The following is a 71,159-nucleotide window of genomic DNA, read 5'->3' as shown; positions in this document are numbered from 1 at the left end:
TGTTTAGGGGGAATTAGCTCCAATAAAATGTTCTTTTGCCCCCCCCCCCTCAAAAAAACAAACAAATAAATAAATCAATAAATCAACATTACTTTAAATAGTGTTGCCTTTTCAATCAGTCCCCATTGTCATAGATCTTTAGCGCCGCTCCCAGTGCAGTGTTTGTGCAGTGTCTTATTCCACTCAGATATTCGCAGGGCAGTGAGGGTGTTTTTTGTACAAAATATCATCATATTGTTAATGTAAATGTTGAAATTGTGTGATGGTCACTAGTTTGTCTTTTTAAACTTCTAGCTATTCAGTAGAATTGTGTGTAAATGTTGGAGAATATAGTTAATTAAAACAGATTGCATATTATTTAGTGAATGGTGAATGTGACATGTCCTGCTGTCTTTCTGCAGGATCATGTAGACCATGATTATGTATAATGTGGTTGTGTGTGTTTGTGTGTGTGTATGTGGGTCTGACCTGTTATTTGAGGACAGTAGTTTACAAGGAGTTGAGAACTGTCCCCGAGATGCTTTTGGGCTATTCATTTCAGAGTGTGTGTGTACATATATGTGTTTGTATATATATTACATTATTATTATTTTTCATGTACGACAATGATGATTTACCAGGTAATGTGTACGATAAAGTGAACAAAAGTTATTTTTGAAGCAATGGAAAATGGCACCTATTCAAAAGTAAATAGCAGTTTTTTTAGTATTCATCATTCTGAAAAAGAGTGAGATGGATTTAAGGGATGTCAAAGTCATCTGAAGAGTTCATGTATCACAGGTTAGTCTGTAGTTACCATATGAGTTGTTAATTCTTTAAACATTCACTGAAATTGAAGATAAGTAAGGGTAATACACAGCCCTCTCGATCATTTCAGAGTTACAGAGCTAAGAAATAAACATTATACAGTATATACAAAAGAAAAGCAGGTGACTGCACTGGTGTCTTTATACAGTACTTTAAAACTTTACTTTTAAAAGAAGCATGGCCAAACGAAAAAACATTTATCATTCAGTTGTCACTGGTGTATGCTTGGAAAGTGTATCAGAGTATGACACAACATGCTGTTTTAACGAAAACGAGAAAGGAAAATATTTTAATGTTCATTAAGAATCAAAAGGCAGAAACCCACAGTGTCAATGTATGATTCACAATTTTTATGGAAAATGATTCAAGGGCGACTTTGCAGAACAGGATACAGTTTCCAAATGACTGTGCTCTGTGTACTTTGTTTTTTAATGTTACCAATAGCTTTGCACGATAAAATTTATGGTTTCTGGTTGTCATTAAAACTAAATAGCCTTAATAATCTCAACTGTTTTATAAATGTAAGATGGAGGTCAGGTGATGAGGATGTCAGTTCGTCTGTGTTTTGTTACAAACGTTAATGCTAAAGTCCATTCTTCAGTATCGTTTCTATTTAACTGTTATTTGGCAAAAACCTTTGTCAAGTGAATCAGAAGGAGAGAGCAGAGTCAGCCAGTCCCTGGAGTACTTGGGATTGAGGGCCTTGCTCAAGGGCCCAATGTATAAAATTACTCTGTCAGCCGTGGGATTTGAACCAGTGACCTTCTGGTCACAGGCCTGAGTTTCACACCACCCAATAAAAGCTGTCATAACTGACAAATTCAGGCATCAATCTGCACTCAAACCACTGGCCCAGAGGCTTAGCCCACAGAACTGCACACCTCCTTAACAATTCTTAACTATATCTAGATTTGTTCATCATTTTTTTCTGTTCCATTAATTTTTTCCCGTTCATGTTATGGGGACTTCTTAATTCCCATCTAGAATTTATAAGTTTACTGTTTTGAATAATATATTTTCTGACTTTAAGTTGGTTGCAAAACCTCAGATGTGTCTACGAAGCTCCCAGACATGAATAATATAGTCAATACGACACAAGGCTAACAAAACCCCGTTAAAGGATATTGAGAGAAGGTTTCACTTTCACTTTCTGCTTGCAGGACCCTCAAGACGAGATGCGTCATGACCTTGTGTACTGTGTTGCCCACCTCAGCTAAAAATGAAAGCATAGACAAAGAGTATCTATTGAGTCAGCGCAGGCATACTGATGCAGCAAATTATCGAACGCTACAGGCATTTTTAATAACACACAACAGTTCTCTTTGGTTGACAGTGAAGTATAATCCCACCTGGAACTTTTAATCTATAGAGAACAGTGTAAAAAAGACACCTTTAAATGGATTCACAGTGTGGTACATTTTCATAAATGTGTCTCACTTTCATATGATCTTCAGATGTAGATATGGCAATGGTTAAAATGTTATCTTGCATATAATTAGAGGAAATGCAAACTGGAACCTTTGTTCCTTCAAAACAACCGTCTACATAGTGTCATGTATTCCTGTAGTTTCACAGATTACTAATAACGATGGTGATTAAAAAAAATCACCTGCTGTATACTGAGACAGGCCTTCTGTGACGTCGCAAATATGAGATCTACCCCCACGATTCCACAGACTTAGAAGAAAAGAGAATGGGTTAGCAAGGCAAAGCAAGCTGACAGAGACACAGATGCAGAGACTATACCACGTTAATTTTTATATATTAGCTTCTCAAGGGTCATGTGTTACTCCATAAAGCGACTCCTCTCCGTCTATATGTCATTGCTGTTACTCAGTCATGGTAAGTACATGTCACTTTTATCGATACTACGGAGATGTTGGACTTTTTTCTTGTTTTGATGTTAGATGATATTGTTTCATTTTTATTACAGCAACTGTAATATAAATGGCTTTCTTCTATGCGGACATTATGCTATTTAAAAATGCTAATTGATGGAAAAGCGAGAGAATAATTCCAAAATCAAATTTACAAAAGGGGATCAAACAAATAAATAAATGCCACAAATAACAATAACACTTAAATAATCAGCGTAAGGCCCTCCTATTGTAAAAAGTTTGATTTTTATAAAAATGCAAAAATTGAGTATTATATTTTGTCCAAACAGATAATTCATAGTAAGATTTCATAGTTGCTCTATTATTCATACATAGTGATTGTGAAATAATGTTTGACAGTCATGCACTTGTGTTGAAGTAATGCTGTTGACAACATAGTAATGCCACTTTATTTAATGATAGTAATCTTAACCCTCCTATTGAGTTAAAGAAAAAGAGAGAAGAACGGGTTAAAACAGTAATACTAAAAATGCATGTGAACTTTTAGTTGAAGCAGTAGGCGTTGCAAAATATGATTGAAAGAAGGGGGTGCCCCAGGTAGAATGAAACTAAATAAAGTACCATAAAAAACATACCCACACCTTTCTCCATCTTTCTCTTTCTCTCTCCGTCTGAATTTTCCCTTGTGGAAAATGTGGTCTATGCACGTTTTTTTTGTTATTTTTTCACAATTTTCTCTGACTCATACTACTATTATCTGCTGTTATAGGCTGCTGGACATATGTGAAGCAGGTTTTCCATTTGACTGAAAAGCCTCTCTGAAATGAAATTATGGGACTGTAGTGATTATTAATTCCGTGTCGTAACAGCACCCCCCGAGGTAAATTAAACAGTGAACGGGGCAACTGTGAATCCCAATCTTGCGTCTTTCATCCTTGGGAGAAATATGCAACATTTGAATTTCTAAGCGATGTAAACGTAAAATCAAATGACAAAAAAACTTTTAATCAGTAGAGGTTGAAAAACTGAGTGGATGAGATATTTAAGTCTCGGAAACGTGGTTCCGAGCCATAGGTCTGCTATATCTCAAGTAGGGAGCTTGTTTATCTGTGGAGAATGAAACAGAAAACAAAGGCAGATCACTTTCGACCTTGACGGCCCAATTGCGGCCCTCCCCCAGACCTGGCACATCTTACTCGAGTTTTAGTTTTCTGGACAGATATACTATATTTCTTATCTTGTGCATCAAGAAGCTCACTGATATTATAAATAATTTGCTTCCACCGTACATCAGTAGTAATATATTACTTGGTAACCAAAACAGTCAAATGCTGATGACCTGTAATTTTAACACACTAATTGATATCCACCAGTATACTATTGCATATTGAAGTTTTTTCTAGCTAAATTGGGCTTCAAACAAATAATCCATTCACATTTAACAGATTGCTTCAGATGTGTCATTTTATTTAAAGCTTTTATTAATATCAAATATAGATTCATAGTTGTCTTTTTCACAATTCATAAATATATTTCTATGCATCTAAGTCATTTAAATTATTATTGTTCATTATATAAACTGTAAAATTAGTAATAATACAGTTCATTTCATATGGGGGGAAATTTAGTGATTTTTGTAATTTTGTACCATTGTATTATGACATTAATGACAATGATAATAATAATAATAATAATAATAATAATAATAATGATAGATTTTATTTGTATTGCACTTTATATTTTAGCAATCACAAAGTACTACAAAGTAAAAAAAAATAGTGTAATAAAAATACTATAAAATAAAAAAATAGTAGACTATACTATAAGATACTTAACTAAATGTCTTTCTAAAAAGATAGGTTTTTAGATTTTGTTTTAAAACATCAGTCGACTGTGGGGCTCTCAGGTAGTCAGGGAGGGCATTCTACAACCTCAGTGCCACAGATGGACTTCTAAATGACAGCTGCCGGTCACACAATAGATGGCATTTTTTGTGATTCACTGCATTGATAGTTTGACAAGAGAACATTATATAAACGTCAATGAAGTTTGGATGAAGCCATGTCAAATTCCACATTTCATCCCTGAAATTCTTGTTTCACCAAGCAATAATACATTTTCTTTTTTCAGCTGTTACAAATATATTCCATTACTACTCCTGCTGTCATTTCTATTTATTTTATTATTATTTACTTATTCATTGTTATAATTGCTTATGTATACATATGCATTCCAAAATACAAAACATTATTCTGGCTACTGGATTTTATGTTGTCTATGACTTAATATTTAATATTTTGGTTCCTACTGCAAATGTTCCATCCAAGACTAGGCCATTAACAATAGCATTGCAATAGCTATGATCTTCATTAATGATGAACTTTTCATTAATAGTGCACTTTTCTTTCAATAAATTTCTGGCAAAATAGCTGCCTGACAAAAAAAAACACTTTTTGTTAAAGAAAAAAAAGCACAAAAGCTTTAACACATATGCTGTGTACTAAACTTATTTTTTATGGTGAATCTGTGTCAAATCATAATGGGGCCTCTGTTTTAATATCCTGTCTTAACTATTTCTCTGAGCAGAAGTCTTCCAGGCAGAGGAAATTACAGGAACAGTCGGTCAGGAGGTCAGACTTAATTTTACCAGGCAGATCATGCCCACCGTGGTGAAGACAGTTAGCCTGTACAAAGACGGCAAGAAGATCGGAGAGTGCTCTCATGCACACACTAACTGCATTTTCACACGTGGTTTATTGACAAACAATTCCCAAGGAGCAATTGTGAGCATCTCGAATCTGACTATGGCAGATTCTGGGAATTACTCTGTCACTTTCTTCTACAACTCGCCATTTTTTCATGAGAGCAATTCAGTGTCTCTCGTTGTCCATTTCCAAGAGCTTACGACAGGTATGTCAAATTTCCCCATTAACAGACCATATAACACTCACATTTTACTAACTTTACAAGTATCTGAAGTGCACACTGGGGAAAAGGGTTTATCTGAGTTCAATTCACAAGCTAGGAAGATTCATAAATAGTAATCTGCTAAGTGTGTTAAATGTAAATGTTAAATGTTGTTCCAAATGATCATTTAGATTGATGTAGTTAAATGTACTGTTAATACTTTATAAAATTCTGTACAATATTAAATTATATAAAAACAGTATTGTTTTAAAGATGATTATGAATAGCTAAATATGCAGCAGCTTGAGCCAGTACAGGAAAATGGTTTGACGTTAAAATTCCCTAACAATTTGTTCACCTGTGATCTTCAGATTCTTCTCCACCATACAGAAGTAACGGAAATGAGTTCCAGGAGGCCACTTCAGAATCCTTCTTGTATGTGTATATCATCATTGCTCTATGCCTCATCTCCGTCATGATGCCATCCGTGCTGCTGAGCTTTTTCTATCAGACCCCCAAGAGGAGCTCAGGTAAGAGACGACACGCTAGCTCAGAGTGGTGCCAATATTGAACTACTTAGACTGTCTGTAGGTCCCTGAAGACCAGGTTGGGAAATGCTGAGCTACACCATCAGTAAAAAGGCTGTAAAGACCAACCATTTTTTTTTCAGGGTTTCAGTAATCCATACGCACCACTTCAAAGTGTTAAGCTAGACAGCTTCCTCCTTAATTCATGCGCAGGATTGGTCTTGATGTGGCCCTGAACTTTGGGGTCTCCGATGGCCCCACGAGAAGGGCATCGTCAGACCATTTATGGGGATAATATTTTGCTGTGTGGATGGGGTCCCTCTCAGTAAATTTTGCCAGCCCACCAGTAAATTACCATAAGCCAGATAGCCAGTCCAGCCAAGCTTGCATGAGAAGAGATCATTGCCAATGGGCTACTATAATATATTATTATAATTTTTTTTTTTTTTTTTTCGAATGAATTGAATGGACCTCAAGCAGAGGTATATGGGAACTGGATTGTATGCATAATGAAACCAGTTGAACTGAAAGATTACCTTTCTTAATTATGCAGTTTGTGGGTGGTTGAAACTATGTGTGGAAAAATATATCATGATTTGTTTGTGAACATCAAAAACAGTCTCATGAATCGTGTTTCCGGGGAACTTTTGCATCCTGCAACAGTTATGTTTACCTTTCCTAAGACAAGCATTCTGTACCATTATTCCAGTTGACAAAACAATGAAATCAATAATATTTAAACAGCTGACAGTCACCAATTACTGGAAAACTAGAGAAGCCTTTTCTGAAGGCAGAGGAAATAGATTAGGTGGTTTTGATCTACACCGACATTCTTCCTCGGGACATACTAATGCGAAACAGATCAAAACAGATCTTTCTTACTCAAAAGTCGAAAAAATACATGGGTGAATTGCTGCAAATCCTGGATCAATGTTAGTAGAGGTTTCAAAATGGTGAAGCTGCCACACATTGACATCCAACATGAAGATTGTGTAAACAACATTTTCTTTGACTGCCTAAGACACAGTACATCGTTATGCAAAACATAACAAATGCACAGTATCACTTTTAACTGGCTCTTCATAGTCATCCAGTTGTATTGTTGGGAAGTGGCGAAAAAACTCCTGCGTCATGACTAAATGTTTTTCATGTCATTAACTGAAGAAGAAAACCTGTGAAGAGAAAAAACATATGAACAACTATTCTTATACCTACAGACCACCACCAAAGACCTTCTTCCAGCAATGAGTTTCAGGTGAGAATCCAAATTTTGGCCATTCATAGCATTAAAACTTTTTAAAGCTTCACCTCATGAAATGAATTTTTCAAAGTCAAAGATCATTAATGTCTTGTGTCTAGGAATAGGCCCAAATTGATAGCTATCGCCAGTTAACGACATGATAAAATAAGAACCTAATATGAAAAAAATGGAATTAAAAGGGATACAATAAACAGTAATGCAGGGTTGGGCAATATATCAATAAAATATCATATCGTGATTATGAACATTCATACCATCACCAATTTGAATATCATACCGTGTTACCGTAACACTTGTTTTCCTGCATAATTAGCAGTTATAATGCACTATTTTAATCAAATTCTGTCATGGTATGAGTCTGTTGTTAGGGTGATACCCACACCTATGGGAAATTATTACTTATCATAATAAATTTTTTTTTTATTAAGGTTAAATAGAAATACATTTTAAAAAATGCATATCTAATGTATGTGTGCAGCGTATGGCCTGTTACTGAGAAACCTTGGTGTTTTGTAGGTCCCAAGTGAGGCGGCCGTGTCTGTGTGCCCAATGGAGTATGTGACTCTGGATTTTCCCAGCAGCCTGAATGTGGATGAAAAGGCTAAGTGGAAGCGAAAGGCAGTGATGCTCCAGGACACGGTGGAGTACGCCACCATCATCGTCCCTCAGGGATAGAAGTGCATGCTGCTCACAGAGGAGATACTCTGCCAGGAGGACGTTGGTCTCCTTAAAGTGCTGTCATCTTGAACCGCTTCACATGCTACTGTATATGATGTGTTCTTATCGTCTCGGTGCTGTAGGATCTAAATTAACTAACCCAGGGACATATATCACTATTGATTAGGTACTGACAGACTACTTGAAGTATGTAATCGAGTTGTCTTACGGTACAAAAGCTTTGTAATGCAAAGCAATACTTGGGAGACAAATGACATGTGGTAAGACAGGGGTGGCCAGTGTTATCTGCAAAGGGTCACTGTGTGTGCAGGATTTTGGGGAAACCTTTAGGTCAGCCGTTCAAGCCCAGGTGTGAGGACTCTTCAGCCAGTCGGTCCTCTAATTAGTAATCTAATTAGGGAGTTGCAGCGAAAACCCACACACACAGCAGCCCACCCCTGTGCTAAACGCATACTTAGGTGATTACAGATATCATACGTATTTTATCTTGAAATAAGGTGCTACTGTCTTGTATATAAACTTCATGTAACACTATTTGCAAAAATGACAAACAGTAAATGATTTGTATAAAAAAAATTACTGATTTATTTTTAATCCGCAAGATGGATAAATAACAATCCATCAGTTGTTATCTGTTAATGTCCGTGCTAATGTTGAAATCTAATTTGTACCAAATGATCATTAGATTGATGAAGTTTTATATATATATATATATATATATATATATATATATATATATATATATATATATATATATATATATATATATATATTATAACCCTTTAATTTTCTGAACTATGTGAACTACATCAGTATTGTTTTAAAGATGTCCAGGGAGCCACTTTTATACAGGTTCTGGATTTATGAACCTACATGATACTTGAAATTGGATTAATGGATACAAGTGAATAAACATTGCAGCTATTTGCCAGTTTTAAAATGCTTAAAAGAATTATAAGATTAGTATAAAATTTTTGTCATGTACATTGTACATGTTGTGAGTGAAATGCATTTTTACATAAATCTGAAGATCTGACAAAGAATATGAAATGAAAATATTCTGAAATACCGCTGGAAGAAATCTGATATAGGCTAATAGTTATAACTGACAGTTCTGCATATTTAAAGTATTATAACAAAGAGGAATGACATTTTAGACTGTATATTCCCTCAAACAACTGTAAAATGTTGTTTGTGTAAAAATGTTGATTCAACTAAACAAAATGACAGCAATAAAGGAAACATAGCATGTATTTTTCAGAAAATAACAAACTACTCTTACCATTTATCACCAATCACTGCTCAAGCAACTTGTTTTCGTCACAAAATGCTCCACACAGCAGATTAAGAATGACTGTGTTTGTCCAAGGCAGATGGAAAAAAAGCACAGAAACAAAAAAAATAACCATTAACTCTCTGTAACCGATACAGTGCCATTATGCTCCACAAACAGGCAACGCTGTTAAGAGAAGCGCTACAGGCTGCATACGAGGATGTCACGTGCGCTTTGCTCACCGCAACTTTCCACGTCAGCACTTTCCGTCCCTTCCATCTGTAAACAAGTTTTCTGTTAGAGCCCTGCAGCGTTTCCAGCCATATAGCAAAGCAAATGCAAGCGGGTAAATGACATGACATGCATTTTTGTTTGGTGTCTGACATTTTTCACAACTTTAATGAATATATAGCATTGCATACGTAATTGTTTGGAAGTTCTTTAATGCAAATATTTTCAATACATTTTTGTTTCGCGGAGTCCTTAAATGCCAGGTGCTGCAACTACCAAAACAGATCAGCAGAGTGAGAAGTCTATTAAAATTGGTAGTTAAGTAATTAAAAAAAATAAATCACTGTCCACAAACTGCAAATGAACCATTGGAAAGAGGGTTTTTTTATTTGAAACATGTTTTAGAAAACAGTGTAATAGAGTAATAGAGAACTCAAGTGTTCTCCATGGTGCAGAGAAAAAGTCAATAGACCTAACTCAAAGTTTTACAAAAACGGCCATTTTCAACTCGTGGTTATGCTTGCACACTTTCCATGTCAGGTGGCATAACCCATGCAAAACCATAAAAATATCGTAACATGATAAAACTATTTGTTTTTAAAATTGCATGAACTTGATATCAAGGACAAAAATTGCTGCATGTGTTCAAACATCTTTGCCCAGCTAATATATATGCCATCAAAATGAAAATATTTAAAGCCAAATTGCATTATTTGTCTGAAGATATCAGAATGAAAGACTAAAATGAATGATTGTGCATAGTGGTCAATGTGCCGTCATGTTATTCTTCCAGTAGTAAACTGCTGTGATGTAAACAAAATTGTTACACCACTTAAATAACAATCATTAATCATAATCAAGGGCCTGGAGCCTATTCCAGGCAGTACAGGGAGAAAGCAGGATGAACAGATGGATGGAATGCCAGTCCATTGCAGGCACATACACTTTCATACACTACAGCCAATTTTGAAATTCGTGTACAGTAAATGTATTTCTTTGGCTTGAAGGAGGAAATGACCACAATAAGGGGAAAACAAGCAAACACATACAGAGAGGGAAGGAATTCAACCCCCCAACCCCGGAGGGCTGAGAGAACAGTACCACCCAATGAATCACCTCCACGTCTGACTCGGTCTACAAATGTACAAAACTGCACGATTCATCCACAAGGTGGCGATAGTATTCACATTGCTATTTTCAAATTGCTTTCTGTTTCCTTTCCCAACAACTGTCACCAAGAAAACTGAAAGATATAGAATGATTAAGGGTTTCTAAGGAATGAAGTGAACAAACCTCGCTCCTCATCCAGTTTTCCTTTTGCACAACAGCTTGCATGATCATTTCCTGTTTCTCTCATTTTTTTAGTTGCTTAACATGCATTTAGCAACGGTACATTTTTTGCCTGCAAACAAAGTTGTTTAAGTAGTACATCCTCTGAGGCGGCATTAGGGAGTGTGATATTTTTAACACATGACGATTTTATCATTTTCAGTTTTGACCAATTTTACCCTCTTGTAAATAGCAGTTTCATAATCCCACGGAATAGTAGAATATACTGATCTTCTGGCAGGCAGTTTCAATTCCTAGGCTGTCCACTGCACAAGCACAAGATGCTTTTGAAGAAGGTCTTTGTTGTCTTTTGAAGAATGTATGTCTGCCAGGGAACAGTTATTATTATTATTATTATTATTATTATTATTATTATATAAATGACTATTATTATATAGTTATTATTCAAATAAACTATAAAAAAAATTAAATATAGTTTTTTAAATCAAAATGTATAATTATTCATAATTAATGCTACAAAGTGACTTGGTCATGGTTATAAATAAAAGATTTGCAGTGCACTGTTTCAATAGCTAGAGCAGTATCACTAGAAACAGGCTGAACAAGCTCATAAAAGCTGAGTTTCACTTTCATTTTCCTGGGGTTCACTGTCTCGGACACAGGCATATAAATAGAGGCACTGAAATATAGGCAGGAGAGAATCAAGCAAGCAACAGTACAAGTCCAGAAACTGAAATACAAGTTAAAATAAATAAATCTATTTTAAAAATCATGAATCGAGACTGGCAGGAAATTTTCCAACAGAGGATAGAAGAATTGGGGAAAAATGATAGCTGGCAGATAGAGCGTGACGATTCGATCGTAGCAAACGCTCCAGAACAGGGGTGGAAGGAGTACATCCGCAACACCAATGGGAGGTATGGGTGACATGATGCTCTTCAAGCTAGGAAGTAATATTTTATAGCATGTTCTAACCTGATAGAAGCATACTGTACGATTAAAAATGAACACTTGTATTTTTTAGTCCAGCTATCTGACTTAATGACTGCCCATAAGGTGGTAATGGTGGATTCCTTGCTATTATTGAATTATGTTCAGTTTTGATTCTTACACACCCAAATGAGGAAACTGCGATTCAAAATATGGTGGTAAACCGCATAACAGTAATGCTACACAAGCCTGGTTTATCAAGATTATCAATTCAAAAATTTTACTGTGAGAGGATAGAAAACTTAGCAAGCTTTGCAATTCTAATAATTGTCCCTTTTCAAAATTGTATGAAGTATACTAATCCTGTTTTTGCCTGAGCTCTTCATGCACTCTCTGAACCATTTATAATAATAATGTTTTATTTATATAGCGCCTTTCTCACACTCTAGGAAGTTATAATTATCTGTGTGCTTGCTGTATTGTTCCTTAATAACTGTGCCCATGTCTCTCCAAACCAAGGTTCAAATGCTCAATATGCAGGAATATGTGGCCCTCAAAACGGGTGATGGTGGTGTTCCACATGCGCCTGAGAACTCGGGAAGAGAGTGGCACCGTGAAGGTGCGCTTCTACAAACAGAAGTGCAGGAGGTGTGCAGATCCTGACTTTGAGGAGCCCCGATTCCGAAGGGACAACATAGACCTGCTTTTGGAGAAGCTAATGGAGAAAATTCTAATCAAGTGCTACAGAGAGGATTGTGGCGAGAAGGGAAAGTTCTTCTACTTTGATGGGAAGGTAGATGGTCCGCATGAGAGCAGACATTGTGAGGCCTGTCTCCAAGGTGTCTGCACTAAAACCTGACTTCTGAATATTGTTTCGGCACCCAATTGCCACTAACAATGTCACATGTTTCAGCATATTGGAATATATAAAATATACAATATTTCTAGCAATGTTGATGGCGTTTGTGTATTAAATTGAACATTTTTCAATGATCAATGTCAAATAGTTGTTTTAGAAGCATTTTATTCCATGCATAAAATTAATTTAGAAACAACTGTTCTGAATGAATTAAAGTTTTTAAATCAAATGTTTGGTTAAACAATGCACTTGTCAAACCCGTCAGCATGTAAATTGCAACTTATTTGGTACCATATTGCAGGAGGAACCCAGATACAGTATAATTATATACCTCTCTAAAGCAATGCCATGTTTTCATCTTTAATCAATGGCAGCTTTTATCTTAAAAAATGCTTTTGTTGCTGGTTTAAACTGATTCTTACAGTATAAATCCCCTCCCCCAAGGTCATGTACTGCCTAAGAGGTTGGGAAGTGGAAAACTACTGAAGTAAAATAGTAGCCTGTTAAAAAATATCGAGTAATGAGTCTTTCTGAACTGCATTTTCTCCCATATAACACTAAGTTACAAATGCAGCTCACACACTGTCACTGACCTTCCTTTTTGTTTTTCTGAAAGAATGGGAAGAAAAAGGCATTTTAACTGGTATTTAGTGCAATACAAAAGCCCTTCAAATATATCATTTAGGTTTCTGTTTTTGCTGAGGTTTGCCAGATTGCCCATAGGTGTGTATGTGTGAATGATTGGTATGTGACTGTGCCCTGTGATGGGTTGGCACCCCATCCTGGGTTGTTCCCTGCCTTGTGCATATAGCCTTGGGGATAGGGAACAGACTGAATAGCCCTGAACAGGACAAGCGGTTACAGAAAATGGATGGGTGGATGAAAGTTTGCTGTTCTGCATATTCTGCCAAGAGTCACTCTGCTTTGTCAGTAAGTGCAGGATCTGAAGTGTGCATGCACCAGTGTTGAAAGCCAAGTAGAAAAGCACTAATAACAGACTAAAAATAACTGAAACTGAAAATTAAGTAAAAACAAGGCAAATAAATAAATAAATAAATAATCATATATGTCCAGTTCCTGTGAAGGACTTTGTCAGATTCAATACAGACAGTTAAAGGTAGTGAACCAATTTATGAAAGTTCATGCAAATAACCCTTAACTTCCAATTACTGACAAGAGTGCTGGTTTGGCAGATGGTCCAAAGTCCTTTATTACTTGAATAGTTTAACAGTTTAATACTTTAACACAGTCGACTCAACAGCGCATGAGTGACTCAAATCCACGCTTGACTCATATCCTGTATTGACTTGCAGAAACTTCTTGAAGGAATTTCAGCAGGAGAGCTAAATGGATATGTCAATGGACAGAGCTCAGAGCAATTTAAGTGCTTGTAAATAGTTTAAAATACTGTCGTTTGGCAAGGTGTTGCCTTTTGTTTCTGTGTTTTGGGTGGTTTGGTGCATCACCCAGGTCTGGCACGAATCTGGCACAATGGTGTCAAAAAGGGAACACCGACTGTTCCAAATGACCTATGTCTGCAAAAAATGCTGGAGATTTGTTTCACATGTTGGTCTACTGTTTCAAAAACATAGTAACTGAAAAAATTTCTTTGCGTGCTCAATTTTTTGGAGGAGTTTTCTCAGCAGTGTTTAGTTTGAGAAACTTTAAACTTGATTATGACACTTTTCCTTAATATTTCAAAGGGTTATTTATCTATCAGTACCCACAAAACAATTGACTCCTTTTTCGATATATTGTCAAGGTTGCCAGCTCTCACGCATCTGGCGTGACACTTACGCTTTCAGACTCTCATGCTCACACAAGAAATCTTGTGTGGTTGACTGTAAACCCTACAGACTATTTACAGAGTAATACAACTGTTACATGCATGTAAATGCGTCTGCAGACTTGTCTCGAATTGAAAATCTCACACCAGCCTGAAACTGACCAAACTTGGCAACCTTGTAATGAGTAATAAGCCTTTAGTTTCAAATATGCCTTTGAGAGAGGGATTCACCAAATACAACCTGAGGGTATTTTCACACCAACACTATCTAGTCCAGTTAAAATGGATACTGGTTCGATTTCTCCCTTGGTGTGATTCGTTTGGGCAGGTGTGAACACAGTAATTGCACTCTGGTGTGGACCAAAACAACCAGACTGAGACCTTAGACAGGAGCTGGTCTCGGTCTGGTCTCAAACAACTCTAGTGGTCCGTTTGTGCAGACATCTGACCTCAATCTGACCCAGCTTCCAGGTGCACTCTGCAAATCTGAGCTAAACGGCTACCGTAACCAGGTATGCTTTGCATTATTGAACTATTTAATAACTTCATTTTCAATCTAACATTCAGTTCAATTTTGACTATCAAAATTGAAAAACAAAAATATTAGGACAATGAAATATAAATGGATTATTATGGTATATATTCATAAAATTTGTGTTCCAGGTCAAAAGGTCAGTATGGGGATGAAGTACGTCAGTTGTTATTTCTACAGAATGTTTCCAGAAAACTCACCATTTAACATTCTGAAGCGTCGTTGTAAAATTTTAAAGTTGTAAAATTATTTTGTTTCCTACTCGCTCAATTTTATAACTGCCGAGTATCCCCATTAGGTGCTCCGGACTGTGGCCGAGGCATGACATGGGGAAATATGTACACTCCACCCAGACTAGGAGTAGGACTCAAAGCTCCAAGCCCTGGAGATGTGAGGCAACAATGGTGATTCAGTGCTGTCCATGAAACCACCTTAACAGTATCATGAATACATCAAAATGGATGGTAACTCATTTAGACATTATCCAAGGAAGGAAGAGCTTATGTGCAAAGCAGCTATTAATTATGTGTCCAATCAAAACTCAGGGGACACATCTTATTTTTAAACATAGACACCTGTTGTATATAAATAGGTAAAACGATATGCAAATATCTTATATCAGGACTGAACAACCCCACCCCCAAGTAAAAATTATATAAGGCAATGAGTGGACTTTTAAAATAGGATTCACTCTTCTGATAGCCATAAGAACCACAATTGCTCAACAGCTTCATAATTTGCATGATATCAAAGACTGACTTTAAAAATTAGATTACAGTAACTAACTGAGAGAACGTCATTTCTAATGGACAAAAGAGAGTGCAGAGTGCAGGTATTGTGAGTTTTATTTCATAAGATTCAAATTAATAAGATAAATGGTTAAAATACAAAGTTGTATAATATCAAACTGTCTTAATGTATTGTTTTGTAAAGTCAAAATTAACCTTTTCATCGTTATTAAATCGTTGAAAAGTAAATATTAAAATATGAACATAAGGTTAAACTGAAAACTATAGACAAACTACCATTTATCTATCTGTATCTCTGTCTGTCTGGATTCTGGACTCGATTCCACATAAAACCACAGGAGGGAGCAGCTCCCAGAATTCAGACGGGTATCCCTGGGCTGAACGGCAGGGAAGTGCTGGTGCTTTCCATTTGCATTCTCTTTATTTATGGTAAGATTCACCACATATCCCCATAGGGACCCCCTAATAGAAAAACCCTTAAATCGTCTATTAAAATGGCAACCACAGGCGGTTTTTCCTTTTACTTATGCAGCGAATTAGTGTTTAAAATAACTGATAATAATAATTGCTGTCACCCGCAAAATATTTTATGTGAAAAGCACATTACTGGATTTTCGGTAAAACTGGTGAATAAAAGGACGAGTGACATATTTAATTATGGGATGGTAAATGGAAACTCTTGTTCTGTAGCTCCAAACATGACGTGTGCTGTAACGCTGAACTGCTCCCTCCCGGATGCCAAGTCCCTCTACATGGAAATAGAAAAGACCTTCAACCTAAGCGCCATCCGCCCCGTCTACAGCCTGAAGACACCCACTAATGTCTCTATCTCTTTTACACTCTATAGTGTCCTCGGGGTGGTGAGTGAAATACAGCTGCCTAATACAGAACTTTAGAAGATAAACCTAACCTAAGTATGCCCGGATGTGCTGTATTCTGTAGCACATTCTTAGGTAATATTCTGTAACTTTAAAGCATGCAAAAACTGTTTTTCATAAAATCATTTTTCTTGGATTTATTTTTGTTTTTATAGACTGATTAAAATTATTATCTTTTGTAGGATGAAAAGACACAGATATTAACAACTTACCTTTGGCTTAACCTGGTGAGAATTATCCTTAATTATGAACATCACTCGAAATAATACTGCAAGTTAAATGAAATACACAGAAATTGGAAAAATATAAAGAACAAAATGACTAAAAGTCAACATACAAACATAAAACATTTTGGTAACACTTTACTTGAGGGACCATGAGTAGGTAACTAAGTAGTTGAGTTACTAAATACAAATCATTAACAAATATAGTTCCTGCATGAAATACATGAACCACTGTGACTAATTAATGATGAATGAAAATGGGATCAGTGTGTAATTAACAGTTTCTGGTTAATTAATGCATTAAGTAAGAGTGTAGTACTGCATTACAGCACTTGTTCCCCCTCAAGTAAAATGTTACCAACATTTTTATAATCATTTTACATGTAAGTTTATTAATCATGTATATTTAATCATGAAAAGTCCTAATCGTGTTAACCTCTTAAGTCTATTTTGTACCATAAAGGAATGGTACATTGAGTATCTGAGCTGGGACCCTGTGCAGTGTGGAACAGCATTCATCACTCTCCCCAGGAAGAAGCTTTGGGTGCCAGATATTGGTATTAATGAGTGGTAAGTGCCTGTATGCCTACAGCTTACAGTATAATATGACTGTTTGTCTGTTTTCTCTTTGTCTGTTCATCCACCATATCTTTGTATATGAGTGGACTAGGATGGACTTTGGTGTCTTGGACTGTGCTTTGCCGAATAAATTCTGGATCAACGTAAAGAAAAATCTGCCTTTTTCCATTTTCTTGTTTAATAAAGTTAGCTAAATATCTGTTAATAACATAAGCAGAAATTGGTTGATTATGGGTATTGACTGTGTTCCTCTCTTCTCCAGTTCTACGGTTGTTTTGTTCTCCAGCAATAACACCGTCGTTCCCCCTCCTCCTGCAGCATGGATGATGACACTTCCCCAAAAACTACATACGTGTACCTGTACTCCTCTGGATTGGTATCTGACAGCCGGCCAGTGAGAGCCATCAGCTCCTGTAACCTGGACATCTATACCTTTCCGTTTGATGTCCAGAACTGCTCGTTGACCTTTAATTCCTACACGCACCTTGGTGAGAGACACACAGGTTATATAAGCCACATTGTTTCACAACCTCTTTAAAATCAGAAGATGTCGGGTAGTTGCTTGAAAAGAACACTATCAATCAGAAGAGCTACATACAATTTAGTAGCATTTAAATCAGTAAAATATATATGTATTTATATGTAAAGTGCATTGTATAGAATTTCCTTAATATTTTGAAATCACTTTAACTAGCACAGAATAACAGAGCATCATTCAGAGCCCAAAGTCACATCAAAAATTAAAAAAGCAGTAAATTTATAATTGTTGATATTTGTGAAACATTAGACAGTTTCAAAGAATATTTCTATTAACAAGTTTCAGTTATTATTCCAATCATAATTCTAATGCTACATCATAGAAGTATTATGCCATTTGTTTTAAACTCAATGCACTTACGACTGATTATAAATGCTCCTCTACTTACGAACATGATACGTTCCAAACGGCTGGTAATAAAATGAAATGTTCATAAGTCGTTATTCAACATCGTTTTAAGGGTATATACAAGTACAAAGAACTAGGATGCTGGGAGCACGCACGCTACGCTGCTGTGCGGTGGGAGTAGCGGCCAGACATCGTACTAGGTGGAACTGGCATGCATGCAGAAAAAAAAATTATGTTGCAGACAGGAAACGATAGCCTAATGAACACAATCTTTTTCGTGCGTATGTCTGAAAGTTCGTAAGTAGAAGAACATCTGTACTGACAAAATAGACAAAGACTGACATTAGTTACTGTTGGGCCACAGTAAAGAAACATTTCCCGTAAATTGTGGACAGACTCAGAATTATGGGAGAAAATAAGTTATTCCAATTTGGAAAATGATTAGTCAAGTACTAGAAACAAATCATCCAGTATTACCAACACAGGGGATTTACTTGTTTTATGTGTGCCAGTGTCAGAGAGTGTATAAAATTTAATTCATCATGACTTACCACTGATTACAGTATCATTTAATCTTCCTATTGTGGCCAGTATGGTGTTTACTGGTTGAGCGACTGCCATTGATCAATATATTGCAGTTGTAAAAAAAAGAGTGAGATATAAGGCATATCACCTTGAATTATGCATATGTCTACTAACTCCGTGAATTTTTTGTGTAAGAAAAGATTCTTCTGACTCTGCAGATTATGACCTTCGGGTGGATATGGCCATGTCAGGCGAGGAGATGCTGAGGCATTCCAAGCTGGTGATGACGACTGTTGGGGAGTGGGAACTACTAGACATCAAAGCTATTAAAGTTATTCGATCTAATTTTTACAATGAAACCTATGACACAATTGTCTACCATGTGAGTATTCTATAAGTGAAAATGTGGTATATTAGGAAACGTCAGGAATCAGACTCAAATTCTGGAAAGCTGTTGAGATTGATTTTCGTGTGTGTAGACCAGTTTATGGGTAACGTGTTTCTCGATATATGTTAGTATTAGAATTTGGCTCCTTCCTTACTCTTTCTGTTCAGATCGTCATGAGACGCAGGCCCACCATGTATGTCGTCAACCTCCTGATCCCCAGCTGCTCCCTCATGATCGTGGACCTCATAAGTTTTCTTCTGCCACCAGAGGCTGTAGACCGTGCCACCTTCAAGATGACTATCATCTTGGGCTACACTGTATTCCTACTCATCATGAATGATTTGCTACCTATTACCGGAAATAGACTTCCACTACTTAGTAAATTTTTAAGTTTATTTCATTAACATTGTTTTTTGACATCTATAACACATATTTAGCTACTAGACCTTTTCTCTTCTTCTGTCTTTAGATGTCGTCTTCTCCGTCTCCCTGGCTTTGATGGTAGCAAGCCTTCTGGAGACTATCATCATTACCAAAATCCTGTGCAGATCCAACCACTCTGCAGTACCATACTGGGTCAAGATCCTTGTTTTGAAATACCTGGCCAGGCTTGTTTGTATTTCTCAGAAACTCACCAATCAGGGCACAGATACCCACTCCACTACTACTGAGGGTATGAGGACATCAAAGACATCATGCAAACAACAGAAGTGTAATTCTCTAATACGTCACATACATCAATTATTAATGTAGGGATTATTTACAGTATATAAGCTATGTGTTGCATAATAAGACATTATTTAAGGGCAGGATTTCTCAACCCAGTCCTTGCGGAACCCCAGACCGTTCACATTTTTGCTCTCTCCTAATTCCCTGGCAAAAACACAGACCATCTGCGGGTCCACGAGGACTGGGCTGAGCAATACTGCTCTAGGGTGGCCACCTAATCCATGTCAGGGGGGGCACTATGAGTTAGGACAGGGTTTGTAAACTACCATTTCAATTTGAAAGACCCGAATTTCACTTGAGCACTGATTTCCTGCTGCGTGCTGATTGGCCAGTCTCCTACAACCATGCATGTGTCACTAATGTTAATGTGAAACAGCTGGATGAGTCTTTCAATCAAGGAAACAAACCAGTAAAAGCACAAGAAGAATTGAACTGATTAACCAAGCACAGGAGCTGAAGTAGCTCATCGTGTCCCCACTGACAGGGAGTCGGTGGTCACTCTTTGTGACCATACTCTAATTTGTTTGTATATCTATGGCTTTTGTAACTTTTATGTTCTTCTAGCTTCCTCAGCCTTATTCATTTCGCATGATGCCATGAAATTAGTGGAGCCAGCAAAGGATACTGAGGCCCAAGATAGGACAAGACTGGCGGATCCAGCTGTAGAGGAGCTGAAGAAACTGAGTCAGCACCTTCTGGCCATTCGCAGTCATGCAGAGGAACATCTCCCAGACAACCGTGCTGATGACGAGTGGACCCAAATTGCACACATCATCGATCGGTTTCTGTTTATCCTCTATGTCCTTTTCGTTTTATTTAGTATTATCACTTTCACGTTTTTTTGGGTGATGTGGTCTTCCCAGTAGATTGCCATTATATGTCAAAATCTTAATTGCAGGATTTACATTTACTTGTGCAACAATTCAATTCCATTATTTTGGTTTTCCTGTAATTGGTGTCATTTTGACATAAGCCCTATGACAGCCTTCTCGATGTTGTTTTTGAAAAAAGTGATGTAATACCCTCACAAATAACCCTATGGAATCTAGAAAATAGTTTTATGCCATCTCTTAGCTGGGTGTTTGGGCTTTTAGCTCACTGAACTGATTTTAAACTGATGTGAAAGTGTGGTCATTAATGACAAATTAGTGCAAAGATACACGTGGCCCTGGATTGTCGAAAAACTATTATCTAAAAGTAGCTAAAAGTACATACATTAGCGTTCACACACTTCCTACATTCTGGGTTTACTACAGACAGCTTACGTAGCTTCAAGTGTGGCTATAGTGACTATAGCTGGCCAATGATGCTAAAATAAAGAGCCATATACATGGAAAATAAACTCTGTAGCTTTGCATGTACACCCCCTGCTAAGCATAATTTATGGTCTCGACTAGCCTAGCCAATTATACCTCCATTTACACATGCAAGTCATCTAATAAAGAAGGTACTCATCTAATAAAAGCAGTAATATTCCACCAATTGCAGTCATGCCATCTTTTGTGTCTAACTGACACTTTCTTCAAATTTTATTTCTTTCTAGTGCATTTATTTCCACGTACTTTTCCAGACACATACTGTTCAACGTTTCTTTTGTGTGTGATGGTTGTCTGGCATGAACAGCTGTCTACAGTGAAGCAGTGCCTTGATAAGTGTTATTTTAGTGTGCAAACACGAGGGGGCTCCAAGTAAAAAAAAAAAAAATTCAGTACAGGTAATAATGTTCTATTGGTATCTGCATACAAACACCGAACTTGAAGTCTGATTGGATTCTTTGCAGGACAAAAACATTCTTAAATGAAAATTTTGAATTGGGCTGAGCTTCTATTCAAGAATTTTCTTGCATCTCTCAGAATTCTTTATTGCATTATGTCAAGTTATCCAAGTCCTACTAATTTATATTTCAGAATCTTGACCAGATTTTTATATATACTTACAGTATGACAGTGGTACCCTAGCTGTGAAACTGTTGTGAAACCAATTTACTAACTATTGACCTAATTCATTCTACTTATCTAGAACAAGCGGTTAACATTTTCATAAAAATATTTCAGTCTCTTAAACATATGAAATCTGTAAATGTAAACTTGTTATTTTACTAATAAAAATCAGATTATATAACAATGATAGACAAAAAAGTAAGCTGTATAAAATCATGAGACTCGTAGACTTTCAAACATCATAGTATATAAAGCATATGGACAAAAGTATTGGGACGCCTGGCTATTTCACCCACAGTAACTATTATGACATCACATTGTAAATCCATAGGCATCAGTGTGGAGTTGGTCCTCCCTTTGCAGATATGACAGCTGCCGTTCTTCAGGGAAGGCTTTCCACAAGATTTTGGAGTGTGTCTGTGGGAATTTTTGCCCACTCACCCAGAAGAGCATTTGTGAGGTCAGGCACTGATGTTGGATGTGAAGACCTTCCCCAAACTGTTCCCACAAAGTTCTTTGAATTGTCCAAAATATCTTGATATGCACACCAAGGTCCCAGTAGTGTTGTCTATATAGTGTATGTGTATCATTTCAATGCCATAAGATAAGTAATAACAAGAACATTATTAAATTGCACAATCTATCCAAACAATAGAAATAAAATTTATTTGGGTGTAAAAGGCAAAAGAAAGAAAAAAAGTTGTCTTAGCAACTCTTAGACTCATTATGATCTGCATAACATCTGAAGATGCACCAAACAAGGTTTAAATGTAAAATTTTGCATGGTAATATTGTATTAAATTTATTCTAAAAATCTCTAAAGTTATACATCTTGACTTGCCCCCAAGATTCTAAAATCTAAAATCTAGCAAAAGATGAATGTTCATGTTTTGTCACAGAAATTACAGAGATGTCAGTGTAAACCATTTAAAACACTTGCAAATGATTTGTGTATGTCTGACTTACCTGGATTACTCAATTCAAACCCGCCATAAAGCTTGATACTGAAGCAGAATTTGATGTTGTGAAATGGTAGGTATATGAAAAAAATGGAAAGATAACGTATAAACAGGAAGACTGTATACACACTAATGAATTGGGAAAAGTTGAAATATATCATCTGTGACAGACTGATGCTGGATGTAACTGGTTTCTTAATAAATTTTGTGTAACTCTTGTTAGTATAAGGCAGGGGATCTCAAACGTTTTGATCAAAGGTCTACATAAGATTTTTGTTCAATGTCAGCGGTCTAACAATTTTCAATAACAAAACAGCATTTTATGAACTTTAAAGAACTGACAACAACTTTCGATATTAGACATCAATATAAGACCAATAACAGGATCTTAACAAAGTGACTGGTTTAACGTACACTGATCATTTTGACTGTCTCATTGGGATGAGTTACATTATATGTGTGTGCAAAGTTTAGTGGTTCTGCATTGTAGCTTTGTACTTCAAACCACATTAAGCCTTTTTTTTCATTAACCATATAGATTCATAAGTTGCATTATCAGCAGAGTCTGAATTGACTTACGGTTTGGTCCGTATCTGAACCTTGGTCCGGCCTTTGAGAGCCCCTGGTATAGGGGCAATAAAATGCAGAGGAAGCTCAAGAAGTACAGCATATCTGTCACAGTGCTGTGCTGGTCTCCACCTAATATGGGCAACTTTCTCTTTAGAGAATGCTTTAAATTGAAGTGGGTGACCTAACCACTAAGCTTTTGCCCAACTAATGTTGAGTGACAGCTTCTGATACAGTTTCTCTAGCTTTCAACTGTAAACAGAGTGAAGATTTTATTTAAGTGTGAAGACGTTGTCAAAATTATATTGGCGGGGTGTACAACAACACTATCCTTGTGGCTCTTTCACCGGATTTTGGGAGGTAATATTTTGTGTATCATAACTCCATGTAAATAGACTTTACATTAGTTACCAGGCCTGAAAATACTTGGCATTGTTTCTGAACTCACCCATGTACCCATTACATTTGCACAAACAATACAGTAGTCATTGGGTTGTGCTATTCACATCAACATTCATTTTACTGCTTTATTGTGAGATATGCAAGCCAAATTGCACTAAAGACAACACACCTGTGTTAGTTCAATAAATCAAAGCATGCAACCTCATTTGCATTGGCCTGTTTGCCGACGTTTGTGGTTCTTTGGTGATAAATGACTGTTGACTTTCACTGTGCCTCTCTGTAAGCAACTTTGTATTATAAAACATTCACCGGGTCAAGATCCTTGTTTTGAAATACCTGACCTGTCTTGTTCGCTTTCCTTCGAAAATGTAGCAAGCAAGATACGGATATCGACACCACTACTACTGAGGGTATGGAGGCATCACCAAAGACAAACAACTGTATGCAGACAGTAATCACTTAATGACCTACCTGTTTAACGACTCCCCGGACCAGCTCTCCGACCAGTCGGTATTGTAGAAGGACTTTGGCCAAGGAAATGGCAGCGTGGCATCTCGGTGTCAAGCAATTACGCAAATTAAAACAAAGTTATCAAGTTGGAGTTTCCTTCCTACCTTTTCATTATTCGGAATAAAAATGATAACCCATCTTAACAGCGTGCAGGCCTAAGTAATGTATATTTCTGCTGATTTCCTCTATTCTGTTTATTACACTATACAGTAGAATACTGTATAAATATTTATAAACAGGTACATAACTGGTATGCAAGTACGAATTCACCTTTAAAAACAATATGTCCAGTTTCGTATGTGCATTTGCTATGTGCTGCTATGACAGATGACAGGAAATTACAGTGTATTTTAACCTCTATACCGTAAACGAAGTACGAACAGCATATAAAGGTTATAATGCACAACAATTTCTTCATATCAGCACAAATGTATGTAAGTATGCATTTGCACTGTTACAACAATGTTATCAACAATACTTTATATATTTGAATAGAACATTAATTGTGTTCCTTGATTTGACGTATCATTAATGACCAAATCCTGAAGTACAAAGGAAATTAAATTGAAAACATAGCGAAATCATTACAGCTTTTGCGTAACAAATGTGCTTCAAGCACTCAACTGTACTCTTATATGCAAATGTAATACCTTTAATACTTTGTCAACACATTTAGAAATTATGTCAAAGTAGCAAAAATAGTAACTATTTGAGTCACTGCTATGTAGTGATGAGTAAAATGAGCAAATAAATCCTAAATGTTTTACCATTGCGCGTGATAAAATGTATATGACAATGTTGTGTTTGAAAATTCTGATGTAATATCTACCCTCATAAATAATCCTGTAGTGCAGTGTTTCCCAACATAGCACTGAGGGACCCACAGATGGTCCACATTTTTGCTCCGTATCAGCTCTCTGCCAGACAGTCCACATTTTTGCTCCGTATCAGCTCTCTGCCAGACAGTCCACATTTTTGCTCCATCTCAGCTCTCTTCCAGATAGTACACATTTTTCTTCCCTCTCATCTCTCTGCCAGACAGTCCACATTTTTGCTTCCTCTCAGCTCTCTGCCAGACAGTCCATATTTTTGCTCCCTCTCAGCTACCAATAAACGTGGACTACCTGCAGATCACTGAGAACCAGACTGGGGTAAAACACTGCTCTAATGGATCATAACCTTAATGAACTAATTTCCTTTCCAGGACGATGCTCCAGAATTGCTGTTAGCCACATATTACTGCAAAGCTGAAATTGTATTTGAGAGGTTCAAATGCTAAGGTACAAATTCATAAACAAAAATAATAATTTCAGTGATAAATTAACAGGACAGAAACATCCTCAAAATAGTAAGATCGATCTTTTAATGTCAATGATTTTTAAGGATTATTTATAAAGAATATCAAAAATAGAATATAACAAATGGAACATCATTCTTTTAACATAAGAGTGCATGGTTACATTCAACAGGGTAATTATGATGCCATAAGCAGCACTGCCAACATTTGTCTGATTAGACTTGTTCAAATCTGCCTTAAGCTACACATATTTAGATCTTCAAGGGTTTTATTTCAACTAATGGTGCGTTCTGTACATGTGCAAACTCGTGCCAAGCCAAGAAAGGCAGAAGATAATAAAGAGACTGGTAAAACCAAGCAAAGAACAGAGTTACAGGATACCCTAGTTAACAGGGCCCCGCTCCTCTTCCCACTCTTCCTAGAAGAATCTGAGCTGCAAAAAGCTTCTCAGTGCTGCCTGAGAAGAACCATTACATCACACTGTCTTAAATACTCCTGGAATGAACATCAATGAACGTGGCACCAATTCACATTATTTTAAACTACATAAAACTGGAGTGACACACAAACAATATCTTATGGCTTACAAATATGCACATGACCAAATGCTTAAAGAAGACCATGTGATTTTCTGAAAGAAAATGGTAACTGACAATATTAAATATTTCGCTCCAAACATCATCTATGTAAACTTACACGAAGAAAAATACTGCTGATAAAGGAGGAAGTGTGAGTTTTTTAGACGGTGGGGCTGGTTTTCTCCTATCGGTTATTCCCCTCCTCCCTCTTCCTCCTGCTCCTCCATGTTGTTCCGAGCCAGACGCTCTCTCCTCTCCGAAAGTCTCCGACACTTTGGGCATTCAGTCCCACCGGAGAAGCAGTCTCTGTGATAGCAGGTCTTACACTCTGAAAGAGTTACGGAGACACACACCATCAATGTAATGACACCTGAGGTCAGAGATCATGCCTGTGTGCATTTATTCTATAGGGCTAAGAAAAAGCTTCAGGATCAGAGGAAAACATGGTAAACAATACAGAAAAACGCAATGTCCTTTAATGTAAAAGTTCTAACGGCAGATTTTCACTTTCTCCAAAAATAAAATTATATAAGGGAAACCATCAGCAATGTCAGGCACTTAGACATTATCTTTCTGGTGTTTGACCAAAGCATGAATAAAAATGCTTCTAATGTCATGCAGTAAAATACAGACACACATGTTCATCATAGTGCATGTATGAGTGAATGGTGTGTGAGTGAATGGTGTGTGAGTGTGCCCTGCGATGGGCTGGCCCCCCATCCTGGGTTGTTCCCTGCCTCGTGCCCATTGATTCCGGGATAGGCTCCGGACCCCCGGCGACCCAATAGGATAAGCGGTTTGGAAAATGGATGGATGGATGGATATTTCAATATTTATATTCTATATATTTCGTTTTTGCACTATGACTAAACTTTTCAGTGACATGAAAGAACTGTAATGGACTAATGACAGGTCATATATCAGAGGTTTTCAGACTGTGGGTTATGCAAGGTGAGGGGCAAAGAACAGAACCGTGTAGCGTGTTCGAGTAAGGGGTATCTATTGTGAAAGTGCAACCATCAGCCTGCACACATTACATGAAGCTATATATCCATTCACTTCTACAGGAAAAATGCTAACGCTAACTATGACAACCTTAACCCCGACCAGCCCTAACCTTAACCATAAATGACCAAAGGAAATACATTTTTGCTTTTTTGATTGCATTCAGATCTTTATGGGGACCTGAAAAATGGTCCCCACAACGTTAAAATGGCAGGTTTTTATAACATCGTGGGGAACATTTGCTCCCCACAATATAATATCAACCTAATTCACACACACGCACACACACATACAGTGTGTTTCACTCATTTCTCAATTTATGGGTGCGTGTGAATAATATATATATTTTTTTTTTAACTCCAGCCTGGATCTTCCTTGTTTCTCATTAATGAAGGGCTTTGTCTTTGCTTTATGAGATTTCAGTCCTGCTTCTAAGAGCCTGATCCGAAGGTCCTAGCAGTGCACTTCACACCTGCTCAAAATCTGGAATATCCCCTAAGTATCTGCATAAGGGACTCTCCATTTCTCTATTTTTAATGATTGCCCCTCCCCCCGACAGAGGTTCCCTATTGAGATTGACAGTAACCTCACCCTTCCAGGGTTGTCGCTCTGATTTCTGTCCCCTCACTGGTGCTTGTAGCATTTGCTTGTTCTCCTCACATTTACCTGGGTGTTTGGGCTTCCTCCCACCACTCAAAACACGCAGTTTTTAAGGATCAATGGATGTGTTTGCGCCTAATAATGGGTGGGAATCCTGCCCAGGGTGTCCCTCACCTCATGTCCAGGAGTCCAGCGGTAGACTCTAGACTCCATGCACCGTACAGAGCAGTGCTCCCCAATCCGGTCCTCAGGGACCCACAGACAATCCATGTTTTTAGGGTGGTGGGAGTGAGCTGTGGGTCCCCGAGTGGGTGGGAAGACACTGATATAGAGTATAGGAAGTTCCAGAAGTTGGATAAATGGACTTCCCCTTCTGCTTTATCATCCACATCTTTCAGTTCCCCTTTACCCCCTTTAGACAAAAAATTTATTCAGTCGAAAATATCTCACCCACTCTTTCACTCTCTGGTGACTCTTTTTTCCATCCTGTCCTTTTCATACTTAGTCACCAGCTTTTCCTTTCAGCTCATACTCCCCACACTGAGAACACCTTACTTTTTTAAATGTTTGCATATAAAATAATTTGACTGTCCCACATCTCTTTCCCTCATTCTTGCATCCATCTAATTCTTCCTGCTCTTTCTCTATTTACCCTGTCCTGCGCCCTCTACTCTTCCTTTACTACCTACACTGCCATTTTATATTTCCTGAGATCATTTATTAGCCTCCTTGTTTTGCCCCACAGAGATGCACTGCGGTGACCAGCAGGGGGCGCTCACCTTCACAGCGCAGACGTTTATTCAGCTGAAATGGGAAGATGATGTCTTTTTCATTACCGCAGAATTCACACACAAACCCTTTTGCTTGGCAAAGCTGTGAGGAATCGAAACAAACACACTTAATTGTGACATTTATCCTGCTACCCTATAACTGCATTCTTCTAATACTACTGTCGAACAAGAAGCTACACGACATTTTCACTTTCATCTGCCAACCTTTGCAATTTCGCAAACAAAACCAGAATAAAGAATGTTGCAGAATGCTCCTTTACATCAGGATTCCCCAATTCTGGTCCTGGAGGACCAACACAGTTTGTTCATTTCCCTGCTCAACAAACACCTAAATCGGCTAATTAGTAGCTTTAGTAAGTGTGTTTGAACGTGGAAATCTGCAAATCATGTTGGATTCCTGCCCTCAAGGACTGGAATTGGGGAACTCTGCTTTAAATGCTCCCCTACGCAAGGCAAGCAGTAGCTCCAAGAAATATGTGACAGAATTCTGGCATGAATAAACTGACTTATCAGGTAGCTCAGGGTAGATGTAGCTGGCGAAAATCATGTCATTTTTGTCTTACCACACAAACAGCAACATGCATGTTTCCTAAACGCAGCAACTCCCTCAGTTTAGGGGCTAGTTCTCCACGACGCACCGCACTGAGGTCATTAATGGAGAAGAGGTGCAGGTCCTCAGTCAGGTGACATGGGATGCCATCAAACAGCTCCAGCAACCTATCAATTAATCAAACAGATGACAAGACAATAGTCACAGGAAGTCCAGTGTCCCAGTAATGTAGTAAGAGGTATGAACAGGAGAATTTTTACCCTTTAGCCATCCTGCAAGTCTTGAACAAGTTTTTCATGTGGTAGAGCTGAACTCTCAGCAGCTGAAGTACAAAGCATGCAAACATGTCTCCAGGCTCAGGCTGAATCCATGTGTCCATCAACCAGCCACAAAGAAAGTCTGTGCTTGGCGCACGCGTTGGCAGACTCACCCGCACGGCATCCAGCGTCTTGACCTTTTTGTAGAGGCTGAAGTTGATATCTTTCAGGTTGAACAATGGGTCGCCTGCGATCTTAGCCAGCAGGTCCCAGGCGAAGTTGCTTACTGGATGTTTAGCGAAGTCCCACTTGCGGAGCACCCAGCCAGGCACCACAGCCTGCTTATTCTCATGGCAGCACTGGCAGAAGTAGCGACCAACGTATTCGCAGTACCGCAGTCTCTTAATGTACCCTTCATATCAAAATCAAAAAGGAAGATACTATATTCAGGGCTGCACTGAACCTTGACCATATACTTCATAAACTGGTATCACTTTACTTGAGGGGGCACAAGTAACTTAGTAACTCAGTTACTACTCAAGTACAAATCGTGAACAACTATAGCAACAACATGAAACACATGCACCGTTATGACTGATTAATGATGAATGAACATGGGCTCAGTACGTATCTAACACTTAGTTTCTGGTCCATTAATACATTAAGTAAGAGTGTACTAACACATAATTTGTGTCCCCTCAAACCGATAAGTTGTATGAAAGATGAATGAATGGATGGACTCTGTTTTGACTTGGATGACTACTGACTGGCAAAAACACATCCATCCTCTTATTCTAGTTCAGGTCTCTTGGAGCCAAAAAGATTTTCTTTACCAAATCATAATGTGTTTCATTTATATAGCGCTTTGAAAAGAAGACATTAATAGTAGTTGCTAAATTGCCCATAGGTGTGCATGTGTGAGTGAATGGTGTGTGAGTGTGCCCTGCGTTGGTCTGCCCCCCCATCCTGGGTTGTTCCCTGTCTCGTGCCCATTGCTTCCGGGATAGGCTCCGGACCCCCGCAACCCAGTAGGATAAGCGGTTTGGAAAATGGATGGATGGATGGACATTAGAAGTTAAAACGAACTATTTTCATTTTATGCAGCTTACAGTGTTACCATTGAGACAACAGCAGTATCAAAAACAGCTAAATAGTAATAATATATAATGAAGCAGATTTTGAAGGAAGATTCTCCTGAACTATATTCAACCTGTTTTCTGAGAATTTCTGACCTTTTTTTGGAAAAAAAAATAGCTGAAGAACTAGCACAGAAGTTCATCTCCTGACAATGCAGGTCTATAGCAGATCAAATAAAACTTCTTAACAACCGCATGGTTTCACTTTCAAAGGCACAGGTGCAGCCTGTAACCGCCATGCGCGCTACCTGGGTCTGCACGTGTGCCGCAGGCAGCGCAGCGGTAATTCTGCTTGGCCACAACCACCTTCCGCCTGGGAAACAGGACAAACAGGATGTGATGCAGAGGAAAGTGGGACGAGCCTGTCACGATAAACGAGGGAGATATTTTGCTTCAGTGTGACTTACTTCAGTGTTGGGTGTATGTTGAAAATGATCTGGGGTCTCGGTGGGGCCCACTCTAGATTACCACGGACACGGATGCGCAGCTTGTAGACGTCGGCATGCTCGCCGTCGTCGGGGGAGATGGGAAGCGAATCTGGGATTGGCAGAAGCTGAGGAGATGCGCAATGAGTATTAGCAGCAAGACCTGACTAAAGAACTGACTAAATTTAGACTCAGTAAAGGAGAACTGCTCATTCATATTACTGAAGAGAATATTTCCAAAATTCAGTTTTTTGTTATTTTAGAGATGACAACCAATGACTTAAAGTCAGGCTTCCTCATCATATGTTACCGTTTTGGGAACCAAAACTCACTTCAAGTAATCTAACAAAGTACTTATGAAACAGTCTGAAGTGAATTTCGAAAATCTGCTCTTCGGTTGTGGGCTAAAACTGACTAATTACAAATTTTGGCTTTTAATAAATATTCAGATTTGGCAGAATGCCATCAGGATTACACCACTGCTTAAAGAACACTCTGACATTACTCCAAAGCTCCATCCCACCCCACCTTCTGGGGTGCTTCATGCTCTGGGACCACCCAGTCCAGTTCAGAGGCGGTGGGCAGCTGCATGCCCTCGAACTGCTTCAGGAGCCCCATGGCCACTGCCTCGGCGGAACCGGACTGAAGGAAGGAGTGTGTGCTGTAAGGACAGAGGCGGAACGGGAAAGAGATTCTATAGGGCAGTTTTCCCACATTTTTGCTAGTGGCAAATGGGAGGGAGCAAAATTATGGACTGACTGTTGGTTCCCAAGAACCGGACTGGGAAACACTGCTCTAGAGAGAGGGTCTATGCACCTGCATGTCCTTCAGCCAGAGGAAAACGAGAGAAAGCGGGATAAAGACTGATGGGAGACTCACGTAGAGGTGGAACTCAGGAGCGACTTGCTGCACGACCAGGTGGTATCTCCATCTGGAAGGAAGCCATGAAGAAGATGGAGCAGAAGAAAAAACACTCTTGGATCTTGTTTATGGAGAACTTTCCCCACGACATGAGAAGGCCCAACCAAGATGAATGTATGTGTTTTTTCCTTACAATCAGAAAGCAATATAGATGTAAACTATTTCCAAAGGGAGAGCTAACTAGAAGCTGCTGCAGTAACTGACCTCTGTGTGCTCCTATATCACCAGCAGAGGTGGGTAGTTCAGGTCCAGAGAGTAAAAATCCAGACCAAGGTTTTGTTACAACCCACAGTTAAGTACTCTGTGAATGTGGCTCTTTATACTCAACTGGTTGGTTGAAACAAAATCTTGGCCTGGACCTTCACTCTCTGGACCTGAATTACCCACCTCTGAATGAGGCCAAAACATTACATTTAATCACAAACAAAGGATTTTAATCAATTTCACCCAAGGCAAATTTAGATTACAAATATGCATCCATCCATCCATTTTCCATCCATCCATCCATTTTCCAAACCGCTTATCCTACTGGGTCGCGGGGGGTCCGGAGCCCATTCCGGAAGCAATGGGCACGAGGCAGGGAACAACCCAGGATGGGGGGCCAGCCCATCGCAGGGCACACTCACACACCAGTCACTCACACATGCACACCTATGGGCAGTTTAGCAAGTCCAATTAGCCTCAGCATGTTTTTGGACTATGGGGGGAAACTGGAGTACCTGGAGGAAACCCCATGATGACATGGGGAGAACATGCAAACTCCACACACATGTAACCCTGGCGGAGACTCGAACCTGGGACCCAGAGGTGTGAGGCAACAGTGCTAATCACTGCATCACCATGCCGCCCCCGATTACAAATAGGTAATATTTAATATACTATACAGGGATATAACAACAAATACAGAAATGTGACATGACATGAATTCAAGGACTAAGTTTAACTTTACATTATCTGCCACTTCACATTTCTGTTGTTCCCTATAACTTCCATTTTGCAACAATACCACTTACAGTTGACAGTGGACTATCTAGCAGCTAAGAAACTTCATGAACTGACATCGCGAAGGTGGCATCCTACGACAGTGACATGCTTTAATTCACTGAGCTAGTCGACTAAAGCAGTCAGGGTTTCAGACTGTGTTAAAGGGCATCTTTGATGTGCGATGCCTACAGCACCAGTCCGTACCACTCATAATAATAGCTAATGGTAAACAAATGCAGGCAAGGCTGCGACTACAGCTGCAGAGGGCTAAACCGCAGGCTGCAAATAGGGGAAGTAAAAGCAAGAGGAGTACAAACCTTTTTCCAAGGGAAACTTAAAGAGCTGACAACAAGCAACATTCAAACACGTGACAATGGAAAGCTGATCACAACCTTTGGGTACATGCATAAATCAGGCCAGTGCATCCGGGCCAAAGCTCATATACAGACAGAGCAACCAAAAAGCATAGGCTGCCAACCCCCTAAAGTCAGACCAGCGGGACCTCCATGCCATTCAACCTTCCCTCTCCGCTGAGATGAGGTTGAGAGAGAGAGAGGGACAGCCTGTTCCAAGACAACAGTATTGGTGACCTGCCCTCAGCACTTGAGGTGTAACAATTCATCGCCTGCATGCTCTTTATTGATCTGTGTTAAAATGAAAAATTGAACATTTAGACCTACTGGTATATCTTTCGTTTAAAAATTCCCCTAAAATCATCTCATGTTTCACTGTATTGAAAATATTGATCATGTATTACTGAATCGAACCAATTCGCATTGTATCAGAGTAACATTTCATATATCGTCACATATCAAGTCGCTACCTTATACAAATTCAAAATCAAATCATATCGTGTACAAAGATTATGATTTACACCCCTACTCAGCACCATCTAATGCACAGGAACTTTTCTGAAAGCAGATTAAAACCACACCGATCATTAATTTGCTGATATAGCTGTTTCAGGGCCGTATTTGGTTACAGGCTTCTGTAAATCCACAACATCTGAGTTAAATGTTCGTTAAACACGGTGACTCAATCTGCATTCGATCCTAAAGCATGGTCTAGTGCAGGGGTTTCCAAAGTGGGGGTCACGAGATGATTTCCAGAGTAAGTTGATAAAAAAACTGATCGTTTAAAGATACCATAGCAGAAAGCAGTCAATTACGATAAATTTACTGTATCGCAAAGGACCCCCTGGTCGGGAAAAAGGGCAACGTTGAGTCTCTGGTACTGGGCTGAAAAGTTTGATTTAATGTGTTATAAAAATACAGTAACACTAAGATACAGTGGCTGAACCGTGGGGGCAAGTTTAATGAGTTCAAGTTTTATATTAACTTGGAGCAAAAGACAAAACAATGCGCTGTATAAACTGAATTCTTGAAATTTTGCTCACGCATTCCTTTTCGTTTAGCTAAAAATGAAAATCGCAAGGCACCCTTGCATCCCAAGGCCGGCATCCCTGATTGGATAAAAAAGCGACTCTCATAAACCAAATGCAACATGCCTTCCATGCATGAAACAAATTCCACAGACTCCAACAATAGGGCAGTGATGAAGTCCACCCCTGTACCGTGATGCTTCGCAAACAAACAGAGCTCTGTGTGATCCCCATAACTACAGTCCGTCTCACCATGTCTGGGAAGAAGCTAGTGGATAATGTAAGGGTTGTCAGAGCTTCTCAAATGTCGCACATCTTACCCTCGGCCTGGAACTCACGATACATGCTGTGATCACTGTCTTCCTGGATAGTTTCACAAAGAGCATCACTTAGCTGCTCACAGAATGCCCTTTATTCCTTAAAAATGGTCAACAATACTAATAGTGCCCGCCTGCCCCTCACACTCTCATTACCTTTCATCTCGCACTCTTCACCCTCTTCAGTAGAACCAGACTCAGATAGGAAGGAACACTGGGAACTCTGTCCAGATCCGCTGCTGTCAGTGGAGGGGAAAGCTGATGGGAAAGAGCAAAACAGAAAAAAAAATTGCGCGTGTTTATCGACACCTGGAGTTCAACCACTACTGCAGTACATGAGGTCTCTATGGCTGTGATCGGAAGCCCCGCCCCCAGCAGAATAGTCACATGTCCACGGGCCCTTCAGCAAGGCCCCTAACCCCCAGCTCCAGGGGCCCACATGATGGCTCACCCTGCACTGTGACCCCCAAGCTATGGAGGGCAGGATGGGGGCAAAGAGGTGGAGCCCAATGTAGCTGTACTCGTACTTGTGCGAAAGGCAAATAAAACAATAATAGATACTTTTATTGATCCCCACGGGGAAATTGTCTTCATGCCTTCCTCGACCTGTTGGGGCATCACTGAACAAAGCAGCTATGGGAAGGAGCATTTCTGTCACAGCACGTGGAAAAAAACGATAATAAAAGTGTGAGCGTTTCAGACAGGCGTTACACTCACCTTCCACTGTCTGAGCAGCACACTGAAGCTGATTCTTCCGGATCTGCTGCCTGCGCAGATGGATCTTCTGCTTCAGCTGCTGAATCTCGTCGTCATTCTCCTCCTCATCCTCTTCCTCGCCGCGGGGCATGTTGCACTTCATCAGTTCGATGGCGGCAATTAGTAGCTCCGAAATGCTGAAATGGGCATTCTCCTAAAGAAGAATTTCGAACTCGTGACACTTAAAAACTCACAAAACAGCTGAGTATAGAATGAAGACCAACCCTGTGCTAGTCTACTGTCAGTCAATCAATCTGTCTAGTTATCAGTCTAACCACTGGGTTTACAAAGTACTTTTCTGACATTTAAAAGAAGGGGATTAAAATAAGCATAACAATAAACCACAAAAAATAAAAACAGAATCAAGACAGACAGACAGACAGACAGACAGATAGACTAGATAGATAGATAGATAGATAGATAGATAGATAGATAGATAGATAGATAGATAGATAGATAGATATAATAAAACACCACCAAAAACGCAGGACTTTCACCACCCAAATGCTCCACAAGGGACCACCCATTCTGGTCCTCGTGCAAGGGACCACCCATTCTGGTCCTCGTGCAAGGGACCACCCATTCTGGTCCTCGTGCAAGGGGACACAAACCCCTGCCATGCTCAGACCCAAACCCAGTGTCCTCTGGGGGGACTCAAGCCCCAGAGTATTCATGTTACCTTCTCCAGGTCTGCACAGCTGCCGAAGTCCTGCTCACTGAGAAAGCTGACCAGACTCTGCCCTTTCGACGGCTTTGGGAAGATTCCCTCTGACAGGCTACCGTACTGCGAGCCATCTGAAAAGACAGGTACACACAGACACATGCGGCCGTCAACACTGGTACATAACGCACTTCCCACCCACCACGCTGACAGTTACACATACCTGGCCTGTCAGTACAGACACTTGCTTACCAGGCTGTAAGTAAAAAGAAGGAGTGACGCCATATTCTTTTTCAGGGTACATAATATCAGCTGATCCTAAAAGACACAGAAAGACAACTGTAATCACCAGAGAAGTGGGTAGCATATTCTACATGAAACATTCAAATGATCAAGTGAAGGTAGCAAAAAAATGCTCAAAATAGCTATAAAATAAAATCACAAGACAGTAGCATTCTTCACCAACATAACCAATAGTTTGTTGCCATGCGATTTTTGCGTGTTGTATCTTGTTACATATTACACACAATCACACGGAGACGTGAGGATGGAGCACAAAGAGCAGAACATGCCAAATTTAACTTTTCTGGCTTAGTCCAACATTTCCTATGCAACAAAAAGAAGACAGTCAGAAACATAACATATGCAACTGGAACTCGACTAGCCAAATCCATAAATCTGAGAAAAAACGACAAACATAATGGGAGAGACGACTCAGTCACAATAAATGCACGGCAGTCATACCGAATGGAGAGAGAGAGAATTACTGCGTGGACTCGGGCCGGCCTGCTACTGCATTCCCTATTATAATGGTGCTCTTGTTTCCCCCGCCTTCATGGAGGAGAAGGAGGGATAAAGGCAGATTAAGCAAAAGAGAACGTGTTTTACCAGCTGTGAGGGAGAAATGGGGATTACAGGAAAGGCAGCTGAAAACAAAGTGATGCAGAATGAAACTGTGCGTTCAGCTGAAATAAAAAAGGGAAGTGATCTTTCAGAATGAGTCGAAACACACCACCGCATAGCAGATACCTCCAGACCCGAACCAGACCACACATCTATTTAATCAGCAGTCCTTCCTTCCCATACCTTGACTGCGCTGCCGTACCAGGCCCGTATCAGAAAATGACCTGCAGTGACCTTTGTAGGACCGGCCAGGTTCCCCTTGACCTTCGGAATATGAGGACCGGCGGCGGAGAGCCACGCCTTTGGTAGCCCAAGTAGTGGTTGAAGGTACCACTTGTCCATTGGCACTTGTAGAACTTCTGGAGCTCTGAAGGAGCTGGTGGGCCCGGCTGCTGATGGCAAGGTAGGCCGGCCGATCCTCCAAACCCCCACCCCTTGCATCTGCGACTTCCACTTCTGCCAAGGTGCCGGGCCCTGACTGAGACATCTGGGCTGCTGTCGCCAAAGCGCCGAGATCTGGCGAATCCTTTACACCGGCATCGTGAGACCACAGCGCTGGCCACGAAGCAGCAGAGGTTGGAGGTTCTGTGAGAGGCACACAGAGAAAAAAACAGTACAGCATCGTGCTAACAATGCAAACGTCATGGGGTCACATCCCAGGGATCACAGATAAAACTGTAATTCTTCCCTCTACTGTAAGTTAAATGACTAGATGTAAATTAGTGATGTGCAATTTGATAATAATAGATTAAAACTATTAAAACGTCTCCACAATCTCCCTTTATGAAGAAATTATTAGTGCCGTGCTACACAGCTGTAATTTTATGGCTCATACATGAATCTAAAGCTGTTTCGTCAGACAAATGCATTTCGACAAACCATTAAACCGGTAATAGCTAACAACAGGTGGTTTTGGATGTCTTCCTCTCTTCCTTTCACATCCTTGTCCCAGCATGCAATGCTGAACACGTTACACATTTCCTATTTGACAACGTAGCATCATGGACAACATGGAGGAGTTGGTTCCTAAAAAGAATTAGATATTTTTGCCATACCACCCACCGCTAATGTAAATCTGCGCATCAATTTTCCAGAATTTCTCTGTCAAGTCATGGAGTTATCAATGTTCTCATCAGTAGTCTAAACAACAAATAGTGTGCCAAAAGCCCTACACTTTGTGATTCATAATGATACTCGATACTCTTTTTCTCAATTGCTTTGGCACATTTCATAAAACACGCTTAACATTCCGAAGACTATTACAGCATTTCTTAAAACAGTTCATGCATACAGCACAAAACTATGGTTTAGCAAAACTATGGTTTAGCTGCAGAAGCCTGTAACTTTCCCAAAACAATTATCTCGTGTCTCAAAAGCAAATAATTCCACCAATGACTTACTCAGTGCCACTACAATGAAAAGTACAGACAGCATCGTTTTAACCATGAGAGTCAAATTGCTGAGATGTATCGTCAAAATGTCAGTGTGAGCATGCTCCTGAGCTCCACAATTCTGAAAGATAGTTGGTTCCCACTTTGTCATTGTCACTGACTGATAATTTTTAATCGGCAAACCGGTACTAATTTATGTCAAAGACACCAGTTTCAACATTGCAGGACTCCAAGAGAAAGCACTCGCATGCACGTGTAACCTATTCAGATCTCAAGACACAGTACAATAGCAAACAAAAAAGTCACCCAGCACTGTTTAACACAAAATCAGCAAAACGGCAATAGAAAAACAACAAAAGAGAGACAAAATCAGGTACTGTGGGAACCAAAAACACAACAATGCCACAGCACTGCATTTTATGGAATATGTTTTTAAGTCATTTTGAAAGCTTGGTTAACGGTTTTGCATGTGTTGATTAAAATGATGATCACATACATATGTAGTTTTGGGTGTAAAATTATTTCCGTGGGAAACTACATAATTTATTTTGACCAACAAGGCTAATGCAACTGAAACTTGTGCCGAATGATGACAACTGTACGAAATCATCTGCGTACATGTACTAAAACCTTTGGAAATGTCTGTGAAACAATGAAAAATGATGCTCTGCAGTGCAGAAGTGACATTATGGTGTAGGGATTACACTTGTTATTTGCAAATGTTAATTGTCACTTGAGAAATGCTGCAAAGCAATTGAGAAAAACTAATATTTACCAGTCAACTTAATTACAGTGGAATGTGTCTAGCACTCGCTGCACCCCTGTGTTTCTGCTATTCACTCGCACCACCGTTTCTCCACCTTGGGACAGTTATGTTGGGAAGTGATACCTGGACAACCATCTGTCTGAGGACCTCGGGATGCAGTGAATTGTCTGATGAGTGACTTTTGGAGCTCCGCCCCCTTCGACTCGCTGAGGTGCCACAGCTGAGGAGACAGAGTACACACAATGAAGTCTGCCAGGGGCGGCCACAGCGGCCATTAACATATGAGGTAAAATGCCAGATTTAGACTCCGGCAAACAGCCAGATCCTGCGGATAGACAAACGTATCACTGATAAAACGAATTATACAAGCAATGCGGCACAAAGGCAGGACACATTCTGATGATCAGCTCCTCTGGGGCACAGCCAATGTCCAGGGGAGGCTCTGCTTACTGCTTGGCATGTTAAATAGCATAAGAATACAAATTTGGGAATAAATAGATATGGCAGATGACTAACAAAATAGATTTACTAAATAATATTTACTAATTACTGACATCATATGTGCAATATGTGTAATTGTCTACACAAATTTTTCATAATTAGCAGTACTACCACTACTACTACTATCACCACCACTACAATTAATACTAGCACTACTATTACTACCAGTACCAATACTACTACTACAGGTACCACCACTACTACTACTATCAGTACCACTACTACTACTATAGGTACTACCACTACTACTATCATCACCACTAATATTACTACTACTAATACTACCACTACTATTACTACCAGTATCACTACTACTTCTACTACTACAGGTACTACCACTACTACTACCAGTACCATTACTACTACTACTACCACCAATACTACTATTAATCAGGTTCAGCTACTTCACTTCAGCTAAATTCACCAGTTTCCCCTACTGATTGTCCACTATACTGTGCTTTACATTATGCAATATCCATTGTATGTATGTAACTGGTATATTTATATCCACTATGTGTAATATCAGTATATGTGCCATTACAGCACTTCTGTGCAATTATCCACTGCATAAGTGTAATATGAGTAACTGCACAAATTTTTCTGATTTATTTATGTTTTGTTATAGTATCTTTTTTATTTTTATTTTTTAGGCTGTTGGATCAAGTAAATTTGCCCGGTGTGGGATCGATAAAGGGGGATCTTATCTTGTCTTGTCTGTGTCGTGTCTATCTTTAAATGCTGAGGATGTACGTTTCAGTGCTCACCTTGGCAGTGTCGATGAGCACTAGCAGCTGAGAGTTGTTCTGCTCCACGGCCTCCAAACACTGCAGCATGGCCAACACATAGGGCTCACTCAGGACAAAAGCGTCATCTGCACCAGAGCAGGTAGAGGAAGTAAACACCGTGCTCCGTACAGGCGAGGTGAGCTCAAAGCACAGTTTGAAGAAATGAGAAGTAGCGAGGTAACAGGCCAACACTGGTCTCAGACCAGTGCCATTTTTCAGGATAGGCGACTGCAAACTCAAGGAGCGCATTAGACCCGAAGCAACCAACGTAATTGGCAAGCGTATGCAGGAGCGGCCGTACCATTATAGAACTTGCGGGTGTGACTGTAGTGTTTCAGTAAAGGCTGCAGCTGCGCAGACAGGCAGTGAAGCTGCAGACTGTGGAGCAGCCAACGGCCTGCCTTGTGACCCTCCCCCGCATCCACCCCGTTACTATGTACTGGCTCCAAGTGATTAAACTACAGAAAAGATACAAGCAGAAAACATGTTAATCTGCTATAGTGACGCAGCATAAACTCCCAGAAATAGATCGTCTTACTAGAAAATATGAATATGAACCGCAATCCTTAAAACAAATTAGTTAAGCCAAGCAAGGGTGTAGAAGAAGTAACATAAATTAGTGAGTAATTATGATGGCATTTCCTCATTCCGCATTTCATGATATAACATGTCATGGCAACAAAATTACTGGCTACTGAGCTTTCACGGCTCAGAAACACTAAATCTTATTGGTTGTCACCAGGCAACATTCCTGTTTAAAGTCATAGCCTACGAATCCTTTGCTGGGGAGTTGTCACACTGCACCTGTTCGACGTGCGAGGCCAGCTGTGGACAGATGTAGCGCACACACCAAACGAACGGCCAGTAGTCTTTCTGCTTACAGTAGACCTGCAACACGACAAGACGTCGCATCATTCCTGGAGTTCTTTCTCTGCCATACAAAACAATAATTACCACATCCCATTCATTTGCAAAACTTACATACAAAATAAATGCATGCACATGATCCCTTTTCCATGATAATCAGCAGAGCATTGATTCTTAATGGAAACTAATCAGAATAATATAACTAGCCTCTCAATTACAGGTATAATGGGGAGTAACATGTACCCTACAATATAATATACCAATTAATTACTAAGCTTATTCTTTCTCACTGTTTCTCTGCAAAATTGCACCCACTGATGGATCAGAACATTACCACCCCCCTCCCCAGATGATTTACTATAAAACTGCTACGCCCATCTTGCAAAGACACAACACGTCAAACATATGATATGTGAAATGTTTGACCAGTCACATTGGAGACCGCAAGTCAGTTGTCATTGGGTGTTTCTCAATATGCGTACTTGACCATACTTGTGTTTTCATGTATCTGTTTTACATCAGCTTCTATTGCTGAAGACTAGTTCCAATACTTAGGAACAGAAGTACAGAGGGCGGTAAAAATCCCCAGATGTCATTCTTGCTCCGCCCCAAATATTAAGGAAACATCGGTTGCATCCTCCCCAAACAAGACCTACTGTATCCCATGATTCACTGTGCCTCAAGTTCATTCCTGGAAGGTAAGTTAGCATGACCATTCTTGCCGAGACCACAAACAAGATCTTTGCTTTCTTGGTATTGAGAAACACCCACTGTCTCCTAGCTCTGGTGTCTCAATTCTTTTGATTGTTTATGGCAAAGGGAATCGGATCAATCTCAGGAACTATTACATCTTGGCTTGCCATTTTGTTGAAAGCACTAATGCTATCTTGATAATTTGAGCTTAATTTTTTTCATGAAGCACAGTTACCTTACATATGATATCAAAATATATTAAAAGTGAATTTCTTTAGCTAGTTGACATTAGCTAGACGACATTAGCTAGCTACATGGGTAACGTACAGCTAGGTGCTCATTGAGGGATTTATACAAGGGATATGGTAATCTCACAGTGTCCATTCACTTTCAACAGGAGGTGACTGGAAAACCAGCGGCACATCAAATGAACTCGTAACCGAGTAACACGTTTTCTTTTTTTTTGCCGTGTTTCTGTATTGCATGATGTGACGTTTAAATTACATTTCTGCATCCTTAATGTCCTACTTGCCAAAGAATTTCAGTCTCTATATATCTAGGCTACTGATAACATCAATGTATAAAAGAATTTCTATAAGCCCTGCTGATGGTCCTCTGCAATAAGTAACTTGGCTCCTCACTAATACACTAGAAACTGAACTGGAAAACTCATGTATCTCCCTCGAGCCCCGACACCCGACTTTCGAAGGCGCCTCACCGTGTCGTTCTTGAGGCTGTGACTGAGGATGTTGTTCATGTCCTTATGCAACCTCTGCAAGCCGCCATAGTGGGACCAGACGTTAGGATTGTTGGTGGACAGCAGCCCCTCCACCGTGGTCTTCAAGCTTAGGAGGAGCTTCCAGTGCTCTTGCCTAAAGTCAAGTAGGGTAAATAACATCCTCCACAGGGAACAAAATGTACAGCAGAAAGTACAGCCAACTTACACTTACTCATACACAAACTTTGGCAGTTAACATTTGCTAACCAAAGTTGTAACTACAGAAATTATAGTGTTTATTTTGATACAAACTAGCAATATATATCCGTCCATTTTCCACAACCAGTTGTCCAATTCACAGTTGTGGGGGTCCTGAAGCCTATGGGCACAGGAACCAACTGAGGATGGGGCGCCAACCCATCCCAAGGCACATTCACACACCACTCACTCACACATACAGGCAATCTCGCAGCTTCACTTAACCTCAGTGTGTTTTTGGACTGTAGGAAGAAACCGGAGTACCCAGAGAAAACCCCACAACAACCTGGTGAGAACATGCAAACCCCCATACTTGGAGCCATTGTGAACTATGAGGCAACAGTGTTAACATCTGTGTCACACCTTAATAATATATATAGTACAAATATGTTGTATCGGTTGCTACAGGTTAGTGTGCGTGGGCAATGCTTCCTGCTCTGGAAGAACGGGGTAAGGATAGGGTTAAGTTTGGGTTCCCATGAGCCTCGGGGGCCATTTGGTTCAGTTATGAGTGTTTATGATTATTCTTGTTCAGGTTTGTTCCTGTTTATTAATGTGTTTCTTCTGTAAGTTGCAAAGGCGAGTGTATGCAGTCATGATAAAAAGTTATATTAAGGTGAGGTTATTGTGCCGGGTGTGGGCCACCCACCGTGATGACGTGTCATGTGCAACTTGAAGCAGTAATGAATCAGAGCATTACAACACTTCAGCCAAATCTAAAAAAGCCATTAAAGCATGATACTGTTACTCCTGAATCTACCAGTTGTGAAACAAAGTGTGCTGGCTTTGTGACCCTGGCACTGATACCCCATCCTTTTGTTTTCCTATCCACACCCATTGCAATAATATTTTGTAATTTGAGTAACACCAGCTGAAACTTTACATGTTTAAAAAAAGCAGATAACCAGATGTATTGGAAAAAAGGTGAATGTTTATGATGACAAAACATTTGCAGAAAAGTAAACTAAATAGTGCATATAGAAGTAATAGAAGTAAACTAAGAAATATAGGCGACCCTCGATGGTAAAACCGCTGGGCCAGCTTTTAAACTGTAATTTGACGTACATAAAATACAGACACGCCTAGACGAGGTTTAAAGTGTGCAGATGGCATGTTCATATACACTGCGGCACAGTGCAAAGTCTGGTCATTGACCCGCAAAGTGCGCTATGGTCAATATTCAGCTCCTTTATTAACCCCTTTATTAAGATCAACTCCCAGCACACTTCACACACAGAGATTCATAAACTTAGTAAAAAACCCAAGAAGAAAAACTGGCAGGAAAAAAAGAAAACTTTATTTTCAGAGACAAAAAGCCTAATTTGGGACTGAAGGTGAAACTCTGAACTAAAATTAGATCCAGACTTCTCTAAGTGGCTAGCAGCCACCTCCACGCTTATTCTCCAGGGTACAACTCTCAAAGCCATATTGCTCTCTTAGTATTACTCTGCATTAGCAAATTTGTCGAAAGAGTCTTTATATCTTACTGAGACTTTTTACCTTTAAATTGTTTAAAATTACCCTGAAAAACACTCAGACCAAACCGTTAATGGAAAACTACGTTACTGAATATGCCGGGCTGCAGCCAATGCAGTAACGCGGTATTATCATGCTAAACGTTCATTTCAGCTTTAGCAATCATTTCAGCTTTAATTCAAGAACAACAACCTGCTTAAAATCTGCTGACTGTCTGGATGATCAATCAAAAATTATTAATGTTTTTCCGTAAGTAATTCTGCCGCACAAATAATATCAAAAAGGTCGGACTTTAATCGGCTTAAATAAATTAATAACCTGACCATAATTTATAGCTACCGTAAGTACGTCATGAAATGACACTGAGCTGAAATGCGCTACGGCGCAGACGTACCTGCCTTCGCCACTTTCTGTCTCCATTACCGTGGACTGGGGTACCAAAACATGAGCAAGTAAAATAAAATCATTTATGTCATCGTTTAACCTGTGTCTTCCTAAGTGACTATTATAGTAATAATTTCTCCCTTGCTCTTCTCCCAGAAGGAAAACTCTGCTCCGCCCGTCTTCATCACCTCCTACTTCCTCCTGCCAGACTGGACTGCTTACTGGCAGCCAGAAATGTGTTTATTTTCACAGAGAATTAAAATGCGACTTTGGTTTCTACATGCTAACGTTAAAACTGATTGTCCCCTAAGTCCAACCACTGCTGGATTTTAGGATGTTATGAGCGATAAAGTAAGTACACTGGCTTCCGCGCGTTCCGGCAAAAGCGCCAGAAACTGAAACTTCCATGTGCGTTAAGCTCAGCGCCACGTGATCTTGTTGTAGGTTGTTTATTACATCTGTCAGATGTTTCACATATCTATTTCAGTTGTTTTCCATATACGGTCCTTCGTTAGGCTACTTGTTTTTTGTGCATCACCAGAAAATCTTTCTGCTCCGTGCTCACGTCTGAATCAAGTTGCTGCTGATTTCGATAGTTAGTGAGGAAAATGCAGCTTAATTACTAAACTATATAACGGCAACATATGATACCACGATGCAAAAGAATAATACGAGGAAGTGTAATAGGAATAATAGGAGAAGCAACTGACAACTGGCAATATTAACAATAATTAAGGATAATAGTGATAAAAGGTAAGGTAGTAAGAATACTAATCACTACAGGGTAGCTATTTAGAGGTACAGTATTCACCAATGGATGCAGTGCAAGTGCAAGGGATTGTGCAAGAAATATACTGTAAATTACTGCATACTGTAAATGTAAAAGTTATAATACACATACTAAAAAAGCTATAAATACTGTAGTAGTATAAATTATAGCTAAATATACATTTGTATGAATGCAGATGTTGTCTGGGGCTGATATAGCCAACGAAGAGAGAGAAGTTAAGTCAGTTTAGCTGAGGAGCCGAATCTCCTTTTGGCCTGGGTGTTATGGCGGGGCATGATGAAGGGGGCTTATTTAACAAAACTGAACAGAAAGGGAGAAGCAGAAAATAAGGGGACCATGGGGAGTCAGAACAAAACTGGCAAAACAAACTAAGGCAGAGAGTGACATCAGGAACAGCAATACTAAAAGCAGGAAGGGACATGAGATAACTAATGGTTATGCAGCTAACACAGGGAAGCAGCCACAATGAATCACTGAGGAAGAGAAGAAGAGCAGGCACTTAAATATACTACTAACAAGCTATGACACAGGAGAGGTGAGAACTGTAACCAATTCAACAAGGAACAGGTGGGCTACATTACAATGAATGGACATTAGAGACTAGGAACCACTAACATTAACGATTATCAACACTAGGAGAAATGGAACTGCTGGCCAAATGAGGAAAAGGAACACGGGACAGGGCCAGACAGTAACCAGTCCTGACACCAAGGGGACAAAATGGATGTTGAAGGATCGAAGCCTACTGAGAAAATAGAGCTGGTTCTGCCCCTTCCTGAACAGTGAGTTGGTGTTGGCTGATCAGTCCAGTTTATCGTCCAACTGCAGCACTCGTAGCTCCTGACCACCTCCATATCGACCCCCTCGATGGGGACCAGCTGTAGAGGAGGTCCGGTCCTCCATAAAGTCCACCACCATCTCCTTGGTCATCAGAGACTTTCTGTATGTGGCATGACTCCGAGTTGTACTTGAGGTGTACAGGGTGAACAGAGCAGGAGAGCACAGTTCCATGTGGAGCGTCAGTGCTACTGACCACAGTCTCTGAAGAGCAGTCCTGACATCCCGTGGTCTCCCCATGAGGTAGTCTGTAATCCAGGACACCAGGAAGTAGTCCACCCTCATCTCCGTAAGCTTATCTCTCAGGAAGAGGGGCTTGATGGCGTTGAAGGAGAGATCAAAAAACGTAATACTCACAGCACCGCTTCCCTTGTCCATATGGGAGGGAGCCCTGTGCAGCAGATAGAGGATCATACCCTCCACACCCACCTTCTCCCAATAAGCAGACTGCAGAAGGTCACATGCATAGAGAGCCTGGGGTCTGAGGCCACATCCCACAGGATGCTGAATTGGAATGATATGAGAATTTAATTCATTTCAATTCGGAGAAACACATGAATGTCATTTAATATAGAAAAACATAAGTAATTGAAATATATAATACATTTACTGCCAAAATGGTAGATCTATATACTGTCCCTAAAAGTGCAGAGTAAGTAAACTGTGCTTTAAATTTGCATGATTGTAAGGAAAAGATTGTTCATAACTTATAGCCTGTCCTGTAGATGACATAAGATAAGACAGCATCCTATATATTTATCTCATATGTGACAATGTGACATAGCAGGGGGCAGCTAATTCAGCGCCCGGGGAGCAGTGCTTGGGGGCGGTACCTTGCTCAGGGGACCTTGGTGGTGCCTTGCTGGAAGGGAATTCGAACCTGCAGTCTTTTAAATACAAGTGCATTTCCCTAACCATTAACCACTGCCCACATGATGGCAAATCCAGTTATGGTTTATTCCAGTGCATGCAACTCATTGTTCAATAGTGTTCAATTTAATCAGTAAAGGATCTTCAAAGGTTTTATCATTTAGATTTTAATGTACTGGCCTGAGGTGTTGAGAAAGCTTGTTTGCAGGCAGGTTGTGTTACCTCAGAAAGCTGCTCTGGTTTCCAATCCAGTACGCCAAAGGGTTGGCACCCTCTGATGTTGCTTTGCAACAGGTTAGGGACTAGTTTGACTTTCCATGTAAATAGAGAGTTTGGGACATTTCTTCTGTTGGGTACTGCAATCAGCATAGCCGGCACTGAGTTTTGGGGGAAGACCCACCATGATATGCAAAATGACAGATAAGTAACTTATTTAGATGAAAGTTCAGATATTGTGTTCTTTCGTTGGGAATAACATGACATTTTTATAACGAAAATACAGTATAACGATGTGTATGCTAACATAGATAGTATGTAATTACACTTGCGCCTTTGACAAACATAAACCTTCAATATCTCCAATTGTAACTTGAATTGATGAGTATTAGTGGAGGTGTATCAAAGAATTGGTTGCCTAGGTAGTAAGTACAGTAAGTATCTGAGTTATTACCAACGTAAAACGGTCGCAACTGCATGGTTGGGTTAAAAGGTAAAAGTGGAGATTTTTCTTAGTATTTCAGCTGTAGTTTCTCTGTATTTACCTACTTAATACTTGTGGTAATCATCCAATAATATATTGTAACTTACAATTTATTTACTGGGTAATTACTTAGTAATTAGGACACTGTAATAGGAAGAGTTAGCGACATGTTTACAGCAACCTTCCAATCACAGGAACAGAGGCTTAATGCGCTGAGCCACACACTGAAATGATTCATATATTGTTGCTACATTGATGCACTGTGGCTTGTTGTTTCTATGTTACTGTAAGTAATATAAAAGGGTAAAATGACAAAGCATATTAACAGCAGTGAGGAATGGTTGGGAGAGACTGACTGGAAAGAACTTTGCAGTCTCAGTCTTCAGTGGCGATTGGGGGTTGTGAGATGGAAGCTGCATCTCTAAGGAAGAAGCTGTTTTTCAGTTACGCTGAAGTTCATGAGAAAGTGGGTCACACAGCAAGACGACGAACCCTGAACGCACAAGTCGTTCTAACAAAAATGGTTCAAAGCAGATGAATCATGTTTTGGAATGGCCAAGTCAAACTCCTTACCTTATTCCTGTTAGAGTATTGTGGAAGGTCCTGAAGCGAGCAGTTCAAGCATCCCTGAGCTCAAGCTGTTCTGTAAGGAGGAATGGGCTTAGATTCTTCCAACACATATATGTATCGGTGCATTATTTTCCTCAATAAATAAATGAACAACTTCAACGTTTTAGTTACATTTATTTAAGAGAACTGGGTTCTCTTTATCTAGGTTTAGGATGTATTTGAAAATCTATTTCTTTACATCATGTTTATGTAGAAACAGAAAAAAGCTTCACAAACTTTCTAGCACCACTGTATGTATGTGAATTTGTTTGAATTCGATTCCATTTTAATTCTACATCATTAAATTCAAATTCAAATTACAATTCTGCATCCTGTATTCAACCATAATTCAAATTCAATTCAAGTTCACAAATTGAATTGGAATTTTAAGGTCATTCTAAATGGTACACAATCCTGATTTCAACATTGTTTATCTATTTCCCTATATCCAGCTGCAAACAAAATTTTATATGGTACCACATTCATACTATAAAAATATGAACCGTTGAGACTACTTTTCAGGTAAAATTTTACACGAAAGTGACATATTAGCTAATAAAATCTAAAAATATTTGATGGAAGGTAATATCGAGTTACAGTAGAATAGCATGTCATACAGATGGTATACATCTTACAGCCGCTAGGTGGCGCACAAACACAATTTTTCATGCTCAGATTTAAGCTGCGCAGCTGTCGTATCTGACTACGGTTATTACGTGACTGACATCGCTGTATTCTGGCGAATGAAAATTCTTCTTATATCTGTGTTACTTTTCAAGGGTGTATAATATGATCGTAAGCTAATTTACTTATTTAGCCATATGATTACATTTAACCGTCTATTTGTTTGTGTGATTCAAGTTATGGTTAACTCAGTGTGTTGGCAAAGCACTGATAGATGCGAAGAAAGGCAACTGACCCAGTAGGATGAACAGTAGTAAATTAGCAGCGGAAAAAAATATTTAATCGCTTCATCAATGGCTGTTGCATTTCTATAGAATACTTAACTGGATGACACCAACTATTCAACCTAACAGTACAAGGTCTGCATGCTATCATCAATTAATAGTATTTGTTTTCTAAAATTTAAGATTCACACATAACCATTTTAAATAAATAATCCATAAACTGCCTTTATTGTCGGTAGTATTTTCTTTTAACAATGGAAAACTTTACTCAAAGTAAACTAAAAATATGCCGTCATATGATTCACTTTGTATGATCCTCTTAAACCCTTATTTCATGTTAATATTACTAATACAGATAAAGAGAAGCATGTTGCTGCAGCCATTAGTCGAATGCCAAGTGGGCGGGGCAATGTGGGAGGAGTTTAACCGTTATCATGTGACACTTCAACCCCAACCATAAACCCCTCGTACTCAACACTGCCCCTCCCACTCGACGCTCTGCTTCCAGCTGTAGCGACATACAGATGTATTCAAAATAATAGCAGTCCAACATCACTAACCTGATCATTTACGGTTTTTGGTAGAAATTATATTTACATGGCAAATAATTTACTAGCAGGTGTAGTTGAGTAATAGACAACCAACAGACCCAAGGGTCATGACATGCATGCAGCTGATTCTGTGTAACTGAATCATTAATTGAAAGGGGTGTGTTCAAAATAACAGAAGTGTGGAGTTCAGTTAGTGAGGTCATTCATTCTCTGAAAAAGCAGGTGTCAATTACGGCCCTTACTTAAGGAAGGGTGGCAGCAGATGCTGTACATGCTGGTCATAGCGTAATTCTCTCTGAAAATCTGAGTCCAGACGTTGTGCATAACAGCATATTTTGATTGGAGAGGGGAAAACATATAAAGTGCAGAAAATCACTTTCTGCAAAGGAATAAATTTGATAAATCATGTTTTGATTTGGAACGGAACGTGCAGTGTTTCCTATACATTTGCTCGTATGGAAATAAAAGCTAATTATAACCATTTTGAGCTGTATTCACTTCTCACACACACTGCTATTATTCTGAACACAACTGTACACTTGGGTGAATAGCTAAGACAGACGTTACACCTTTCATGCCTTACATTCTGATGAAACAAGCAGGCAAGTGTCTCCAGTGACCAGTTTACTCTTTGGGTTAACAGGTTTACTGCAAAGGATTGTGTTAAAATGCACAAAGACCATGTCTGAAGATATACCTAAATTTTCCCCATTTAGGAAACACTGTGCTCGATACCACAGATATCGTGATTTTCCTTTAAAACACACAAACGACCATCTGGAACTCTGATTGTTGCATTTATTAAATACATTAAAATTTGCAATGTAACAAAACTTTTCTGCATATGAAATTCAAAACACAATTTACATGAACAAAAAGATGGCTCACTTCATTTTCTCCATCGAGCGCGTTTGTAACACCAGGACTCTCCTCCACCAAGATCTCCATCGATGCCAGCTCTTCGCTCTAATGTCTATCCATTTCCATTGTTCACAGACTACTTTGTTACAATAAAGAGTGCTAAACCAAAACATGAGGTAAGAAAATGGATTGAAGATTATAGATCATGCAGAGCATGCTAAACGGCAAAAAGAGGGAAAGAAAAACAAGACAAAAAGTAACAATAAAAAGAGCAACATAAAGGATGTGCATTACAAAGTAAAAACTGAATTACACAGCTTTGCTTCTTTGGTTACAAAGTAGGCTGAACAATTTCACAGCTTTTTTTTCGTTTTTTTTTTAATTCCCTCCACCCGAATAATATGCACAAGTAGTTTACTTATGCGCAAGTCTTTTTTTCCAAGACGGGGAAGTATGGCGATTACCTTTCCATTCCATAGATAAAGAAACTAGCAAAAGAAATGAACTTTTTCGTATTTATCAAAATAGTTCACCAAAGATTCATTTAAGATTTTGTGTGACAAGAACTTGTGTTTAATGTACAAACGTGCCATGTTCTTAATACTTTATACTATACAAAATGTACACTCAAACTGGATCTTAACTATTTGTTAAACTATCCCAGTCAAATTGCCTTTAGTGTTAGAATTATGCCAGGATTTACTTTATTGCCCAGATATTTAAATAGATTATGCAATACACCGCCATATCAATGCATAACCAATTGTCTTGCGTATCAAATGTTCAAAATCCAATATTTTTAAGAATGGTTCTGTGACATTGTTCATTTACATTATGAAAATAGCAGCCCAGTAATAAATAAAACAAAGAGTAAAACTGAACTATGGATTTCATGGATTGGATTCATGGTGAAACATAGTGGCCCCTAAAATCTCAATTCTTCAGGAAAGAGAAAGGCTCAAAGTTGACCTCCATGTAAAATGGGACTCTCATCTCGCTCGGATCCTCGTCTTGACCTTGGTAATTGCTCTCCCGCACATCGTGACCATTCTCTGCAGCCAACCGGGACAGTCCCATAACTGGCCCCCATGATCCAGGCCCAGTGTCTTCTCCCATCGCCATCTGCTCAGCCCTCATCCCGTGTTGCAGTGAACACCCCTTGGACAAGGCCTGTCCCAGCGTGAGGTTAAGCCAAAAGAAAGCTCTCACACAATGATTGTCTAATACTGGGATTGACAAACAGCATACACTGAAGCTCTTCACAGGTTGAAGACTGATGGCAAACAAGACAGGCTTTTTAATTTTTTTTTTTCCTTTTAAATTGCAGATTAATCTTTTTTTTTCCCCCTCGCCCACATTTTGTCTGTGGGTAATAAAATGCACTTCACGCTGAGGAGACATTAGGCTGCTGGGGGAGGGTCACCGGCTGAACGCCTTCCTGGGGGGCCACGCTGGCTGGGAGTTGCTGTGGAGGAATGCTATTACATGGGTTGTTCGGCTGGACAGAGAGCTGGGACAGCTGGTCATTGTTGGCCAGCGATTTCAACACTGCGTTCTCTCTCTCCAGCACAGAGTTTCTCTCATAGAGCTCTTTTATCTGTTCTTTCAACACCTCAACCTCCTCGCGAACAGCATACATTAAATGGCTTTTCACCAGATCCTGTGATGTGAAGGGGAAAAACATAAATGTTTATAAAAACATGACAGGAACATAAGCAACAATCACATAAGGTTCAATCAAATTTTTTTTTAAAAAAATCACAACTACTAATTACACAACAGAAGGAAAGTTTACCATAGTCAGCATAAGCAGGCAAAGTTGCATTGTTTACAAACAAAGCCAATTATGACTGACAAATACAACTTACCATTGCTTGCTCTATTTTGTTATCAATGGCTACAATACTTGCTCCAGATGCACTAGAAGAGGGAAGAAAAAAAACACATTAAATTCTAAAAATCTCATGTGGATATTACATCCTGGGCTGTCAGACCAGGTTCACGTGCACCAGGTTAACAGTAAAACAGCCAGCAAACCCAATGCTAGAATTCTATACAGACTGGTTTTGTCCATCTTCGCTGAAAACCCAAAACTATTCAGCTCACTTCACCTGCTGCGTTCTGCACTTTTTTACAGCAGGGTGCAGCTTCAATAGCGATTACAAATACAGATAGTGATCAACATTATGTGGGAATATTATATTGTCTTTTTGCTTTTAATATCACTAAGCATTTGAGAACTATACCTTGGCATAACAATTTCTCTGGGGGATAAATTAAGTTTTATCAAATATCGCAAGGACCGACATATGACCGATGCTTGTCATCTATGCGATGCACCTCCCACAAAACGACCTGTGCTAATGGTGGGCGCTCACAGGCTCCTGAAAGAAGAAATCTAACATAATAAATTGGGACTAAACCGAATCTATACCAAACGAAAAAACCCCACACTGTACTGCTTTAATGCCAACTAATCAGCCAACACAACACCGCAGGAACAAATTGATTTCAACTAAGATCGTGCGCCCCACACGTCGTTAAATAATCTCTCCATCTTCCCTCCCGGTTCGTCAAAAACACTGACCCCCATCGATTTCGGGTCTTAAAAGCAGTATTGAAATATCCCTTTTAAAAATCCATTCCTTTAGCGACGGCATCGGTTACATTTCAGTGTTTCTACGGATGACCGCTGTTACAGCGCCAGATAAATGCAGCTCTCTCTGGCACCCCATATAATGACGCGTTTAACTTACGGTGCTCGGTATCCAGGTTATGAGGCAGACGGTCAGCCATGACGGCATGACTCCCTTACTTCACCTTTCTTATTGATATTTCCAGTTCATCGGCCTTTGCTCTGGCGGAACAGAGAAGCGCGCATTTCACGCCGAACAAAGAGCCCTACTGTACGCAAAACGCTAGGCGGCGCCACAGCTGCATGGATATAATACTACTGGGGTCGTCCGTCAATTAAAAAAAGATCACTGACGTTTAATCATAGCGATAGAAAGTGTGTTTACGCGAACTAACAAACAAAGTTATTTGCTATGTTATTGTATAAATGATTGGTTTTAAGCAGACTTCAAACAGAAACGTTGAATTAGTCGGGCAAGCAGCGGGCGTAGATATCGATAAGTTGTCAGGTAAGAGAATTGAAGCACAAATGTATTGATTTCTAAAATGCGGAACCAAGCAACACTATGCATATATTTAAAAACAAAGTCTAAGGGGGAAATTCAACAATTAAAATACACGGCATTGCCAAGAGCTCCGTACGTGACGAGCAGCAGGTAGCCCGAAGCGCACACGTGGAGAGACCCCAATATTATGAGCAACATGACTTATGTCTTTAAAGCTTAATAGTTTATTTTTATATATTACAAAAAAAACTAGATATACAATTAACGGTAACTAATGCAATAATACGTGTTTTCAGTCGACGCGTTTTAAGATTGGAAAGACCACTTCTTCATTTTAGTCGTAAAACTTAATAAATAAATAAATAATAAATGTATTATTTTTTTTAAAGTGAGAAAAATAGAAATAAAATACCTGAGCCGCCTTCTGCATGAGCCAAAGTTCCCTGAATAAGTGGGTGAGGATCCAGGTGAACAAGTCAATCTGTAACTCATCTTACTGCGCATATTCACCTTTAAGGTCCGCTTACAGATTTTGTTAAATTACACTAAGTGCTGCTGGTAACGTTGTAGAAGACTATGACGTTAGGGAACAACTCGTCTATTTTAAAAGGAGTCATATGAACAAAATAAATAGTTTCGGGAGGGGTTTGCTGCGCTGCTCCACGCCCCCACCACGTGAACGCCGTCTACGGAGACGAAAATACTGCACAGTCCCAAGACATACTAATAGCTGCACGTTTACATTTTCTTAATTTAACAGCAATTCAGCTGAGCTACACATTCCATTTTATTCCCGTGTATACTTGTATAATCACAATAAAAGTACGATTTTAAAATGTGCATGGATACATCTTTCCCATGTCAATTTGAAATCTCCCCGTTCAGGGAAAAAGGACTGATTGAATAAAAATGTTCCACTAAAATATATACCACGAAAGACTACATTTAGTCTTACGACTTCAATCCAGGTTGCCATGTCCTCCTTTCAAACGTTTAAATGAGTGACAAAAACAGGAAATACACAATGTAGTTCTATTTTCACAATAACAAAAAAATAAATAAATCCAATCGAAGCAAATAACAGCTCTGCACCAATGCAAATATTTCAATTATTAAGTCGTTCTCCAAATCTCCCTTTCACTTCTGCAAATCTGTCAGGGTTAAGGTGACATTAACCTCTTTGTGCCCCGTGGTCAAATAGTCTGTCAGGAGGCATTTCAACTCACTGTCATTCCAGTAACCCAATTAAAGGGCAGAAGGGAAAGATTTTTCCCCTATTGTTCCACATTTCAGGGTTGCCTGCATTTCACAAAAAAAGTGACCAAAATAAACGGAGAAGAGAATTCAGAAAACCAGTATGAACACAACCCCACAAAGAAAAGCAAGAATCAATATTTGGTCGCTGAAAGTTACTGACAGAAGATGGCGAGAAATACTGATTTACATAGCCGAAGCATGGGGGATTTGATTATACCACGTGAAAAGCAATCCATGTGATCAATGTGATTAAAATTAATACAGCCATCTGCTGTCTTAATTATGTATGAATGTATGTATGGCATAAACACCGACAAGCGTTTCAACAACTTATTTCTACCATGAACAAGTTTTACTAAAACCGAGCCGCAAAACAACTTTAAAATAAAATAAATGAATGAAACGGTAAGAATGAAACGAATTCTCCGTGACACCAGTTGAACAGAAAACCAGCAGTACTACAAAAACCAATTTGGTGATATATCCAATTTCTGAAAACTATTCGCTTAACGGAGCATATTTAACTGCTTAAGTTGAAAACTTTATGGAAATCGTTTGAACAAAACTTGCAAAGCTTGAGGCAGATATGCCTAAACACTCATGACAAGTGTAAATATGCAAGAGAATGGTTAAAGTAACAAAATTCCTTGAGCCGCCCCAGTCTAAACAGGGATTTAGTACTTATACTGAACCTTTCCAAGCCACATTTTGCTCAGTAATGTTTCTGCAAAACAAAGATAAGCAGCCTTAGGGAGTCTGGAGATGGACACGTTTATAATGAAGCTTTCATTTAAATGCAAATGCTAACTGGAAAACAGGCGAAAGATGCCTGTATAAAGCAGACCTTCCGTTCACTTGTACGTGACTTTACTCTTGTCGACTTTGCGCCCAGTACAGTAATGTGCCTGAACATGGAGGAGTACACTAGATATTTGGCTAACCCATATGCTCCGTTTCGGAAGTGCTAATTTTTAGGAGGTTAATGAAGAAAAACAAATCAGAATGGGAAGTCCAGTCCAAATCTCTACGATATGTCTGCAACGATGATTCAAAACCCTCAATTGAGCTCAAATTTAACGAGGGAAACGGGGGGGGATCCAAAAATGGATTAAGCATTCATAAATCACAGGGCCTGTCACATCACTTACTGAATATCACTGAAAGATTTTATCATGCTAAGATCTTAATTTTAGTTGCCTAGAGTCTGGCTGTATTACAAAATTAAGGCACTTCAATACTAATATCAATCATGTACAATCAGATTAATAGAGCCGCATGAAATCCCCATGTTAAAGGTTTCTGTATTGTATCCTACACCACATATCTAGACCACTAACATTTGAAGGGAAAAACAAACGGGATATTATGGAGTGTTGAACATAATGATGTACTTTGGAGAACCCTGCTGTTGCGTGATTTTGCATAATTCAAGGTTTTTACAGAAAGACATCTGTCATATTATAGCAGAAATGCCTGAATTTGTATTCCGCTTACTCAGATGGCAAAGGTCTACTGCACATTTAATCTGTCGAACCAAGGAATTGCAGCCGAGACGGGGCACCTACACCTAGGGAAGATTTATATATTCTTTTTCTCCTCCAAGCAAGGACAAAACATTCCCAGAAAAAAAGTGATAACTAGAATTATTTATATAATAGAACGGCAAAAGTTTTCTGCAGGCCCTTGGTTTGCTAAAACAGATTTGTGACCAAGTGCAAGCGATGATTCTCTGAGACACTGCAGAACCAAAGAACTGATTCACGTGTAGATGTTTCTGGTGAGCCAAGACCAAAAGGCCTGCCCATCTTATGTCACTTTAGGCTGTTGCTTAAGGCCAGGGTACAAACCTGTTTATGCGGCAGATCTGTGCTTTAGAGTAATACTACACACATCATGTGGCAACTTCCTACCGTATTGGGGATTCAACCTCAGTCTTAACTATCTATCCCTGAAAACAAAAATTGATGGCAGGATGGAATCGTAATTTTCACACACGACAGCACATTAAGCATTCTTCCATGTACTTCAACTATTTTAAGAAAGAGGCCCAGAAGACTGCCATTTTAGCTTGGTTGCACTGGAATTTTTACATTGTCCTTTAAGACTGTTCTATCCAAATGTCCTGTCATATTTCATCCATCCACTTTCAATAACTGCTTATCCAATACAGGGCTGTGGTTAACCACAAAGCCTATCCAAGGCAACTCAAGGAACACAAACACACACTAGTGGCAATGTACAGACACTTTCACGTCAGATGAGAGAGAATCCTCGACAAGTACTCTTTGTATAAGGTGTCTCATATAACCCCAAGCTGAAACTTGTGGTGATGCTGCAGGAAATTCAGTAAGGAAGTTAGTATCATATAATGATTTAATCCACCCAGTTTCCAGAATCCCTTATCCAAAGCAGGCCTGCAGGAAGCACAGGATATGAGGGATTGTACAAGGAGAGAGAGAAACACTGGATGGGATGCTAGTTTGCCATAGAACAAGCAAGCACATCAAGGACAAAACAGACAAAATCAATGCATACAAACTGCATGTCTTTTGGACTGTGTGGGAAAGCTAGATCACCCATAGAAGAAATCCACATCGAAACATGGAGAACGTGCAAACTACACATCACATTCCACAACCCCAGAGAAGCAAGGTTATAAACAGCGAGGAGTTACTTCACACTGCCTGTCATTTTTCAGCAAAGAAGAAAATCTTGTTTGTGACAACACCAACATTAGGCAAAAAAACAGATCGGACAAGCAAGGAAGCACGCTCAGCTAAAATTGGACAACATTTTGCATAGATGACAGGCATTTCGCTTTCCGCAAGTCATACATTTTCAAAGTGCTCACCAAAAATCAAGTTATTATATAAACGATGTAGGGGGATGAATGGACTTGTTCAGTACAATAGAGGGAGAAAAAAAAAACAAGTGACCCACAGCATCTGAGCAACAGTGATTCTTAGATTTCTAGACCTGGATTACAAGTAGCAATAAGTATTAAAAGCAAAGAGACACTGTACTGCTGGAGAGTCAGATATCCTGAGATGCTGATGATTCATGTCAACTAGGTTTGTCAACAATGACATGTGTGTCAAAACGTACACTTATGGAAAGCAACCGTCTCTCACCGCACATTACACACTAATATCTACTATGCATTCTAATATCTACTATGCATAATACCTTCCCCATCTCCAATGAATGCATCAATCAAGTAACTCATAGTGCTCAAATTCCCAGAAACATACGCAGTTTTATCACATCCATACCCATACCAGGATAAGTAGCGAGAACTCGGGGGATGGTCCTAATTAAAGGCGTCAATGGCGCCCTCTGGTGATTGTGATAACCCGCAAGGACGGACACTCCAACCTAGTTTCATATCACATAATACAGCACCAAAAGTAACAATTGCCCTACTACCCCATACAAGCCTTCTCTCTTCAGCGAGAAGCCCAGTTAATTTTAATATAGCCTCCCATTAGTCAGCAGCCACAAGTGTGTGTTAGTCACACAAACAAGAAGGGGGGGGGGGGATAAGCATCTTGAAAAATATTGTCAAGGTTTGTCAAAAACTGTCAAGACATTCATGAATATGCAACCCATATTTTATTAAAGGTGTTTAAGCTTTCGCATAAAAACTGCCATGTTGGAAAAACATGGAAACCAATCTGCTTTCGATTAACTATTACTATACGATTGTTAATATTCGATTACGGGCCTTTATGTAAACATGGTTAAGTTACACTGGATCGTAAGAAGAATGCCCGCTAGTAATCTTCCATTAGCAGCACCAAAACCACAACGCTATTTGTTAATGCGTCCCAACATGAAAAAAATAAGCCATGTGACTTTAAGAATGAGGCGTTATGAATGCCAGAGAGTCATACAGCATGTGCTGTTGAGGGTGTGATTTGCCTAGGGAGGCATCCCAAACATGCTGGTACCATGCACACACAGGGGCTCGGTGCTAGCTCACACACAAGGATCATACCTATGACTGTGGCTCTTAGAGTCCCGTAACTTGCTAGGGGGAAAGGCTTGGTAGAAAGCTGTGGAGGGGTTCCTGCACAAATCAAGATTCAGAACATGAGACGCATGACCCACAAGTGGCAAGGAGAGAGCATTTCAGAGCCTGCCATGAACTGCGGCAGCTTATCGGCTTACTCTACAGCACTAGAAGGCTGCATTTCTGTACTCCAGGTCTTGGCAAAGGCGGCCATTCATGAAAGTTCAGAATCATATGTATTCTTAATTGCAACGTAATTTCTCCATGCAATGATCGCAAAAACATCACCATAAGCAGACAGTTATAAGTCACGACATAAACAAAAGCCAAACAAAACGAGCGACAACAGGAGGTATACAAGAGCTCAAATGACCATTTTCACTACTTTTCCAGATAGTGGATTTGCTTCTTTACAGCTGCCTTGTTAAATATGTCCCTTCCAGTTTGCTTGTGGAATAGGTCAGGTGTTATGTTTGCTTACATCCATAACGTACACAACCTGAATCATCACACAACAAAAGAAAACCGCTGCCACACTCTGGAAATCTGAGAGAGAGAGAGTTTGGATTAACCCGAGAACCGACTTTCAGACAGAGAAGTCTTCATTTAGCATTAAAACCAACAAATACTGATGCAGATACACTGACAACTTATTACAGCTGGTTATCCAAGTATCCATCTCCCACCCGGATATCCAGGAAAAGGCCACGTTGGGGGGGGCGGGGGCTGGAACCTATCCCAGGCAGCATGGGACGCAAGGCTGGGGAACACATTGGGCAGGACACCAATCTACTGAAGCGCGCACATGTGTGTGCTTACAAACACACACCACCCAAAAACCTGCCTTCAAATGTGCCTTCAACGGACTTAAATTCTAACAACAAGCAATGATGCCCATAGGGGGATTCCGGCCACACACAGCATTAGGGACGTAACGACTACATTTTACGTGGCCAATCCCGATTTTTTTAAGCCTCACCTACCAATACCGATCCTGGCCAACCCCAAGTTTCTTAGTTTAATAACACTTAGCAGACTAAACCTTTTTAAAAAAAAAAACACTCCTTTAATGAACTTAGCTTTCTGCAAGCAAAATATTTTAAATAACCTTTTCAAATAAAAAGGGCTCCACAAGCGTCAAATTAAACTGGGTGTTCCAAATGCTTCTGGGGTAGTTCCTCCACGGACAACTTTTCGTTCACATCTTATTGTGAATCTAACGTCTCCGTCCCACATTGTAAGGAATCTCCAAGTGTGGAAGATGCTGCGACCGAGGGTGATGCGCTCTCACATATATACATACCCAGTAGGGGTGTAACAATACACAAAAATCACGGTTCGGTATGTGCCTCGGTTCGGTGCGTTTTCATTACAGCAAGGGTAAAAGTAACAAAAATGGCTTTTTTAATAGTGGTTTACTGAACAAAGTATGACCGCTTTTCTTAAACGAAAAAGTTTCTGCAGCAAAGCATTCCCTTCTCTTGGGGATTTAATGACATCATCAGCGATTAGTTGACGTGGACTCGACTTTCACTGCATAAGCTTAACTGTCGACTTTTTATTTTTCCTTTTCTTCTTTTTTCAGTCGGACAACCCCGACTACATACCAAATGACTACCTCATTAAAGTCCCAGAATGTCCAATACAGAAACAGCTAGTCAGGTCTTTAATCTTTCTGGCCTTTGATTAGAATCATCCCCGTCACATACAGGATGGTTAAAAATGTGCATATTAATTCAGACAGACAAATATCCACACATATATCAAACTCCATCCTGAAAACTAACAGGCCTGGATTGTTTCGAAACCTGACACAAAAACCGATTGTTTGGGAAGTTCTGCTTAAATAGGTTTAGAGATACTCCATCCAAAATAAAATCTTATATAATAATTGATTGCAAATTGTGAAAAAAATTATTTTTTGGTAAGAAAACACCAACTCTGGCATACAACAGTCCCAGAGAACTGTGTTTTATACCCAGGGATATACATATACTACCCGTCAAAAGGTTTTTCGCACACAGTGATTTTCTACATTTGCATGTCATTCACTTAACACTTAGCAAAGAATATTAAGTGTGTTTTTAGTAAATACATTTACATCATGTTCACCATGAGTACCTTTATTAGCAAGAAAATGTCGTCTCTGATTCAAAAATAACCTCCTCTAGCAGTTATAACAGCAGAGAATATTCGAGGCATTCTTTCTACGAGGGACATTAAATACTGCTCTGTTTCATGGGATAAAAAGTTAACTAGTACATTTAAAAGTTAAAGGACAGCCTACAATGAGACTATGACACCGCCACCCAACCATGTAATAGGATGTCAGACATGCACTGTCACATACTCTTTGCATGTTATGAAGGAAACTTGTTTTATTTGACACAACTTAATTTATAATCGTTCAGTCAACAGAGATAGGCTGATCAAGTTTGATAAACTACATTATTTTCTGAGTAGTATGTTTTGATATCGCACTTCTTTTGCTATGAAATGCTTGCCTACTGACAGACTAGCATTATTCGGCAGTGCTGCAGCCTTCCTTACTGGAATTGATTTGTTTTTCAGAAACTCTTCATACTACAATACTTCATGTCTCGCCTTAAGGTGAGCAATCATATTTGTTGTATTGAAATGCTTATAGTAGATCCACCTCTTTACATTTTAGCAGAGCAATGTTTGCAAAATGCATTTCTAATTTCCAACATTTTCATTAACATTAAAATAATTCCACACAGCAGACATTTTTCTAACCGTTTAGTATGTGGGTATGCAAAGCAATTAGAGTCACCATTTTAAAGGGAATTATCGGCAGTAAATATAGGCCGATTATTAAGCATGGGCCAAGAGCCGATTGTTGCTGTATTGCATGATACTGAGAGCTGGCCGATAGAATCGGTGCACTTCTAGTGATTATGATATTTGCCATAACCGAGCAGCCCTACTATTGGATATTCAATGCTAACATTTTGTCAGAAATTGAGGAATTTGCATTTGTATGCATCAATACAAAGAGATATGCATACAGCAGCAGTATAATTTTAAATAACTCAGATACCCAAATGATCTGAGAAATCATATCATATGCAATTAAACCAAAAATGTGATTTTTTTTTTTTTCGTGGGCGTAAAACCACCCAAAAATGGAACGTTGTAAGGCAATGAGGGAAAACCCAAACAGGAAAGGAGAATTGTAAGTAAGGGCCATGGTGATTTCACAATTACAGTACTAAACATGATGCGTGATAAAACTGCACTTTCACTATAAAAATTGTTCCCATTTAAGAGAAGTGGCAAGACGATAATACCAGAACCAAAATCCCCTCAAACCACTTAAATTAAAATCTGACAATAATAATCAAAAGGCGTTACAATCCACAACAGTGGACACATGCCTAGCTAAAAAGTTATAAACACACATTCTTTGAGAATGAGCATGTTGCGATTCATTTTAGTCAGATTTATTCAATAAGACAAATTAAATTAAATCCCTTCAAGGATTAGTTCTTAAAAGTTTTCAGTTAGCAATTTTCTTATATAGCACCCTTCACAACATAGCTGGCCCAAACCACATAGATGTAAACTAATACAACTGATGTGCAAAACTAATAAAAGTAACTCTGCACTAAAAAATAAATAAAAATCTGAGCAGAATAACCAGACAACAGCAAAGGAAACAAAATCCTATATAACCATTTGGCTCGGGGAGAAGACACCTACAAGTCAAAAAAGATTATAGTTGTTTCAGAAGTAGAAGTCATGAAGCAAACGATAACGGTCACCAGATCGACAGGTCGCCTGCTAGCTGCACGGCATCCGGGGCAGATGTTAATAGGCACCATCTTAAGGAAGATACAGGGCTTCCCGTCCGCAAGTGATAAAATGCTAGCACTTCACTTTAATTTAAAGCAGGCCAGCATTTACATTGTACCCTTTGACTTACTATGCTGTAGAATCAACCACCGATTCCCCAAGCATAGTCAAATACCAAAACCCCTCGCACACTTGTAGAGGTGCTAGAACATTAATAAGTCACTTCAACTCGCTTTAACATATCAGGACAAATGCATATAACGTGGAACTAGTCCATAAGCAGCATGGGGGGTGGAGGCCCCCCAAGGTGACTCAGACACACCTGAAGGTGCTTCTTGTCTAGTTGCCATTACTCATGTCTACGCAGTGTACTTTCAAGCAGAGCCCATCCTATTACCACACCGCAAACCTCGTCAAGGTGGAACAGGCACACCTGCCACTGACGCACAGCACCCAAGACCATTTTTATGGCCACCAATTAATGACAGTCAAAAGTCTAACTTTACCATAAAAACTGAGATGACTTTTTGTTAAATGCGTTTCATGAACTTAAGTTTCACAGATTATGCACGTGCAAAAATCCTAGAACCATTTAGAAACAGCAACATGGAAAAAACCATAAACACCTAATGTATATTTTGTTATTTCTCTAAAGGACAATAATGAATGAATTTATAATGTACGCAAAAAACTTGAACAATCAATCATGAATAATCCCAATATCCGATCTGAAATTTCATATCCAACAAAAACACATTGCAAGCCCAGATAACCATTTTCATCAAGTGTTCAGCAGAGAGACCAAGAAAACTTGTTCATGCCATTATTATATGTGTACATAAGCCCACTGTCCATTAAAGCTATCAGAAGATCAGTCAACCAAAAGACAACTTTTTAATGTTCGCATTAATTATCGGTCTGAAGGCTCCAATCCAGCACAGCAATAAACACGACTGTAGAAACAGATTCCAGTGAAGAAGCCCACGTTGGACAGAGAACAGGTCAGCGGTGTTCAAGAGCCCGGCGGACGGGCAGCTTCCTGCAGGAGGGCGTTGTACAATCGGGGCCATTCAGGCAGCTCTTGGAACTTAGCCCTGGAAGTTTATATGGGTCAGCTATCTGTGGAAAAATGATCTGCTCTTGTCTCATCTCCAAGGCCCTGGAAAATCCCTTCTGGACGCGTGGTTCGAGAGCTTTCAAGCAACCACACAAGCCGCTGGAACTCTGAAGAAAAAATGTGTAACGATTCCTACACTTAAAAACACGGAGAGGGGGCACCAAAAGCACCGTTTTACTGATGGTAAATTCAATGTTTTCACATTCTCTGCATCCAAATAAAATCATATAATCTAAATCAGACATTGAACTGATTGTGGTGATTTTCATGAATTTACTCATACACTATACTAGCTCTCTATCTCAAAAATACTGCCATTCCAGTCAGCATCACTACAGCGGCAAGGCTCTTACCCATTTCTATTTCAAGTAATTATAACTGACTCAATGTGAGATCATGAAGGCACTGTCCCTGGACTTGTACACCTGTGATTTTTGATTCCAAGTGCCCACGTGGTTCTCTCTTATCCTCATGCATGCATGACGAAGAATCCTGCAGTGTTACCCCTGATGTAAAAACAGCATTGACCCTAATCCTACACAGTGGTTACTAAAGAATTATCAGAGGTAATGCCTCCCCCCCCCCCAAAAAAAAGTACTCAATACTGAACTTTTCACATGTTACTTTGGGACCAGTCACCCCATTAACATCCATATAAAATTAGTTCTCATAATGCATCTAATGAGCCTTAATGAATCAATTAATTTAATCCTGTTTCTAGATGTATGCATATTGAAAGTTTTTTTACTACCAAACTTCACAAAATAAAGGCTTCAGTGCCAGAACAACATGCAACACAAAACAACCCTCCAGGACTTCATGTGGAGCTTATCAGCTCACAGAACACTAGGGAAGGACTACTGGCCGATACCCGATAGGGCAAGTAGGAAAGGGCTCGCTAATCAACCGAAAAAGGTGTCCACAGAAGCTACTGACAGATGCCTCTAGTCAAAAATTCCAACATGCAAATTGCACAGTCACACATAATGTGACAGGACCTTTTTGTGTGGGGGGGGGAGGGGGGACATCCAACTTAATGTTCTTTAAAAAGAAAATGTCATCGACCACATTAATAGATTTTTTAACATCTTAAAGTCAATTATCGACATTCTCTTTCACTTTATGGAAGGCAGTTAAACTTACAGGAAGCCGTTTACTACTTGTGACTCAGGAAAGTCCACCTTTACTACAGGGCAAAGAAGAATTCCCCAAGGAAAGTTGTAAATTCAACTCATAAAAACTTACAAAAAAAAATACAAAAAAAAACCATCCACAATACTCACAGCATGAGCAGGATTTTTGGTGAGACCGTTAACTTTCATAGCACAGCACTACGGCACTTTTACTAGCTTGCAGGAATCCCGTACTTGAATCATTACTTGCAACGTGTTACAGCTCACGATTGTGTATTTTAATTAAATGCAGATCATAATGCTTTACATATTACAGTGATTAAAACTTGCTCAAAACACCTCAATGGTAATAACAGATATTGCCCATAACACAAGAGGACGCTTTGTGACCAAGACGGTAAAATCTACAATTTAAGGTTTTGCATGGTATTTTACAGCTGCTGCACCCAGCTGCTTCATTACCTCCATGCATGTGCATGATTAAACATTTTCGATAACACATTCACAGAAATAGCCACATGCACATATACACATACATATAAATCACCATGTGAATACATCTTTGCAGTACCCTTCCCCCATGTGATACTGGAAGGATATTCTATTTTTACTCAGTCTACAAATGCAGTCACAGCCAAGAACCAGAGCCAGGTGGGTTAGAAGGGTACATATCGCAAACGTATCGTTAATGTTCGGGGACTGAAGTCATGACTGGGAACAGGAAGCATGCTCCTCCACATCATGCAGAGAACAGCAGCTCCCCTCATGCAAATCAGCAACTCCTTTGGCAACAAACATCTGGAATAAGTGAACACGCCCCCCCCCCCCCCAAACACACACACACCCCCCCATCATCATAAATGTGTTGAGCTCTTGCTTCTCCTCTGTAGCACTCAGCAAGACAAACACAAAAATGAGGCACAAAGGACGCATAACTGCTGCTTACTTTAAACCAAAAAAAGAAGTCAGTCATGAAGAATAATTATAACGCCTGCTTGGCGGGTTTAACGTTCTGCACTGAACTGACAAGAAACTAAAAAGGACCGGAGATAATGCAACCCACTGGACTTCCTTACTGGCAAAAGCAATGCATACAATTTCCAGCTATATCTTAACATAGCAGAAACCTCCAACTTCAAAATAAAAAGGGAACTAGAGCAATAACTTAACATAAATTATTCAAGGACACCACCCCATGGAACAGATTCATCACAGGACAGCAAGGCGTGCCCGCATCAAGAGGTCTGTACGGCAGCACCCCTAATGAAAAACGGTCCTTAGCCCTTACACACATTCCTTTCCCGTATGCCAGTTGCTCCTTGTCTGACCCAGTTGTTCCCATTCCAGATTTCCTCTACGACGACAAGCTGGAGGAAGCACGGCTCAGGTTTCCGTTTCCATGTGCTATTAAAACAGCAATACCACGGCAACTGGTGTCACCCGAATCCTCCGAACGGGATCACCCGCTCGATGCCAGTGGGCCATTTTTCCCTCTCTTTAGGATGCTCACAGTGGTGAATCTTTTTTCAATGCATCTCTGCCTCACCAAAACCGGAAATGGACTTAATAAAATCTAGGAATGATTAACGATGGCATTCTGGATTCTAAACACACAACACTACTAAAATATAAGGCACATACTGGCACAAATAGTATGTATTACTTTTATACAAAACTAAAATGGAATACAAACTATATCTACACATACACAAATACATACACAGACACACAAGATATATTTATGTTTATTTGCATATAAAAATGTTTTGTATATCTGTCAAACTAGTGACACTACCACCTAGTCACTTGAGTGTTAATATATCCGACTTACCTGCTAAAACATGTAAACTAATTTCTGCAATAAAGTTTACCCTGGAGTGTACAGGAGTGTCATGACAACAGGCAGGTCTGATTGCTGCCGAGATTCCTCCCATCGCTGCTTGGGATATACACCCACTGGGTCTTACCTGTCATCATCTCCATCGATGGTGATGGACATTCCAAACAGGCTGTTCACAGAGGGTGTCGTTAACTGTAGGCTTTCTGGGATCAGAGGCTTCATGACATCTTTTCCAGAGATGACAGAAGGCTGAGGTAGCGCATCAGACTTCCTCCGGTTCTCCTCCACTTGGTTGCCTGGGGCCTGGCTGAAGGTGGCAGGGATGTTCTGAACGGCCGCCCCAGACAGACTTCCACTAGGGACCACCTGCGGCTGGCTCTGAAGAGACGGTCCTGGAGTGGGCGCCGTCTGATTTGCCATAGTCAACGTAGTGCTGGGGGCGCCAGGTACCGCGGCAGGCACGTTTTGAAGGCTAGAGGCCACCGCATGGGAATTGATGGAAATGGACTGGTTGCCAGCCACTCCCATAGACTGGCGTGGAGCTGCAGCAGGCTGCTGCTGTTGGGCCACCCCGCTTCCCAAAATGCCTTGCTGTGGTAGGTGACCTTGAGCGGGCGCAGACTGGCCACCCGGCAGCGCCACGCCGGTGGAGCCTACCGATGAATCTCCAGCGGGCCCGATGAGACCCAACACCCCTCCAGAGGCGGGCGTCATGACCGGGGACGGGCCCTGATTGACCGACGGCCCAATCGGGAGGGATGAAACAGGGGCAGCGGCGCTTGGAGGCTGCACAGTTGACAGGTGCTGTTGCCGGTAATCCGCCTGACCGGCAGGTATCAGAGAGGGCAGGTGGTGACCCGCCTGCGGCTGTGTTGGATAAGCAAACGGCTGGGCCTGCGTCACGGGCGGCATGCTGGGGGACTTCTGCTGCACCTGCTGCACGTTCGCATGCATACCATTGGGGGCAGGCAGGAGATGGGTCGGCGGGGCGACAGGCGTCACTGAGACCTGCGTCTGCTGGGGAGTTGAGACCGCTATCGGCTTGCCGCCGGGGACAATGCCATAGCCATGCCCTACCACCCCACTAGCAGGCTGGTGCCCAACACCTAGCTCCGCAGGAGGCAGATGGGCAGCAAAGGAACTATCTGTGGCAGAGTCAGGGCCCTGGGTGGAGTGCGCAGCGAGTGCTGCGACCGAGCCCCCGGTGGCCCCCAATCCGCTGTCCCTCTCCGCGCCGTGATCCAGGGCGTTGCCATGCCTAATGCTGTCCACAGTCCGGGTGATAACTTCCGAATCCCTTTCATAAAACTCTGTGCAAGTCCACCGTCCCCTTCTGAAGGGCTCTCCTGATCCATGATCGAGTTTTATGACCCTGAACCGTGAACTGCAGCTGCTGGCATTAGCTACCGAACTAGCGGCAGGGGTCACAGCGGCTGGCTGCGAAACAGGCGCTGTCATGTGAGCCGCCCCCGCAAGAGAAGCAGGCTGCTGCATGACCCCCACTGGCGCTGAGGGTGGCTGGCTGGGGGGTCCACCGGCATGTGCAACACCAGACATTGCTGTGCTTCTAAAACCAAATCCCCCATTCAAAGGACCAGATACCGTCTGTAGATGCCCATCTTGAGGTATATGTACTGTCGTGGTGCCGGGGGCCTCAGCCTCCGTAACGTTATTTAGGGTTTCTTCAGACGAACTCCGGTCACAAACCTCCGGCTCGAAATCGGCCCGTGACACATCAAATATTTCAGAGGAAACATCCTCGGTCCTCGATTCGTCCGGATCGTCTAGACTTTCAGTGTCGTCGGTGATGCTGCTGGCGGCCACCTGAGCCTGTGTCACACTGGTGATCTGAAAACAGCTCTTCTTTTTCACCGGCATTTTAGACATTTTAGACGCTTATGCTGATAACGACACTCGCTTGTCTGGAATAGCCGTCTGTGAAGTATCCGCTTAACACAGAGCTGACAGAACGAAACACGGTGGTATGGTAACAAGTTCACAGTCTATAACTGTAAGCGGGACTACTATGCGTCATCTTCCTTCCTCTCCAACCCGGCCGCATTTTATGGCTTTAACATAGTTAGGCAACAGCAAATCTTCTCAACTCCAACGGCGCAGACACGACAACGCGGCAAGCTACACACCGGCTTCTCCGCGGCAGACTCGAGTCTCTCTCCGGTTCGTGAGAACCGGCCTGCTCCACAAGGCAGCTAACGTTCCGGCTCCGGATTTAAGAGCAGGCCGCTGTCGCAGATACGGCTCAGCAGCCGTTACCGCTACTTTAGTCTGAGGCTATCCTGTTCCCCACTACTCTTTAAATGAGCATTTTTTTAAACCTGGAAACCAGAACGTTCCGTATCATGACAAGCACGTCTTTCAGCTACGCTTTATAAGGGAAAGACTATGTCTAATAAATGGATTTAAGGTATCCGCTCAAGCTTTCCCGCACTCCAGCTTCGCTCTTCTCTTCTCTAGCATCCAGGGGGCTGAAATTCATAGACCTACTCCCCTCCTCTCCGGCTCGATAAGATGGCTATGAGAAGCACCGCAATGCACTCTGGGAGGACTGCGCGTTGACGTACGCAAAGCCATAGAGGAATACCACTTTATACGCAATGTAGGAAACGTTCGTATTGGGTGACGTCAAGCCGGAAGAGGAAGTAGACGTTGCATGTGTCATTCATCAGTTCAGTAGGACCAAGGAATTCAACATTAAATATATATATACGTATATAAAATTTATTAAATATACATATTAGCCATTCATAATTATATTTTATTTTATGTTGTTTTTACTTAAAATCAATCATTAAGTGCTATAATTTTATAAAAAACAATTCCAGTTTTCCATATTGTGATATTCAGGATGGCCATCTCTCACGCATCTGGCGTGCAACGCTTTCTGATTCTCCTGCTCACACAAGAAATCTTACGGCAAATCTAATATTACATTATAAACCTAAAATTAACTACATCTAAAGCTATGGCGTAGTTTTTAAACCCTACAGACTATTTACGGGGTAATAAAACTAAATTGTTACATTCATGTAAATGAGTGTCTTGAATTGTCTTGAATTGAAAATCTCAGTGCCAGCCAGATGATCAAAGTTGGCAACACTGGATATTATTCATCCATCCATCCATCCATTTTCCAAACCGCTTATCCTACTGGGTCGCAGGGGGTCCGGAGCCTATCCCGGAAGCAATGGGAACAACCCAGGATGGGGGGCCAGCCCATCGCAGGGCACACTCACACACACATGCAAACTCAACACACATGTGACCCAGGTGGAGACTCGAACCTAGGCCCCAGAGGTGTGAGGCAACAGTGCTAACCACTGCACCACCATGCCACCCTCACTGGAAATTCCAGTGAATTTCTGTTTTAATGTTTGGCTGGCTTCGTTACGTGAAGGTACATTGGGTGGTTACTATAACAGTAGAGATACATTTGGATGAATTGGCACATTGTCTGCGTATTTTAACTGTTTGGAAGCTGAAGTTTCTTAAAGCCGACTTAACATCATATGTAACCTTTATCTTATGTTTCTAATAAAACGTATGATTCACAAAACATTATGTATGACATTAAAATGCTGATCTAAAATGTGTACACGTCACAGTTCCATGCCATTGGACTTCTTTTCGGCTACATTCCGTGATATAGACTTGGTGCGTCTCCAAAGACACGGCCTTTGCCCGCGGTTATAATATACTGTGGGAACTGCGTGGCTGTCGAGAAAGCATCACGTTTTAACTGCCAGGGAGCTACTATGTTAGTTTTCTAAAACAAAGCCCACCCCTTCCAAACTGCTTAAAAACATTGCAGTACAAATTATTTCATGTCATTGATTACACATTTTTGCTATACAGACATATTGGCGCACCTCGACTAGCCCTTGCATAGTTTGTATATGATTCGTCACATAATTCTCAGTATGTCCTAAAATCTGATAACTGTACTTATTGTTTTTTGTCACTTGCTAATATTAAATCCTACTGTGTTTAATCTTGCGTTGTTACATTGTTCTGTCTGGGCATGATGTCATTATGACACATCAT

The 71,159-nt window shown here is 40.1% G+C and overlaps 6 protein-coding genes and 1 long non-coding RNA gene across 10 annotated transcripts; 4 read left to right on the top strand and 3 right to left on the bottom strand.

Annotated features, from left to right (window-relative positions):
* Positions 1-2,477: 2,477 nt before the first annotated feature.
* Positions 2,478-8,683, top strand: LOC125727409 (uncharacterized). The gene is made up of 5 exons (XM_049004086.1): positions 2,478-2,649; positions 5,232-5,555; positions 5,924-6,082; positions 7,297-7,334; positions 7,857-8,683. The coding sequence occupies exons 1-5, from the start codon at positions 2,589-2,591 to the stop codon at positions 8,013-8,015; spliced, it is 741 nt and encodes a 246-aa protein (XP_048860043.1). The 5' UTR covers positions 2,478-2,588; the 3' UTR covers positions 8,016-8,683.
* On the bottom strand, positions 5,381-9,517 carry LOC125727411 (uncharacterized). Its single transcript, XR_007388742.1, has 2 exons — positions 9,301-9,517; positions 5,381-7,251 (listed from the first exon to the last, which is right to left on the bottom strand). It is a non-coding gene; the product is annotated as an uncharacterized LOC125727411 (long non-coding RNA).
* Positions 9,518-11,465: 1,948 nt separating this feature from the next.
* On the top strand, positions 11,466-12,735 carry LOC125727388 (receptor-transporting protein 3-like). Its single transcript, XM_049004059.1, has 2 exons — positions 11,466-11,729; positions 12,262-12,735. The coding sequence occupies exons 1-2, from the start codon at positions 11,584-11,586 to the stop codon at positions 12,599-12,601; spliced, it is 486 nt and encodes a 161-aa protein (XP_048860016.1). The 5' UTR covers positions 11,466-11,583; the 3' UTR covers positions 12,602-12,735.
* A 3,237-nt stretch (positions 12,736-15,972) lies between these two features.
* Positions 15,973-19,424, top strand: LOC125727385 (5-hydroxytryptamine receptor 3C-like). Its single transcript, XM_049004054.1, has 8 exons — positions 15,973-16,097; positions 16,359-16,528; positions 16,729-16,773; positions 17,234-17,340; positions 17,668-17,837; positions 18,979-19,142; positions 19,316-19,384; positions 19,416-19,424. Exons 2-8 carry the CDS (start codon positions 16,367-16,369, stop codon positions 19,422-19,424), a joined length of 726 nt encoding a protein of 241 aa, XP_048860011.1. The 5' UTR covers positions 15,973-16,097; positions 16,359-16,366.
* A 5-nt stretch (positions 19,425-19,429) lies between these two features.
* LOC125727395 (5-hydroxytryptamine receptor 3A-like) lies at positions 19,430-20,853 on the top strand. The gene is made up of 3 exons (XM_049004069.1): positions 19,430-19,526; positions 19,618-19,821; positions 20,442-20,853. The coding sequence occupies exons 1-3, from the start codon at positions 19,442-19,444 to the stop codon at positions 20,741-20,743; spliced, it is 591 nt and encodes a 196-aa protein (XP_048860026.1). The 5' UTR covers positions 19,430-19,441; the 3' UTR covers positions 20,744-20,853.
* Positions 20,854-25,598: 4,745 nt separating this feature from the next.
* On the bottom strand, positions 25,599-45,512 carry LOC125727393 (run domain Beclin-1-interacting and cysteine-rich domain-containing protein-like). Of its 3 annotated transcripts, XM_049004064.1 has the most exons (20): positions 44,667-45,509; positions 42,539-42,692; positions 41,065-41,148; positions 40,562-40,718; positions 40,240-40,346; positions 39,098-39,194; positions 37,001-37,402; positions 36,167-36,232; positions 35,933-36,048; positions 35,215-35,407; positions 34,654-34,755; positions 31,774-31,825; positions 31,423-31,555; positions 30,877-31,022; positions 30,718-30,782; positions 29,507-29,745; positions 29,337-29,398; positions 29,090-29,243; positions 28,515-28,608; positions 25,599-26,458 (listed from the first exon to the last, which is right to left on the bottom strand). In XM_049004064.1, the coding sequence occupies exons 1-20, from the start codon at positions 44,690-44,692 to the stop codon at positions 26,322-26,324; spliced, it is 2,586 nt and encodes an 861-aa protein (XP_048860021.1). In that variant the 5' UTR covers positions 44,693-45,509; the 3' UTR covers positions 25,599-26,321. The 3 variants fall into 3 exon arrangements, with proteins under 3 accessions (XP_048860021.1, XP_048860022.1, XP_048860023.1); XM_049004065.1 differs by lacking the exon at positions 28,515-28,608 and having other exon boundaries at positions 44,667-45,512; XM_049004066.1 differs by lacking the exons at positions 40,562-40,718; positions 44,667-45,509 and having other exon boundaries at positions 42,539-42,588.
* A 5,193-nt stretch (positions 45,513-50,705) lies between these two features.
* Positions 50,706-69,673, bottom strand: LOC125727387 (TSC22 domain family protein 2-like). 2 transcript variants are annotated; one of them, XM_049004057.1, is made up of 4 exons: positions 67,225-69,673; positions 59,177-59,248; positions 52,651-52,702; positions 50,706-52,442 (listed from the first exon to the last, which is right to left on the bottom strand). In XM_049004057.1, exons 1-4 carry the CDS (start codon positions 68,982-68,984, stop codon positions 52,167-52,169), a joined length of 2,160 nt encoding a protein of 719 aa, XP_048860014.1. In that variant the 5' UTR covers positions 68,985-69,673; the 3' UTR covers positions 50,706-52,166. The 2 variants fall into 2 exon arrangements, with proteins under 2 accessions (XP_048860014.1, XP_048860015.1); XM_049004058.1 differs by lacking the exon at positions 59,177-59,248 and having other exon boundaries at positions 67,225-69,672.
* Between the last annotated feature and the right edge of the window lie 1,486 nt (positions 69,674-71,159).

The sequence above is a fragment of the Brienomyrus brachyistius genome, unplaced genomic scaffold (assembly GCF_023856365.1).
Source record: "Brienomyrus brachyistius isolate T26 unplaced genomic scaffold, BBRACH_0.4 scaffold96, whole genome shotgun sequence".
Classification (NCBI taxonomy): Eukaryota; Metazoa; Chordata; class Actinopteri; order Osteoglossiformes; family Mormyridae; genus Brienomyrus; species Brienomyrus brachyistius.
Note: the sequence above shows the minus strand (reverse complement) of the source record. Positions and strands in the feature narration are given on the sequence as shown.

Bases quoted from the DNA above. Each gene is read 5' to 3' on its own strand.
- LOC125727409 (XM_049004086.1), top strand. From the start codon at position 2,589: ATGTGTTACTCCATAAAGCGACTCCTCTCCGTCTATATGTCATTGCTG. The intron at 5,556-5,923 runs GTATGTCAAATT...TGTGATCTTCAG, and splicing joins TTTCCAAGAGCTTACGACAG to ATTCTTCTCCACCATACAGA. The intron at 6,083-7,296 runs GTAAGAGACGAC...TTATACCTACAG, and splicing joins GACCCCCAAGAGGAGCTCAG to ACCACCACCAAAGACCTTCT.
- LOC125727388 (XM_049004059.1), top strand. From the start codon at position 11,584: ATGAATCGAGACTGGCAGGAAATTTTCCAACAGAGGATAGAAGAATTG. The intron at 11,730-12,261 runs GTATGGGTGACA...CTCCAAACCAAG, and splicing joins ATCCGCAACACCAATGGGAG to GTTCAAATGCTCAATATGCA.
- LOC125727393 (XM_049004064.1), bottom strand. From the start codon at position 44,692: ATGGAGACAGAAAGTGGCGAAGGCAG. The intron at 42,693-44,666 runs GTACGTCTGCGC...ACTTGACTTTAG, and splicing joins ACAGAAAGTGGCGAAGGCAG to GCAAGAGCACTGGAAGCTCC. The intron at 29,399-29,506 runs GTGAGTCTGCCA...TTTGTACTTCAG, and splicing joins AGACGCTGGATGCCGTGCGG to CTGCTGAGAGTTCAGCTCTA.
- LOC125727385 (XM_049004054.1), top strand. From the start codon at position 16,367: ATGACGTGTGCTGTAACGCTGAACTGCTCCCTCCCGGATGCCAAGTCC. The intron at 16,529-16,728 runs GTGAGTGAAATA...TATCTTTTGTAG, and splicing joins TCTATAGTGTCCTCGGGGTG to GATGAAAAGACACAGATATT. The intron at 17,838-18,978 runs GTGAGAGACACA...CTGACTCTGCAG, and splicing joins TAATTCCTACACGCACCTTG to ATTATGACCTTCGGGTGGAT.
- LOC125727387 (XM_049004057.1), bottom strand. From the start codon at position 68,984: ATGTCTAAAATGCCGGTGAAAAAGAAGAGCTGTTTTCAGATCACCAGT. The intron at 59,249-67,224 runs GTAAGACCCAGT...TGATTTGTGCAG, and splicing joins ATCGATGGAGATGATGACAG to GAACCCCTCCACAGCTTTCT. The intron at 52,703-59,176 runs GTATGATCCTTG...TCCCTCTTCTAG, and splicing joins TCTAAGAGCCACAGTCATAG to TGCATCTGGAGCAAGTATTG.
- LOC125727395 (XM_049004069.1), top strand. From the start codon at position 19,442: ATGACTATCATCTTGGGCTACACTGTATTCCTACTCATCATGAATGAT. The intron at 19,527-19,617 runs GTAAATTTTTAA...TTCTGTCTTTAG, and splicing joins AAATAGACTTCCACTACTTA to ATGTCGTCTTCTCCGTCTCC. The intron at 19,822-20,441 runs GTATGAGGACAT...ATGTTCTTCTAG, and splicing joins CCACTCCACTACTACTGAGG to CTTCCTCAGCCTTATTCATT.